Here is a 55,182-nt window from a genome sequence, read left to right as displayed (position 1 = left end):
CTATATAGTAATTGGATTGTTATAGAGAATTTCAGTATATACCATTAAAATTATTAGTTTTATAGAGAAAAAACAGTGACCGACTACAGAAAAAATAGAGTTTTCAGGAGAAGATTTAAGAAGGAAAATTCTATGATGCATTTCTTTCTTTGATACTTTTTTTTAACAGAACAAATATAATATATGAGTGAACATAATGAAATTATTCAATACGTTTATTTATTTTTGGGTCCACAAATTTTGTGTGAAAATTGTTACAATATGATGTTAAATATCATCATGATTCAACGTCGTAATTAAAAGAAATATAAGTGTACATGATAATCGCTAAAATATATTGTTCGATGTTATATAATAATGGTAAAGTTATAAAATTTTGTTGTTATTACAAGAACACGTTGGTTATTACAATGCAGACGTTAAAATATAGGAGTAATATCTTATGATGAGTGGACGTCATGAAATTACCCAATCATTATGATGATTCACTTTTGGTGCCCTAACCTTCATGTTAGGTTTGTTACAATATGACGATAAGTTTCAACGCGATCAAATGTCCTAATTACAAGCATCATAAGTTTATATAATAATTGTTAAAGTTTGTTGTCCAATGTATAAAATTACTGATATTGTTATTACTTTAACAACATTGGTTACTACATCATGGTCGTCCTATCAATGTGTAAGCTATTAGACCAACTCCAATGATGGAGATTAAAACCTAAATTTTTAGCCTAGAAAATTTAGGTTCTAACTTAGAGACAGCTTTTCTCTTCCAACGGTTGGCTTAAAATTTTAGTCTGAAATTAGTAAAGAATGATTTTAGCCTTTTTTTTTTCCTTTACTTTTTTAAAAATAAAATTTATTTAGATTATCCTAATTTATTTTTATGAACATTTTAATTTAAAAAGATTTAAATTTCGATAAATAATAAATAATCATTGAACCTACGTCATTCTTACACATATGCACCACATGAAAGAACATAGAAAACCACAAAACCTACCCATTCTAAAACACTAATACATAGGTGGGTAGAACGAAGAAAAAGAAGAATTATTTGACACAAGTGGATTTTGTATGAATGTTTGAACAAATACAGATGTATTTATAAAAGTTTTTGGGTGAATTTTGATTTAAATAAATTTTTTTAATTGTTTTAGGCTTTGGATTTAATGTATTTATAAATTTGTTCTTTTAAAAAAAAAAATTGAATCTGGACCGTTGGCTCAACCAACCAACAGTCCAACCACGTGGGCCACCCAATAAAAAAAATAGTCATTGGTTTTTCACAAGTAGCCGACAACATCAGCAACTGGGTCCCAGCCACTAACCTTGGCTCATTTTCCAGGTTACATTTGGCCCAAAAATAAGTTTTCACCCAAAACATTTTTATAGCTTAATGATTGGAGAAGCTTTTTGGGTGAGTTTAAAACTTAAATTGTGAGTTTTAACCAAACCATTGAAGTTGGTCTTATGCATGAACATGATACAATATTAATTAATTAAGTGGGATGACCTATTATACTATCATCGTAAACTATTACACTATCGATTAATTAGAGGATTAAGATGCTAATATCATTAAAAATAGGGGTCTTCTGATTTAAATAACGATACGATAGACCATCCCCTTAAGATGGATGACTACGATCATTCAGTTAGATTGCATAGTGATCCCAGAAAGGATGTTCGTATATATCTTTATTGGGATATTATGTGGGCCTCAACCACATGGAAGGTATTGAATTTGCTAATGCGACCTACAAGAAATGTCTAACAAAATATTGCCAATAATACTCATATGATTGTGATGACAAATCCATTCCCGTCAAATTGTAATTTGCTTACAAGTAACCCGAACCAAAAACAAACGCAAGGAGCCAATGAAAAATCTGATAAGAAGGAAAACCTGATGCTTTTTTGTTTTTTCTGTCCGTACTATTTACAGCGTCTTGTACTGTTACCACTATCACACTGTCTTAGTGTGCACACTTTCTCCAACATTTTCTGTATATTCCTAAATTAGACGCTGAAGGAGTTGAAGTACAGCAGAAATGACAATGCAGAAGGGAAGTTTTGGGAGAATTTATTTGAGAAAAATACGTTTATAGAGAGAAATCACAATTTGATACGTGCTGGATAACTTTCTTAGTCGTCTACATGTTGACAGTGTTCCACATAGGGAAAAAAAAAAAGACATTGCATGTGCTTATAATAATTGGATTACTCTTCATATTACCAATTGATTTTATGGTGGAACCCCAACTTTCTTCACTACATGTGTCAAAATACAAAACAATATCTGTCTGTAATTATGGTGGAACCCCAACTTTCTTTACTACAAGTGAACTAGCTCCTTGTAAAATGCAAAACAATGTTCGCCTGTAATTATAGATGGAACCGTAACTTTCTTCACTACAAGTGAACTAGCTCATTGTAAAATGGTATTTCTGTTGCATGTTCTTACTGATCGAAGGTTTGATTGTCTAATTTTTATTTAACATAAAGGGTGGATAGAAGGAATGAGTTCTGCTAATTAAACATTCTGGGAAAATACCCCAGGCCTTGCGTATAGAAGTTTAAGAAAGGTGAAATTTTGAGATAGGTTTGTTAACGCTTAGAACCTTCCCAAACTAGCAATTCACAGATGGAATTACTAATTTTAGAGTGATCGGTGAATTTAAATTGTAGAGCTTGGGGTATAAAGCAACTCCACCACTACTACAAAGTCATAAACATAGGCTGGTAGTGGTAACGAGTCATTTCAATAAAGAGATTCAGTCTCGGGTCATTTCTGTTCTTGAATTAGTAGTGGGAGAAAGTGGTTGCCATATACAAAATCCTTAACACTTTATTTTTTCTATATTCCACTATGAGATTGCATTCGATATATAATTTTTATTGGGGATTTTCTACCACTTTTTTCTCCAGCATCTTTTTCTGATCAGGATTCTGCCATTAAGTCTCATTTCCACTTCTGCTAGCACATAAACATATTTTACACTCTACATGTGCAAAAGAGCTTGCTAGTTTACTTTTGATTAGATTATTGGTCGATAAACTTTTATCATTGCGTATAACATTGTGGTAGTAGTTTATCCAACCATTATTCATAAATTAAGGTGTTCATACTAATGGATGCCTACGACAACACATTTTACCACTAAAGACTTAAATGTCATATTTGAGTTCTCAATTAAAGTGAGAGTTAGATTTAGGTTTCAAAATGAGATTTAGAAAATGGTAAACATACTACTCCTCATTTTTCCTTCTTCACACTCAGGTGCATGAGAAGTTAAAAAAGTATATGAAAATTAGCTCATCATATTTGTGTCCAAAGTAGAGTCCATGCCAACAAGCAAAAATGTAAAATTTGAGTTTTGACGCAATCATCTCCGATGCATATATAAAAATTGTCAAAACTCAACTCTAATATTTTTTTTCCTTCAATGTAAAGACTCAAATCTTAAAACTCAGAATATAAAAATATATGTCTAAAACTACGAGTTTTTGCATCTGAGGAGAAAAACCAAAAAACTCAAACCGAGCAATTTTTTTAACTCAAATATAGAAATACAGGACTAAAAATATACGTCATGCATTAAAGAAGGCACCCCAAAAAACAAGCACATTGTTAGAATTCTCCCAACAAAATTGCACTACAAGAGACATGCATGTTTCGGCCTAGCTAGAAGTCAAGAAATTTAAGGTTTATCATGATCAAGATGAGTGGAATAGGATCTTCTTTCGACAGCGCACTAGCAATCTGCTAGTAGCAAATGACGTGACCGCTTCCATATTCTCATTAAAATTAATTAAAAAAGATAAAAAAGAGCGGGAATATGTTTGAACCATTTGCTACCCGGGGTGGTAATTAGTTATAAAGGACCCTGGACACTAGCAAGTTGATTAGGAGTAAAGTTTTAAAAAATGTTAGGCACTAATGAGGTAACAAGTAGCGGCTTGGGGTCAAGAGCTTAGACAGTTAGGCAAATTTAAGTAAATTTATTATATTTTATAAATAAGTGTTTATTTTTGTTTTAAAAACATGTATATTCATATTGTTATACATAAATTGTAAAATAAAATGACAAATAAATTATAAAGTGTTACAACATATTTAAAACATGGGGAACAAGCATATAATGAGTGTTTATCCAAGTATTCAACAAGTTTATTACATTTTATTAAAAGATTGAAATGGAAAATGAAAGTTATCAATTTTCTGTCTAAGTGAGAGTCGCGATCTAGGTGGGTTTAGGCATGCTAGGTGGACACCTAGGAACTAATCGAGACAATAATCAGCTGCCTAGTGCCTAAACAAAGCTTAAGCAATACTAAGTGGAGATTTTTAAAACAATGAGTATTCTTGATTTGACCACTCACAGAGCATGCTACCTTATCATAGCTCTCCATCATATTAAACCTTGAGGTAATCTAACCTATAATGGACAATACATTTTACACTTTGAAGTAAGCAATTTTACATTCTTGCCAACTACAATTTGACGTGTAAGTAATATTTTTTTTGGGAATTTTGGCTATAATAAAAGAAAATGGAACCGGCGGTGCCCAAATAGAATGCTTTAAGAGCACCTTCTCTAATTCAGCAATAACGGTTCAAAAGACCAAAAAATAAAAAAAAATAAAAAATAAAAAAAACAAAGCAATAATGTTTTCTAACTAAGAAGTCATATCTGATGTGATATGACATGAAATGACATATCTCCCTCTTGCTGCGAGAAGTCAGATCTAATGTGGCATGATATACAATGATAAGTATTAAATGTTTTTTATAATTTTTTATTAGTTTAAAGCCTTGCCTTTTATCGAGGCAATGTTTTAATATTTTTATAACCTTTTAAATTCATTTTTTTCAGTACCCATGCAAAGAAAATATGTGACATCCCGTCCCGGAAATATCGAAACGCACGTGTGAATTGTCAACTTTACCCCTAGTTCGTTTCTTTGACATTATTGGTTGTTTTGTGTGTTGTGGCATGTGTTGGGCCACACACACACATGCACACTCACTGTCTCTCTCTGCCCTTTCTCTGTCTCTGTCTCTCATCTCCCTCTCCCTTCCCGTTCACCTTAATACGTACGAACACACACACAACTCACACAAATCATCACAGATCGAAGGAACCAATTGCACCTTCAAACTCGTGAGACTGAGAGGAGCACGATCATACCATTTGCAGGTAAGAACTCTAACGTTTTCACGTCGATTCGACAATGGCAGATTTGTGTACTGTTCATGCAAACCTTAATCTAGCATGTTTTTGGATTTTTGAAGCTCATAGGTGCCTTAGTGAGGTCCCAAAGAGCCTCGGAGTGCTTCGTTGGACGAATTTGGACGTCAGGATCGCCCTGTTCTAACTTGGCCGATTTTTGAGTTTGGTGACAGGTATGATTCCGTGATTTTTAGGCCTTAAAAGTAGTCTATCGTGATTCTTAGGTCTAAGCTTCATTTTGGCGTTTGAATCTTGGAAAACGGTTGAGAAACGAGTGAGAAAACGAAGTTAGAAAATTTCCCAGTTTTCCGGCGCCGGAGGCTCGACGGAGAAGGTGACGGAATATTCCGTCAAATCTGACGGAATATTCCTGACGCCGTTGACGGAATCCGTTAGAGATAACGGAATATTCCTCACGGCGTCAGTTGACGCCGTCCGTGTACGCCGCACGTGCCTGCGCGTGGCCGGCGCGTGTGGCCTTGCCTTGGCCGGCGCGTGGGGGCGCGTGCGGCGGAGGAAAATTTTTCTAAAATTATGGTTGTGATCCTGAGGTTGTGTAGAGCACGTTGGTATATTCAATTGTCCATTTTGAGCAATGTATGAGAAGTTATTACGAGAAGTTGGTTATGTGCTTTTAAATTAACGTTTTTGTAGTTATTTCGCGTATAGGTGATACGTACCCCGAGGACGAGCGTGGTCACTCGAGGCAGGGGGGCTACGACCCTTCCACTTATCAGTGAGTGGGCTTTTGGTTTTCCGTATATACCTATATACACTTATATTCCCAGAAATTGATTTAAAAAGGGTTAATTATGTTATGCCATGCACCATTTATTTTCGTTTATGCACAATCACATGCATTAGTAGTGGAATACATATACATATGCATAATTGGTGCTGTGGACGCACAGGTAAGTGCCAGGTAAGTGTTATTCACGTTTATATTTCAGTAGTGGTTAAAGATACTTAGAGAGCTCATAACCTGCACCTCTGGTGTTAGTGCTCCCGCCCTGAGTAGGGCACAGTCCTTCACGTGATGTTCACCTCCCGCACGACACGCTCAGCTTGGATCCAAGTTAGGTGCACAATCTTGTCGTACAGACCACATTAGGTGGTTCCGACTCGTAGGTGACCCGCGATTATTCGCACAGCCTTCACGTGATCGTAGCACTAGAGCGTACATATATGTTACACCCAGGCCTGTCGTACAGACCACTTTAGGTGGTTCCAACTCGTGGGCAGGTTCAGTTATTGAGTTTGAGATTTGAGCTCTATATGTAGCCGTACAGGTCACGTTAGGTGACTCCGGCTGCCAGATTACATGTTATTGACATGCTTTATACCTGAGCACTTGCATTTCATTATGAGGTTTCGACATGGCATATTCTTGAGCATGATTGGTATACCCTTGAGCATGTTTGGCATATTTATACATACGTATATATGTTTATTTTCTGGGAAGTATACAGGTTTTACGGCGAGGGGTTAGAATGTATTTTGCTAAATGATTTTCAAAGAGCTTTGTTTTTGCCCACTCACGCTTTTGTTTTGCGTCCCTCCAGGTTCTAGTTGCTTAGCAGTTTCGGTGGTTTCCCAGAGGGCTTTGCCGGCATTTCTGACAGATACTCACCAGCGTAGGGTCACCTTCGGGTGTACTTTTATCGCAACTTTTCGTTTGGACTGCTGTAGTCTTGCTCTAAATTTGTATCTCACATACGCTAGCACTTGTTTTAGTACTTTGTATGCTAGTTTTTAATTATTCGTACTTTTATATTACTATCTTATTAGCTTCCGCACGTGCACATGGTTACGTCACCTTCGTGTGACGACCAGCACGCCCTGATCTCGGTCGGGGTGTGTCAAAATAAATATGAATTTTTATTTTATGTTTAAATTAAATTTGAAATATCAGGTAGAGAATAAAACTTTAAAAAATATCAAAGTGTCACATAAGCTCTCAAATTTAAATTTTATAGATATCTCAAGCAAGGTCGATGAAGAAAAGACAGAAATTTTAGAGTAATTTTAGAATGGAACAGGTCCGTGAGTCTTTCAAGATGAAGATGAAGAAGACAAAGTTTAGACGGAGAATTTAAGTACACACGACACAACAATCTTGTATTGACAACTATTTAATGTTATTATTAACTATATTGTGTGAACATATAGACGGTGTACTCAAAACATATCAACAAATTGTTGACAAATGCCTATCTTAAGATAATATATACTCATGCCCTTTATGCAAAGGGATTTTTATTTTTTGAAAAAAAAAATGGGGATTAGGTGTGGAGATCACTCTACATCGAATTTCAACGATCTGAACAGTCTATTTTGTAAGTTTCGATTCATAGATCATCCTTGTAAAAATTCAATTCAATTCAATTCGAAACTATTTGTCCATTTAATTATCAAGATAAAATTTCATTGTTTCTTATATAATAAAGTATTCATTAATTTTTTTGAACTCAATTAGATGCCTTAAATATTTCGATTTGGCTAATATTTTGCAAGAATGATCTATGAGGTGCAACATGAAAAATAGACAGTTCAGATCATTAAAGTTCGATGTGATGTGGACCCCACAACTAATCCCAATTTTCTTTTTTTTAAATGAAAATCCCTTCGCTTAAAAACTTCCAATATATACTAACAACCGAAACACGCTATGTGTTTTCAACTAAATTTACTGTTTTATTTTTGTATGAATTATAATTAATGTGCAATGTATTTGTCATTTCCACAAGAAGCAAGGAAGTACAGGATGTGACGTTATCTATATGTTGTTGAACATAACGACCATACCATCTATCAGTTAATAACAATCCTTTTTAAATGAGATTTGATACATTCCTATCAATATAGATAAGATGAAAATAGTACACATTAAATTTAAGTTCTTATTCTTGATTTTAAATCCTTCCAGTAGCTATTTAAACACTTTGTTATGATATGCTAAATTAAACACTTTGCTAAGAAAACTAATTCAGTTGCTCTGATAAAATTAATTTACAATTTCCAAACAATTTACAATTTAAGTTCTTATGTATATATTGTTTATTAATTATTATTCTATATAAATTTTAATTTTAAGTTTTATTTATTTATTTTTATAGTATATTATAGGCAAAGATTGAGATTAAAAATCATAAAACACATTAAAAATAAAAATATCAAGTAATTTAAAAATACCAAACACATAAAAAAATCATAATTATTAATTTCCCGCCTAATATTTCAAGAGTTTCATCCATTTCCCGCCTAATGTTTGGGAAATTTCGTAGCCTATATCCATCCATTTCCCGCCTAATATTTAACCCAAAGAAAAAAAACATTTTTTTCGTGTTATCTCTTATAACATTTTAACTTGAATAAAATACGTAATAAAAAACATAAATGTAATTTTATTATTAAATATCATCACATACTAATTGAAACATAGTCTAATTAACACTTCAAATATATAAATAATTAATATATTTATTCCAAGTCATTAAAACGATAAGATTCACTAACACTTAAAGTTTATTTATACTTTCATTAAGTATAACATAAGATTCACTAGTGTAAATATTTTAAATTGAAGATTGAATTCATTCATTGTATTCATATAGGGTCAATGAGTGTAGCTGTAAAAAAATCATCAAACTCGGAGTTAAAATAATAGTTAAATCATGATTTTTCATTTATAACCGTTGAAAAGTTTTGTCCCATTACTTGATCTCTGAATTTTTTTTTTTCTTCCAATTTTTGGCGTATGCAATCTCGAAGTATATACAAACATGTTTGACGGTTGGATCATTGAAACTAGTTTTGGAGAATGCGTATCCCATTGAAACGATAGATTCACTAACACTTATGAGTTTATTCATATGTGTTAGTAAATCTATCGTTTTGATAAGATACGCATCCTACGAAACTAATTTCAACAATCCAACCGTCAAACTCGTTTATATATGCTTCGAGATCGCATACACCAAAAATTACAAAAAACAAACATTTAGAGATGAAGTAATGAGACAAAACTTGTCAACGGTTATAAAGGAAAAATCACGATTTAATGTAACTCCGATTTTGATGATTTTTTACAGCTACACTACTTGACCTTATATGAATACAATGAATGAATTTGATCTTCAATTTAAAATATTTACACTAGTGGATACCACAAAATCCTATGTTATACTTAATGAAATTATAAATAAACTCTAAGTGTTAGTTAATGTATCATTTTGATGGGATACGCATCCTATGAAACTAATTTCAATGATCCAACTGTCAAACTTGTTTATATATGCTTCGAGATCGCATACGCCAAAAATTGCAAAAAACAAACATTCAGAGATCAAGTAACGAGACAAAACTTTTCGACGGTTATAAACAAAAAATTACGATTTAACGGTTATTTTAACTCTGATTTTGATGATTTTTTACAGCTACACTCCTTCACCCTATATGAATACAATGAATGAATTTGATCTTCAATTTAAAATATTTACACTACTGGATACCACAAAATCTTATGTTATACTTGATGAAAGTATAAATAAACTCTTAAGTGTTAGTGAATCTATCGTTTTGATGGGATACGCATCCTACGAAACTAATTTCAATGATCCAACCGTCAAACTTGTTTATATATGCTTCGAGATTGCATACGCCAAAAATTGCAAAAAAAAAAAATTTAGAGATCAAGTAATGAGACAAAACTTTTCGACGGTTATAAACGAAAAATTACGATTTAACGGTTATTTTAACTCCAATTTTGATGATTTTACAGCTACACTCCTTGACCCTATATCAATACAATGAATGAATTCGATCTTCAATTTAAAATATTTACACTAGTGGATACCACAAAATCTTATGTTATACTTGATGAAAGTATAAATAAACTCTTTAGTGTTAGTAAATCTATCGTTTTGATGAGATACGCATCCTACGAAACTAATGTCAACAATCCAATCGTCTAACTTGTTTAAATATGTTTCGAGATCGCATACGCCAAAAATTGCAAAAAAAAAAACATTTAGAGATCAAGTAATGAGACAAAACTTTTCGACAGTTATAACGAAAAATCACGATTTAACGGTTATTTTAACTCTGATTTTGATGATTTTTTACAGCTACACTCCTTGACCTTATATGAAAACAATGAATGAATTCGATCTTCAATTTAAAATATTTACACTAGTGGATACCACATAATCTTATGTTATACTTAATGAAAGTATAAATAAACTTTAAGTGTTAGTTACTGTATCGTTTTGATGGGATACGCATCCTATAAAACTAATTTCAATGATCCAACCATCAAACTTGTTTATATATGCTTCGAGATTTCATACGCCAAAAATTCCAAAAACTAACATTCAGAGATCAAGTAACGAGACAAAACTTTTCGACGGTTATAAACGAAAAATCACGATTTAACGGTTATTTTAACTCTGATTTTGATGATTTTTTTATAGCTACACTCCTTGACCCTATATGAATACAATGAATGAATTCGATCTTCAATTTAAAATATTTACACTAGTGGATACCACAAAATCTTATGTTATACTTGATGAAAGTATAATTAAACTCTTAAGTGTTAGTGAATATATCGTTTTGATGGGATACGCATCCTACGAAACTAATTTCAACGATCCAACCATCAAACTTGTTTATATATGCTTCGAGATCGCATACGCCAAAAATTGCAAAAAACAAACATTAAGAGATCAAGTAATGAGACAAAACTTTTCGATGGTTATAAACGAAAAATTACAATTTAACGGTTATTTTAACTCCGATTTTGATGATTTTACAGTTACACTCCTTGACCCGATATGAATGCAATGAATGAATTTGATCTTCAATTTAAAATATTTACACTAGTGGATACCACAAAATCTTTTGTTATACTTGATGAAAGTATAAATAAACTCTTTAGTGTTAGTGAATCTATCGTTTTGATGGGATACGCATCCTACGAAACTAATTTCAACGATCCAACCGTCAAACTTGTTTATATATGCTTCGAGATCGCATACGCTAAAAATTGCAGAAAACAAACATTCAGAGATCAAGTAATGAGACAAAACGTTTCGACGGTTATAAACGAAAAATCACGATTTAATGATTATTTTAACTCTGATTTTGATGATTTTTTACTGCTACACTCCTTGACCTTATATGAATACAATGAATGAATTTGATCTTCAATTTAAAATATTTACACTAGTGGATACCACAAAATCTTATGTTATACTTAATGAAAGTATAAATAAACTCTAAGTGTTAGTTAATGTATCGTTTGGATAGGATACGCATCCTATGAAACTAATTTCAATGATCCAACCGTCAAACTTGTTTATATGTGCTTCGAGATTGCATACGCCAAAAATTGCAAAAAACAAAAGAGATCAAGTAACGAGACAAAACTTTTCGACGGTTCTAAATGAAAAATCATGATTTAACGGTTATTTTAACTCTGATTTTGATGATTTTTTACAGCTACACTCCTTGATCCTATATGAATACAATGAACTAATTTGATCGTCAATTTAAAATATTTACAGAAGTGGATATGACAAAATCTTATGTCATGATTGAAGGAAAAATTTTGTCCTAGCTAAGAACATGTAAGAACATTTGAATACATATGCATACTAATAACACTTTAAAGTAGGCATGCATTCAAAAACAATTCATAAAACCCATGACTTTCAAAGCCTAGTATATGGTGAACCATAAGACTCTTTAACAATATTAAAGAGAATAAGAATTTAGAGATTCTTTACCCTTGAAGCTCATCCTTGATTGCACAAGGGATTCACCCAAGTGGAGGGCCTTCAAGTCACCTCCTTGCTCCTTGGATCTTCCTTGTGATTTCCTCCCTTTTAGTGCTCCTTTTCTTCTTTGAGGATTTGAGGATTTGTTCTCCAAAACACCAAAGGTTTGGTGTCTCTAAGTCTCCACACCAAAGATGTAGTGTGAAGATGAAATGGATGACTTAAGGAAGAATAGATTGCTAGATGTTCCTCCCCTAAGTGGCCGGCCTCTATGTAGAAAATGAGAGAATATGTTTCACCCAAATTCAATTAGAAAACCCTAATTAGAAACAAAGCTATAAAGATGACTTTATACTTCATCTCTTAGGTTAGTGGCAAACTTGCAATTAAGCAAAAGTTCCCACTACCCTTGATATGGCCGGCCTCCATTTGTTATTGGGCTTAATTGCCCATTTTGTTTTAGTTGTCATACAACTTAAACATAATGGGCCTTGTGGACCAAAACGTTTTTGTGCCCCGAAGCCCAAAACTAACTTAAACGCCCAATACGAACGTTTCGTATAATTAATTAACTATTTAATTAATCTTGACCATTCTTCAATTAAACCATTTAATTGCTTATCCATTTCATATAATTTCTTCATTTATATCCTTACTCGGTGTACGATCCATTAGGTTCCAATTAGCGAGGTAGTGGGCGATGTTACTCTTAACGATTGATTGTGAATTGAAACCACATTTCAATTCTCCCTTAAAATTAGTGTTTGCTAATCTTTAGGGCTTCCACAAACCATGGGTGACGCCTAGCAGCATGTCATGGTTACCCAAGCTAAGTAGAAGTGGTTGGAGAACCTATCCAGTTACAACTACAATGCAATACGGTCCTTCTCTAATACAATACTCTTAATCACATTGTTTAAGTGATAGTTTGTTTCATGTCTACTATCCAATGTGATACTTCTCTATATGATTCAATTGAATAAGATTTGGAACAAGCTTCCTTAGTCATATTCATATGCTTTGGCCAAAGACTCTCGAATCATATCTTAGAGTATTCTCTTTCCACCATGGAAGGTTAGAGATCCCTTGTTGTGCATTCATATGCCTACATGACTAGATAGCTTGACCCCAACAATGCCGTGGACACTCCAATGGAATGCCGTTGACATAATCAAAGATCAAGGACCTAACCATTAGACATCAATGATGCCTCAGGTCAAAGGACTACTTTGCATATTGCAACTATTGAGTTCTCACATGACATGTATGTTCGAACTCTCGTTTGATCGTTGTTCAGTGTACTCGATTACTCTTTCGAGCACCTATGTGTTTGCCTTAGTGTCCAACACCAAATGACTTGAGACTAGTTCATACTCACGCTTGAGTCGACATAACACATACTAACCTTAGCGGATTGTCAATGCCCAATTGGCAATCCTATGGCTAGGAACGTTTTAGGAATGAACATAAGAGAAAGGTCTCGTTAATTTAACTAACTTAAATCACTTGTCTCTTAGATCAAATACATTCCTTGGATTCCCTTATTGCTTAAACACAAGATACTATAAATAGTGATTAACAATAAGCTTTGCCCTCTATTAAACATATAAAAGTTTAACACAATAAGTATTCCAAAAAGCTATTACATCAAATGAGTGGCTTTGTGGGCATACTTCCAACAATCTCCCACTTGCACTCAAAGCCATCTTCCCATGTATCTAATACCCATCTTTTCTATATGACGGTCAAGCTGGATTTGAGACATTGGCTTTGTCAGTGGATCTGCTACGTTATCGGCTGAAGCAACTTTGAGGATGTTGACTTTCCCCTCGGCAGCATATCTTCTAATGATATTAAAGCGCCTGTCAAAGTGTTTGTTCTTTTGATGTGCCCTGGGTTCCTTGGCTTGAGCTATCGCCCCACTATTATCATAGTACAAAGTTACTGGTGATGTAATGGTTGGAACCACTCCAAGTTCAGTAATGAACTTTTTCATCCAGAACGCTTCTTTGCCGGCTTCAGCTGCAGCGACATATTCAGCCTCTGTCGTGGAATCGGCAATTACACTTTGTTTCTTGCTTTTCCAGCTGACAGCCCCACCATTCAGAGTGAATACATATCCGGAGTTGGAACTTCTATCATCGACGTCAGATTGGAAATCTGCGTCTGTATAGCCTTCCACTCGCAACTCTGTCGCTCCTCCATAAACGAGGAACATGTCCTTAGTTCTTCTTAAGTACTTAAGGACCGTCTTGACAGCTGCCCAGTGTTCTGATCCTGGGTTAGATTGATATCGACTAGTAATGCTCACAGCATATGCGATATCAGGCCTTGTGCATATTATGGCATACATAAGACTTCCTATGGCGGAAGCATAAGGAATCATATTCATATGCCGTATCTCTTCAGGAGTCTTAAGTCCCATGGACTGAGAAAGATGAATTCCATGTCCTACAGGAAGAATACCTTTCTTAGATTGTTCCATCTGGAACCTACTTAGCACCTTATCAATGTACATAAATTGGGATAATCCAATTAATTTTCTGGATCTATCACGATAAAGCTTTATCCCAAGTACATAAGATGCATCTCCTAAATCTTTCATGTGGAAGGTTTTGGACAACCACACTTTTACAGAAGAAAGTACTGCAGTGTCATTCCCGAATAGTAATATGTCATCTACATATAACACTAGGAATACAACTGCTTCCCCAACGACTTTTTGATAAACACAATTGTCGTCTTCGTTTTGAGTAAAACCAAACGATTTGATTTCAGTATCAAAACGAATGTTCCAACTCCTGGTGGCTTGCTTAAGTCCATAAATGGACCTCTGAAGTTTGCATACCTTAGTCTTTTCAGACTTGGACACGAAACCTTCGGGTTGAGCCATATAAAGCTCTTCCTCTAGGTAGCCGTTCAGAAAGGCTGTCTTCACGTCCATTTGCTAGATTTCATAATCATGGTACGCAGCTATAGCAAGCAAAATCCGAATGGACTTAATCATGGCTACAGGAGAAAAGGTTTCTTCATAGTCAATCCCTTCTCTTTGCATGTAACCCTTGGCTACTAGTCTAGCCTTATAAGTCTCCACATTCCCATCAACGCCTATTTTCCTCTTGAAGATCCATTTGTTTCCAACAGGTACTATACCTTCTGGAGGGTCTACAAGAGTCTAGACTTGATTTTGATACATGGAATCTATCTCGGATTTCATGGCTTCTTGCCATCTCTTTGAGTCAATGTCGGACATTGCCTCAATGTAGTCTCTAGGGTCTTCCTTTGTGTCATTGTCACCTAGAAGGTACAATTCCCCAAAGTCTTTGTCTAAGCCATACCTCCTAGGTGGCTTATTAACCCTTTCAGATCTACGTGGAGCTAGGGGTTCAGGAACAGGGTTGTCAACTTGTCGAGTGCTTGTTTGTGGTTCATCATTAATCTCATTAATTTCCTTCAATTCTATCTTGCTAGTTCCTTTAAGAACTAATTCATCCTCCATGAATATAGCAGTTCTGGCGACAAAGACTTTCTGGTCGTCAGGGTGATAGAATTCGTATCCATAGGTTTGTTTAGGATACCCCACAAAATAGCATTTAACGGATCTCGCTTCAAGCTTTCCAGCATCTTGTTTCTTAACGTATGCTGGACAACCCCAAATCTTAAGATGTTTAAGACTTGGCTTCTTTCCATACCATATCTCATATGGTGTTTGTGGAACAGATTTAGAAGGCACTGCATTCAGCAAATAAGCTGCTGTGTGTAGTGCATATCCCCAGAATGATATTGGTAGATCAGCGGAACTCATCATAGAACGAACCATGTTCATCAAGGTTTGGTTTCTCCTCTCAAAAACTCCGTTATGTTGAGGAGTTCCTGGTGGAGTCCACTGTGATACAATTCCACACTCTTTGAGATAATCTAGGAACTCATCACTCAGATATTCACCCCCTCGATCCGATCTTAGGGTCTTTATCTGTTTCCCAGTTTGCTTCTCAACTTCATTCTTGAATTCTTTGAATCTTTCAAAGGATTCTGACTTGTACTTCATAAGATACAAATAGCCAAACCGAGAGTGATCGTCGGTGAATGTGATATAGTAGGAGAAGCCTCCTCTCGACGTAGTAGACATAGGTCCACACACGTCAGTGTGGATTAACCCTAGAATTTCAGTGGCACGCTCTCCTTTCCCAGTGAATGGAGATTTGGTCATCTTCCCCAGTAGACAAGGTTCACAAGTTCCCATGAGGTCATTACCTAATGGGCTAAGATATCCATCTTTCGACATCTTGCAAATCTTATCCTGGTTTACATGTCCAAGTTTAAGATGCCAAAGTCTAACTTGGTTAACTTCTTCTCTAGCCCTTTTGGGTTTTGAGGTATTCCCGTTTTCAATACAGTGCATCCCACTATTCGTCTCTTGGTGAAAAAGTCCCTCTATCATATTACCATGAGAGATAATACGACCGTTCAAGTATAAAGTGCAACTCATTTTGTCAAACAATACTGAGTGCCCATCTCGTAAAAGCTTAGAGATAGAAATCAAATTCTTTATACATGAAGGAAAATATAAACAATTTTTAAGTTCCAGGACTTCCCCAGAGGGTAGGTTAAGCATATAGGTGCCTATTGCTTTTGCAGAGATTTTAGTGTCGTTCCTAACTCGCACAACTATCTCCTCATTGCGCAGTGTCTTGCTCTCTGCTAGTCTCTGCATCGTATTACAGATATGTTGACTAGCGCCTGAATCAAATATCCAGGAATTGGAGCTCACTGTAAAAGCACTTTCTATGACCGAAATAGTCTCTTCAAAAGTTCGTGTCATAAGGCTCGCAATGCGCACCCTGTATTTCTTCTTCCAACGTTCATCCTTTCCACAATGAAAGCATGTTCCTTTGGATTTCTTTGCCTTCTTCTTATGTAACCTTTTCCTTGTTTTTGCATTCTCACTCCCACTGTCCTTTTTGAAACATTTTTCAAATTTACAGCACATGTCAATCATCTCGTTAAAAGTATGATCGAATCTATTCACTTTATAGTTTACAATAAACTTAGTGAAATCATCCGAGAGATATGCAAGGAAAAAGTCTTGGGCCATTTTGTCAAGTATAATGGTGGGTAGTATTTTAGGCATGTCGTTAACTACATAACATAACAGAAATCGTATTAGCTACTTGATTGGGTCTTGAATCAATTAGTACCACCCACTATTTTTGGCAAATTCCATATCCCTCAATAGAATCCGAGAGTTATGTTGAACTCTTAGCGGGGTATGGGAGACTCACCATTACCAAGCCCACCTCAGAATTATATCATGTTGGTTAGCAAAAATAATGATGAGAGAATAACACTTTAGTCATTTACAACTCTTGTAATTACCCATCTAGTTTGGCCTTTAGAGAATGAATGCCTCATAATTATATCATGTTGGCACCATTGCACTTAGTTAAGTTATTCCCACCATGCTTAGTTTAAGTAGAGGTTCAAGCACAACCTCAGAATTATATCATGTTGGTCATACTCGTTGTCTACACTCACCTCATCATATGTTTATGGACTCCTCCTGGATGTAAGCACATACTTTGAACTTCCCCATTATAGGGTGAAGCCGGTGCATGAGTCACAAACGATTGGAGCCCACCACGGTGGAAGGCCTACGAAGAAATGTTCAAAACATCTCTCGTTTATCAACTTAATATTCGTTTGTTGAGGGAGTAGTTTTGGGCTACATCAAAACATTTTAATCATATTAAAAGAACATGGCCCTATCATAACTATTGGTCCAAGTTAATATGAATTAGTAGCATATAATACTCCCACTGTTTCGTTGAAACAAGCGAGACTATATGGAACTACTAACGAACGCATTGCATCCTCATATGGACTATATAGTCATATTAGGTTTTAGGATGATTATGAACCGTTTGATTTGATCCAACACGAGCCTTGTGTTGGACCTTGGGTTTAAGGTAGATAGTTGTTGATTTTAGTTACGCGTTTAATCCAATTAAACCGTTATTTCCTATTGGGCGTTGGACCCAACTATTCCAATTTGCATACATATAAACAAAGAGGAATACATGAAATAATAAGAAGGGCTTATGCCCTTTTACAACACAAATAATGGGCTTATGCCCTTTACAACAAATTGAAGGACTTATGCCCAATACAACAACTTGAATTAATCAAATTACATTCAAATCTCCATTACTTAAAACCCAAGCATTCATAATGTAAATCGGCCAATCACATAGCTCAATTATCGAGGCCTTTGGTTCATAATCACCCTTTTCTTAATTAACTAAATTAACTAAGAAAGCAACTTTAAACAATTGGTTTTTGGATCCATAGAATTGATTTAAATGGAACTAAATATAATGAAAATCAAATTCTCATTAAAGAGACAAAACAATTTTTGTTCTCATTTTGTTTTGGGCCAAAAACAATCACCACAACAATTTGGGTCACTCTGTTAAAACAAAAACTTTTAGGGTCAAAATGCAAATACACAAAAGTATCAAAACTTTATATAATTGCACAAAAGTCCCTCCAACACCTTTTACCAAAGGTGGCCGGCCATAGTGTTGAAAAATTGAAAAATCTAAAGTTTTGTAAGTGGTTTTTGGTAGGTGAGACAAAGGTGACTTTGATGGTTTGTAAGAAAATGTTTTTTTATAAAACTTTAAAATTCTTTTAGTCACATCTCACCAATAACTATCACCCACCATTTGAAAAACAAAACTTTATGAAAAACATAAAACTTTTGAATCAAAAACTTCAAAACTTTTTGTTCTTGGTAAGAACTTCAAGAAATATGAAGAACATACATGAAAACTCATAATAACTCCATGGATGTTTTCTTTCACCAAAAACTCAAATTTTCACAACTCAAAAGAGGGTTAATATCCTAGGGTTCTTAGGGGTTCCAAAAAGCACTTTAAAACCATTTTAACAAGACTAACAAGAACCCAAAAAATCACCCTTTGGATTTGGCCGAAAATCCCAAAACACTTGGCACCAACTTTTAGTTCCATTATTCATGCTTTAATGAAATACATCTAAAACATTTGAGATGCTAAATTTTCAAGCAAAATTTATATTCAAAGCAAGAACAAAGCTTGTAACATTTACAACACTTAAATCACAAAATATGAAAAATCACAAAACCCAAAAGGATCCACCATAAACTAGGCCTAGGCTCTGATACCACTTGAAGGAAAAATTTTGTCCTAGCTAAGAACATGTAAGAACATTTGAATACATATGCATACTAATAACACTTTAAAGTAGACATGCATTAAAAAACAATTCATAAAACCCATGACTTTCAAAGCCTAGTATATGGTGAACCATAAGACTCTTTAACAATATTAAAGAGAATAAGAATTTAGAGATTCTTTACCCTTGAAGCTCATCCTTGATTGCACAAGGGATTCACCCAAGTGGAGGGCCTTCAAGTCACCTCCTTGCTCCTTGGATCTTCCTTGTGATTTCCTCCCTTTTAGTGCTCCTTTTCTTCTTTGAGGATTTGAGGATTTGTTCTCCAAAACACCAAAGGTTTGGTGTCTCTAAGTCTCCACACCAAAGATGTAGTGTGAAGATGAAATGGATGACTTAGGGAAGAATAGATTGCTCCTCCCCTAAGTGGCCGGCCTCTATGTAGAAAATGAGAGAATATGTTTCACCCAAATTCAATTAGAAAACCCTAATTAGAAACAAAGCTATAAAGATGACTTTATACTTCATCTCTTAGGTTAGTGGCAAACTTGCAATTAAGCAAAAGTTCCCACTACCCTTGATATGGCCGGCCTCCATTTGTTATTGGGCTTAATTGCCCATTTTGTTTTAGTTGTCATACAACTTAAACATAATGGGCCTTGTGGACCAAAACGTTTTTGTGCCCCGAAGACCAAAACTAACTTAAACGCCCAATACGAATGTTTCGTATAATTAATTAACTATTTAATTAATCTTGACCATTCTTCAATTAAACCATTTAATTGCTTATCCATTTCATATAATTTCTTCACTTATATCCTTACTCGGTGTACGATCCATTAGGTTCCAATTAGCGAGGTAGTGGGCGATGTTACTCTTAACGATCGATTGTGAATTGAAACCACATTTCAATTCTCCCTTAAAATTAGTGTTTGCTAATCTTTAGGGCTTCCACAAACCATGGGTGACGCCTAGCAGCATGTCATGGTTACCCAAGCTAAGTAGAAGTGGTTGGAGAACCTATCCAGTTACAACTACAATGCAATACGGTCCTTCTCTAATACAATACTCTTAATCACATTGTTTAAGTGATAGTTTGTTTCATGTCTACTATCCAATGTGATACTTCTCTATATGATTCAATTGAATAAGATTTGGAACAAGCTTCCTTAGTCATATTCATATGCTTTGGCCAAAGACTCTCGAATCATATCTTAGAGTATTCTCTTTCCACCATGGAAGGTTAGAGATCCCTTGTTGTGCATTCATATGCCTACATGACTAGATAGCTTGACCCCAACAATGCCGTGGACACTCCAATGGAATGCTGTTGACATAATCAAAGATCAAGGACCTAACCATTAGACATCAATGATGCCTCAGGTCAAAGGACTACTTTGCATATTGCAACTATTGAGTTCTCACATGACATGTATGTTCGAACTCTCGTTTGATCGTTGTTCAGTGTACTCGATTACTCTTTCGAGCACCTATGTGTTTGCCTTAGTGTCCAACACCAAATGACTTGAGACTAGTTCATACTCACGCTTGAGTCGACATAACACATACTAACCTTAGCGGATTGTCAATGCCTAATTGGCAATCCTATGGCTAGGAACGTTTTAGGAATGAACATAAGAGAAAGGTCTCGTTCATTTAACTAAGTTAATCACTTGTCTCTTAGATCAAATACATTCCTTGGATTCCCTTATTGCTTAAACACAAGATACTATAAATAGTGATTAACAATAAGCTTTGCCCTCTATTAAACATATAAAAGTTTAACACAATAAGTATTCCAAAAAGCTATTACATCAAATGAGTGGCTTTGTGGGCATACTTCCAACAATGATGATGTATGAAAATTGAGGATTTTGTAAAAGGAATAACATGTAAACTTTGAGTTCTATTGGCAAGGTTACATGGTCGTTTAGATTTTTAAAACCCTCCAAATGTCATGAACAATGTTATTTATTTGAGTGGAAAATTAATAATAATTATTGTAGAAGTGTGAAAAATGTAATCACTCATAATGAAAAGCTTTACAACTTTCATTAAGGGGTCAACTCCGAAATTTAGTATGTATATACTAATTTAATATTATGTTTTACATTTTTTTGGGTCAAATTATGTTTTTCATTTTCATTTTTATTGATTTAAAATATTATTTTTTTAATGGGTAACGGGTCGGGTTATATTACCTGATAATATTAACTGGTTGATTTTGGGTTTGGTCATATTACCCGTTTACTTTAACGGGTATTACACGACATGATCCGTTAAACTATCGGGTATGACACAAAAACGACACGAACACAAGAAATATGACCCGAATCCCAGGCAACACAATACAACATTAGTTTAATCAGATGTGGAAAAGAAAATAATATAAAAGGATGAAGTAATTGTTACGTACCGACACCTAGCCCAAATTTCTTCATTTCGTTCCTCATTGCACAACAAAAGATAATGTTAGTAAGGAATATAGTTATTGACAAAGAACTGAATAACTCTCATAGCATTATGAAAATTTCAACCAACGTAATAGTAATAAGAAAACTGAATTTTAGAAATACACAGAATTTAAATGGCTACAATTGAACGATTAATGAAGAAACTTACTAGAAGGTGTAGAAGGGATGGTGCTACTGGAAATTATCATTCTGTTCGAATACGTCAGTCAAAGTGACTTTTTTTTACATAACAAAAAATTTGATCGTGCAAAAGTGATCAACGTTTTGGTTTCTTTCAAAGATTTTAGGTGACCAAAAATTTCGACATCTAAAGTTTTCATGTCAAGGAAAACAATTGGAGCGTATTATGCCACCTTTTGCCCAAAGGAAAAACAAGTACATCGGAGGGAGGTAAGTTTGTCCAACAAAATATTCGTCGGACGAAGGTATTATTTTATGATTTAGAGTTTAGGGTTTACAGTTCGTTGAGGTTTTTAGAACTGAATAAAAAAGATGTGATTACTTGGACATCAATGATTTCAGGCTTCAGCATATGTATTCAATCACCTTCAGAAGGAAGCATTGGGTTTATTTAGAGAAATTGTTGAATTTGGGCATTCGACCTGATGCCGCTGCTCTTGTTAGTGTTCTATCAGCCATTGCTGACTTTAGTTTTGTTGAGGAAGGCAAATGGGTGCATACTTACGTTTCGACAAATAAGATTAAGCTGAGTTCTGGGTTTATATATTGCTTCGGCTCTTATAGACATGTATGCGAAATGTGGGCATATAGAAAATGCCTATCATGTCTTTAAACATGTATCTCATTATAAAAACACCGGGGACTGAAACTGTATGTATGATCTCCGGCCTTGCAATGCACGGGCTTGGTCATCAAGCTCTGGAAATTTTCCTTGACATGAAAAGGAAAGAAACCGAGCCTGATGAAATCACTTTCTTAGAATTGCTGAGTGCTTGTAGTCATGGAGGTCTAGTTAATGAGGGCAAGTTTTGCTTGAACTCATGCAGGAGAAGTACAAGATCATGCCTAGGATTCAGCACTACGGCTCACTAGAAATTTTGACTTTACCGACAAAATGAATTTGTCGGCAAAAGTCAAAATTTGTTGGTAAAGTCTCTTTCACGACGAAAAAATTTGTCGACCATTTTGTCGCGCAAAGCATATCGTGCAAAACTCTACCCGACAAAATTCAACATTTCTTCAGCTATGAAGTGGTACTTTACCAACAAAACATATTTCGTCGGCATTCTTAAACCCCAACAAAAAAATTTTTCGAAAAAAGATTTTTAAGCCTACAAAATGCACCGTTTTCAAGATGTGTTCGTCGGAAAAGATATTTTGTCGGCACTACCTTACTCTACCGACAAAATTAGCTTTGTCGGGAGAGGATTTTAATTTTAAAAAAAATAATAAATGCTTGAAAACACAAAAAATAATTTCTAATAATGCTGCTTTCATTAGTAATATGTATATGTACAGTGGTTATACAAAGTATTATATTATACAATAATCCTATCCTACTCTCATTCATCAGCATCGGTTTAGCAATAGCATTGCAATAATATCCTGCAAAAATAATACAAATGGTAATTATTATGTATGACAACATAAGAAAGAGCATCCTTATAACCGAAACAATCAAATTGTAGCTAGGAATCTTTCTATAAGTAATAACATTATGGAGCTGCACTGAGTCACACTACATGATGAAAAAGATACATTCAATTGAAGATACTTTAACACACAATCTGTTAGAAAATGGGGACGGGCTGCAATAACACCATAGTTACACTAAACAATGAAAACTTAACTAATTTGTCAACAAGAAAGCATGTAACCACGTAATCAAGCATATAGTCAGACTTGAATCAAGACTTGAATTTCACTTGCATCTTGGATGATAAAGCATGTACTCATGTGATCAAGCATATAGTAAGTTTGATTAAGCAGAGGCATTTACCATACATATATTCTTAGAGGCCAAGACAACGGTTCTTCCAAACCTTGCAATCAACATCTCAGACCACCTGCCATTTGAGAGGTGCAAATCAAAATGAATGAAAGAAGGTACAATAAGTTACGCAATAATAATTAAAAAAAAAAAAAATTCAACTTTGGGATTAATTAGTAGCCCTCAAGAATACAAAGAAAATCCTCAGACTTAAAAAATTTCTCACAACTTGATCAAATTGTATTAATGACGACAGTTGTAACTTATTGGGGAATCAAAATTGCTTACACAATGCTCCTTGCTCATATCTAGCGTAGAGTAGACATAATCAAACTATTCGTCCATGTACTTAGAATAAACACGAGGCAGAGAAAGCAAAATATACAATATATTCCTAGCACAATCAAACTTACATGTACAAAGCTCCTTGCTCATTGTGTTCTTCACAATAGAGGGACAAAATATACAATATATTCTTGGCATCAGCTGAATGGGAGAGTAACACAAGGTCGCAACCCACGAGAAAACATAACAGAGGGACAATTTATACAATATACTTGAGATAAAATTCACCATCACCTGCCTCATAAGCAAGTGCAACTACATTAACTTCAAGCACACTCACCTGGAATAAAAATAACAAGACTAATTTAATAGTATTATTATTATAATTTCGATGAAGACAAGACTAAGTTAATATGGACTTGCACTTCTCAAACCAAGCTATTAGAAATCTTTCGAAAGAAGAACACTGGACTTGCACCTATTTTAGTTTATATAAAACCACATATAAGCCAAACAATGGACTTGCACACCAAAACCCCCAAAATAGTACCAGAATTTTGCAATGTGCAGGGAATCAAACAAAACTTAAACCACGGTCAAGCCCCATCTATGTAAAACAAAATAAGAACCCAATCACAACCAAAATCTCTAAAATCGATATATACCAAACCCCAAAGTCTAACAATTTCAAATACTATAGCATCAATTGAGAGAGGAATTGAGAGAATACCTAGAGATCGCAAAGAGAGATAAAAGGAAGAGCATTTCCCCTGGTGAGGTTCCCCTGAAAGCATCTATTGACCAGAAAATAAAAAAATATATAAACTCCAAATTACAGATTAAGTGAATATAGATGGATCGAACCTTAAAAATTGAAATTTCAAACAAGAGAAGGGCTATAGACTTACAACGATCTGGGTGTTGGCAACTGGGTTTGGATCTGGATTTCTAATAGGAGAGAGAATCGTATAAAGAACCACTAGCAAAACTGCACCAGCAACGGAGAGCAGCTGACATAGTGGTAGACGAGAATCGTTGCCAGGATGGTCAATCCAAGAAGAGCATCTGAGACGGGAGATAGCAATGGGATCCAAATCTAGGGTGCGGCAACATTTTTATTTTTTGCTTGTTTAGATTAATTTTTTTTCAAGGGTGCGATAGCCGATAAGCTTTAAAAAGGAACAGTTTTTTTTTGAAAACTGGAAATGTATTAACCAGGGCAAGAGATGCCAAAGAGTACAACGAAAGCCAAACAACAGGCAAACAACCAAAAAACATACAAGAAGTACAAGGGGGTAGAAAACCCGACACTCGAAGCCAAGCTCAAAGTGTCCCCCCTTGCACCCCGAGCACAAAATTAAGGCGGGTAAGGTAAGCCATTATTATTTAGGACATGCACTAGTAAAGATAGGGGTCGATCAACCCAAAACACTTCACACATCTCCACACATCTATGCAACGCCAAATGGTCAGCCTTCAAATTGGCTGATCTTGGAATCCAAGACCAGTGACAATTCTGAAAGGCTTCCCCAAGCTTCAAACACTTCACTAAAATAGGACAAGTCTCCCATCTGCCATCAGAGATGGTTCCCCGCAAACATGAAATGGTTGCTTGAGAATCAGATTCAACAACAACATGGGTCAAACCCAGCGAAAGACCCAACTCATAGCCACACTTTAAAGTCATTGCTTCAGTACTAGCAACACAAGGCGTAATAATCCTCTTTCTACAAGTAGCAAGGAAATTGTTACAAGGACCCCGAATCACAGCTCCTGCATATCCACCACTCATGGCAACATTCCAACTTGCATCAACATTTATTTTGACAAAGGGAATATTCAGCCGCATCTAACGAACATGACCTTCACTACAAGATTGCGGCGGCAACGTGCGGATGAAAGAAGCCTGCCTGGCATCAATGAAAGCAGCAACACTTGTGGAAATAGCAGATAGTACCTGGACTGGATTAACAGCTTTATGGTGGAAGATGAAACTACACCTTGCTGTCCAAATATGCCAACAAGAGAAGGCAATGAGAGATAGAACCCGCTTTAACTTAGCCTTTAAGGGAGCATTAACCTGCAAAACAGCTAGAAGCCAAGTTCCCCATGATGTAACATCCCGCCTATTAACCCGATATGTTAAAGCACCCCCAAACCAAATAGCTTCCACCCACGGGCATAGGAGAAACAAATGTTCAACCGACTCCTCATGAACATGACATAAAGGGCAAAGCAGTGAAGGTGCTAATTTCCATTTATAAAGAGCTTCCATCGTAGGTAGGGCACGATGCAAAGTCTTCCACATAAAACACCTTATCTTTGGCTAAACTGCTAATTTGCCCCCTGAACTATCACTCAACTTTCGATTTCCCCCTTGAACTTTTTAATTGGAAAATTAAGGACTTAAACTAATTTTTTGGCCGATTTCCCCCCTAGCTACCGTTAGTTCTTCATAGATTTCATCCAAATTAACGTTAACTTTTATCATGTACACACCACGTAACTCTTATTTGTAATCAAATTGGGTTGTTTCCAGTGAGGCTTATGTCTTTGTCGAATTGAGTTCAATCTTGTATTTAGTACCCACAACCTATGCATTGGCAAAATTTGTTGACGAAGAATTTGGTTGTCATTAAGCTTTTTCCTTCTTCTTTTTTTCATGTAAATCTTAGCTTGCTAGTAGGACTCATCTTAAATTTCTTCAAGTTTGATGGGTTGTGCAGGTGCACTGTCTGTTATAGCAGCTAAAATTCTTATCAATAGCCTGCTTTGTATCCAAGATGGTCAGAGTGTTCAAAGTCTAATCATGGGAGATAACCTCTGCATAGGGTATGTGTGACATATAAACTTGGGTTGTAATTGGTTATGTGGGAATTTCAGGATCAGCATGTGCTCTTTCCTCCATTGGGCATGAGTCACTGGTTGGTGGCTTATCAATTTCAACATCTTCCATCCTGGTATCGTTATTCCCCTATCGCAATGTTTGAACTATCAACATTCCTTTGAACCTTGTGGGTTTGCAATTGGTTGATTAGGAATTTTTTTTGAATTGGAATAGTTTTCTTGTTTTGGTAATTGATATATAAGCTGCCAAATTTGCTACGCCAGATTGTCAATTGAATTTATTATATTCTGCATCTTTTAGGTGCTACTTGACATATACAACCTAATGGACTTTGCCAACTTAGCAATATGGTCCTCCGAATAAGGTTTCTGTGGTACACTAGGATGCTGAAAAAACGTTTGGATTGCTTACCCACATAGAAGTAGGATGCTTTGCCCACCTTGGATTGTAAAAATTTGTACAAGGATCATTCTCGTTTTCTGTGAGCTGATGCACGAGTTGTCCATCTTGCTCTTCAATTATCTTTACTGATGGCTTGGTAATTGGCATGCTACCAACAAATTGCTTGACAAACTCTATCATTTCAACAAGTTTGTTTTCTAAAGGTCTTTGTGGTACACTTGGGTGTTCAAAGGGTTGTTGATTACCCATCCACATAGAACTAGGCTACTCTATCCACCTTGGATTGTAAAATTTTGAGTAGGGATCGCACCTAGGCCTTTGAGAGTTCCTCATGTTGATGTAATTCTACCCAAATTCTGGAAAATATTTTCTTTGAAGACAAAACATAATATCATGGGTATATAATTTGCAAAGAGCACAAATTGTAGGTTCAAATCCAAAATAACCCCTTGATGTTAATGACTTTCGTAAAGGCAGTCCTGGTGGTGTTGTGACTCTAGGAAGTGCGAATCCCATCGTTAAACTGCTCTCAAAATTAACATACCATAACCTACAGAATTAAATAAAATCCAAAAGTAAATAAAATATATATACACAAATAATTAACTAAGAATATGGTAAACACAAATTAATTAAAATAATCCCCAGCAGCAGCACCAATTTCTTGATAGGATTTTTACCACCTGCAAAAGTAGGGATAAAAACGCGTAAAATAGTTGTAAGAGAAACAAGGTAATCGTAGTATAGTCAGCTCAAGTAAAGTCGTTCTCCACAAGGATTGAATGAATAATTTGTATTTAAACCAAATCTTAATTAATTATTTGAAACAAGGTTTTGGAAACAGTTAATTTTGTGGCTTAAAATATTAAAAACGAATTTAAAATTAAAAAAAATTATATAAAAGAAAACAAAATAAAACAGCTTTAAAAAATCAATTTGTAAAAGCACTAGGGTATCACCATTGTCACATCCCGACCCGGGGCGGATCACTTCCCGGGCCCGCTCCACCACCGTAGCACGATATTGTCCGCTTTGGGCTTACCATTCCCTCACGGTTTTGTTTTTGGGAACTCACGAGCAACTTCCCAGTGGGTCACCCATCATGGGATTGCTCTAGCCCTCTTCTCGCTTAACTTCGGAGTTCCTACGGAACCCGAAGCCAGTGAGCTCCCAAAAGGCCTCGTGCTAGGTAGGGATGGGAATATACATTTAAGGATCACTCCCCTGGGCGATGTGGGATGTCACAATCCACCCCCCTTAGGGGCCCGACGTCCTCGTCGGCACATTTCCGGCCAGGGATTAGGCTCTGAAAGCAAATTATCACATCCCGACCCGGGGCGGATCACTTCCCGGGCCCGCTCCACCACCGTAGCACGATATTGTCCGCTTTGGGCTTACCATTCCCTCACGGTTTTGTTTTTGGGAACTCACGAGCAACTTCCCAGTGGGTCACCCATCATGGGATTGCTCTAGCCCTCTTCTCGCTTAACTTCGGAGTTCCTACGGAACCCGAAGCCAGTGAGCTCCCAAAAGGCCTCGTGCTAGGTAGGGATGAGAATATACATTTAAGGATCACTCCCCTGGGCGATGTGGGATGTCACAACCATCACCTTAACAATCTTACGTATTTCTACCGATATGAATTACCATGCACATTTTGAAGGTAGGTTTTCCTAAAGTATGTTCTACTTGGACCTCCAACCTAGAACGTATTTGAAACATAATAAAAAAAATAAAAAAAAAACTAGCAAATAAAAGGTTTCCTATTTAATGTCAAATTCGAACTTCCCAAAATGTCTCTTTGAAAGATGTCCCCAACAAATCCTCAAAATAAGCCTTCCTCAAAATGTCATCTTGACCTTCAAAATACCCAAAATGTCCAAAAACATCAATCTCAGAAAGTTACGCACTAGGCCTCCCTTTTTTTCACCACAGTTAAACGATTTTGTAGAAAAATCTGAAATTTTGACACGAACAAGTTAAGAGACTCACGAACATCCTCCAATTAGAATCATTCCAAAATTCGTTTGATCACTTTTTGCTCAAGAGGAAGTCGAATGTCCTACATTAGAAAGATTCTTTCAAAGTATTAAAATTCTCACAAAATAATGCAGAAATTAATACTAAAATTAGGATAAAATATAGTATAATATGGACACATCAGTTGGCTCCTGAAGACTCAAGTTATTACCTTTTCTACTCAAATCTTTATGCCTAAGTTGGGAGATGGGATGACGTGAGCAAGGTCAGATTGATGATGAAACAAAGAGGAGTGAGAAAGATTCCCGGATCCTATTCAGTACTTGTCAACAGGAAGATTCATGAGTTCTCGTGGGAAAGGAAATGGATGTTAAATACAACATAGGTTCTTTCGAAGACAGAGAAGGTGGTCTCTAGGTTGAAATTGGAAGGATATAAGCCCGACCTCACTCAAGTTTTTTTGGATATTAAAGAGGAAAGCAAAGAGAACTCACTCACCCTTCATAGTGAGAAGATGGTACTTACGTTTGGATTGATAAACACAAGAAATGGAGCTCCAAAATTCATATAGTGAAGAAACTAAGGGTTTGTTGTGATTGCCATTTGTTTATCAAGCTAATTTCTCACGTTTACAACTGCTGAGTTGTGAGAGAGAAAAATTGATTCCATTGTTTTGAGAATGGTTTTTTCTCCTACAAAGGCTTTTAGTAGTGTAGTTTTAGTTAGTCTATTTGCAAACTACATGACTAAAGACTCATATCGTATATCACCTAATTCACGAGGCAGACATATGCAGGCTGCAATTTGATCAAACAGATACGTAATACATTGATGTGGAGACGGTGTTTTAGTTCCATTGCCATTGATCCATACACTGAGAATGCCATGATGTTAGTGTTTGAGCTACTTTGAGCTAGATTTTACAACGGAAATGGTGATCAATTCAATAAGAAATTGAAATGAACTTGCAGAGGGAATGACAGAGAAGAACTTTCAAGAAGGAGAGTACGTTGCTTTCTTCGATTCACGTTGAATTCAATCCACCAACCTTGCCTACAAACTCGGCTTTATAGTCGTTGCTCATACATCTCAGCATCGTGACTATGATCACGTGCAACACACATGTTTTTACTTAAATTCTAACTAACATGACACGTGGCAAGATATACACCATTAAGATGTTTTAATCTTATCTTTCATTACACAATTTGTTAGACACCTACACTAACACTTAGAACAATTTCGAACTCCTTCTTCTTCTCCATTATAGCAACCTTATGTGATTGAACCACCAACACTCCCTTCTAAGCTGGTAGCTAGGTGCACGTAATCAATCTTTGGGAAGAGCCTTGGTGAATATTAGCAAGCTGATCTTCTGATATACAATAGATCGGTTTGATGATGTTTGACTGCCATGTTTCTCGAATGTAGTGATACCTTTTTCCAATGTGTTTTTTTCTTTGATGAAACACTGGATTCCTTATCATAGCAATGGCAGAGGTCTTCTCACAGTATATAGGAGTAGCTTTACCTTGTTCTTCACCAAAATCTTGAAGTACAAATCTTAGCCACATAGCTTAAATGGTTGCTTCAATTGCACTCATGTACTCAGCTTCAGCTGTAGACAAAGCAACACTATGTTGTTTAACTGAGACCCAAGAGAAAACCCCACTTCCAAATGAGAAAGCATATCCAAAAGTGCTTTTCATATCAGCTTCATCACCACTCCAATCACTGTCACAATAGTTTATGTGAATTGATTCTTTGCCTTTCTCATTTTCAATCCCATAGTCTAATGTGCCTTGTATATATCTAAGCACTCCCTTTACTACTCCCAAATGCTTCTTGGTTGGCCCATGCATGAAACTAGCAAGTAGGCTAACTGCAAACATAATATCTGGTCTAGTTGCAGTTAGATACAAAAGACTTCCAACCAATTGTCTATAGACATTCTCATATGTTTTCTCACTCTTATCATCTTTCGTGAGTTTGTCACTCACCACCAATGGTGTACTCACAGGTTTGCAGTCCTTCAACCCAAGTTTCTGCAATAGGCTCACTGCATATTTCCTTTGATTAAGGAAAATTCCAGATTTAGATTGAAGAATTCCCATTCCAAGAAAATAATATAGCAGTCCCAAGTCTATCATTTCATATCTCCTTATCATGTTAACCTTGAATTCCTTTCGTAAGTCAGTGCTGCTATCTGTGTAGATAATGTCATCTGCATGGATAGTGTCATCTGCATGGATAGAGACAATGATACTTTCATTTTCTCCCCTTGTCTTCATATACAATGTTGCTTCACGAGGACTTTTGGTGAATCCATAGTTATGCAAATAAGCATTAATTTTTTCATACCAAGCTCTTGGTGTTTGCTTTAATCCATACAAAGATTTCTCAAGCTTGTAGACCTTATCTTCTACACCTTGCACTACATAACCATCTGGCTGATCAATGAAAACTTCCTCTTGCAACACACCATTCAGAAAAGCTGATTTGACATCCAGTTGATACAACTTCCACTTCTTTTGAGTTATTAAAGCTATAAGTGTTCTTATGGTATCCAATCTTGCAACAAGAGCAAAAATTTCATTGAAATCAATCCCAGACTTCTGTGTATACCCTTTGGTAACCAACCTTGCCTTGTGCTTCTGAATTGTCCCATCCAAATTCAATTTGGTCTTATAGATCCATTTTACTCCAACAATAGGATTGTCTGATGGTCTATCAACCAATTCCCAAGTCTTATTCTTCTTTATCATCTTAATCTCAACATCCATTACTTTCTTCCAAGCTATATTTGTTGTAGCATCATTGAAATTCTCTTGTTCAATCATGCTAACATTGCATCTAGCATAGATTTCACTCAGTGATCTTTCTTTGACAGGTGTAGTTTTAGCTGTGCTTGATTCACCATTCTCAGTTTGAGAATCAGTGAACACATGAGTTGCACCCTTACTCCCTTCTAGTTGCATTTCATGATCAATCTCAAGTGAGTTGAGATTAACAAGAAATGTTAGCTTGTCACAATTCTCTGCATTCCAATTCCAAATACCCTTCTCATCAAACACCATACTTCTTGATAGAAAAATCTTCTTAGTACTCAGATTGTAGATTCTGTAACCTTTCTCCATCTTTCCATATCCAACAAATATACCTTTCATAGAGGCTTCGTCAAGCTTCTATCTTAATTGTCCAAGTATATGACCATAACAAATGCATCCAAACACCATTAAGTGCTGAACACCTAGTTTTTTGCCACTGAAAGCTTCAAACGGAGTTTTATGTTCCACTGCCTTGGTTGGACATCTATTAAGCAAGTACACAGCTGTGTTAAAAGCTTCTCCCCAAAATTCATAAGGTAAATGTTTGTCATGGAGCATATTTTTAGCCATTTCAACAACGGTTCTATTCTTCATCTCAACAACACCATTTTGCTGTGGAGAACAAGCCACTGTCAACTATTTCTCAAGCCCCAAATCTTCACAGCATTGATTAAATTCATGGGAGTTATACTCTCCACCTCTGTCACTTCCTAGTTTTAAAATTTTGTAGCCACTTTGCAATTCAACTATGGCTTTGAATTTCTTGAATACTTTGAACACTTCTGATTTTTGATACACATTCTGGTTGCATCATCAATGAAGGTCAAGAAACATCTTTTTCCTCCAAATGTTGTGATATGCATTGGTCCACAAATATCTGAGCGGATTAATTCCAAAATCTTGCTTGTTCTTCAAGTCTGTTCTTTACTGAAGACATTTATGTGCTGCTTTCCAGAAATGCACCCTTCACATACTCCAAAAGACTTCTTGAGTTTTGGCAATCCCAGTATCATTTCCTTAACTAACAACAATTGTAAGCTATTGAAGTTCAAATGCCTTAGCCTTTTATGCCATTCCCAAGCATCACCTTCACAACTGGCATTTAATGCAAAACCATTCATGTCCTTCATGAGCAATGGGAAACATCTATTGCCAGTCATTTGTAATGTAACAAAGTGACTTTCCAAACTCATATCTTCAAAGATTGCAACCTGATCATCTCCAAATAATAGAAAATAACCATGCTGCATCATTTGCCCCACACTTAAGAGGTTTTCATCAAGTCTTGGCATAAGCATTACTTATTTAATGTGTCTGGTGCCCTTTTTGGTTTCAATCACCAAGGTTCATTTCCCATAAGCTTGAACTATCCGTCCATTCCCCATTTTGATTCTGGTTGAAACATTTCTATCCAGATTGATCAACATAGACTCATGTGAAGTCATATGGTTGCTACATCCACTGTCAATATACCAAACATGCTCACTTTTGACATTGCTTCAAAATTGCCAGCAAAGAACATTGAGGTTTCCTTCTTCATTCTTTGAGCCAATTGAACTTGTTGAACTGGCTTACTTCTGCAGTCTCTAGCAAAGTGATTAAATTTGCCATAGTGTTGACACTTAGGCTTCCTTTTGAATTTGTGTTCACCATAGTACATATTTCCACAAATTTTACAAGCATATCTTATGTTCTCCTTGTTGTACCAGGGTTTGACAGCATTTTGAGACCTATCATTACTCTTAAAGTTTCCCTTCGTATCTCTAAATTTAAAAGGTTTCTTCCCCTTGTATCCAGTGGTTTGTGATCCACTCTTATTTTGGATACTAAGACTGCTAATTGCCTTCACACTCACTTCCTCATCTTCAATGTGTCTATTTAATCTTTGTTCAAACCCTTTTAGTGTTGCAACTACCTCATTTGGATCAATTTCATCCAATTTCTTAGTCCCCTCAATAACATATACAATATTGTCATATGCAGGTGTTAAACTAATTAGCATTTTCTCAACTAGCCTCTTGTTTGGCAAGGTTTCACCAAACATCTTCATCTTATTCATAAGTATAGACAATATAGCTAGATAATCAAACAGATTCCTTATTTCTCATCCTAGCATATTCAAAATCACGGGGAATACCTTGTAGCTTCACTGCCATGACTTGAGTATCACCTTTGAATTCTTGCTTAAGCACATCCCAAGCATCTTTTGCAGTTTCCTAGTCTTCGATTCTGGGAAAGATCTCATCACTCACAACACCTTGTATCAGTCCCAATGCCTTTGCATCTCTAGAGATGAGATTCTGATTAGCAAGGACTTGCTTCTCATCCGTTTCCTACTCTTCCTTTGACAATGTGAAGCCATCTTCAACAAAGCTCCACATATTGTGAGACTTGAAAATTGTTTTCATTCTGATACACCAGAATTCATAATTGACTCTAGTGAATACTGGCGCACGAAGATCGGTGCTAGATCCAGCCATTTCCAAGCTTCTGATTTCTCTGTTGAAAACTCAGATGCTCACTCACAACCTCACAGATTCACTCCCAGTTTTAAATCCAACCTGATTCTGAGACCATGTTAGTGTTTGAGCTACTTTAAGCTAGATTTTACAATGGAAATGGTGATCAATTCAATAAGAAATTGAAATGAATTTGCAAAGAGAATGATAGAGAAAAAATTTCAAGAATGAGAGTACGTTGCTCTCTTCGATTCACGTTGGATTCAATCCACCAACCTCGCCTACAAACTTGGCTTTATAACTGTTGCTCATACATCTCAGCACCGTGACTATGATCACATGCAACACACATGTTTTTACATAAATTCTAACTAACTGGACACGTGGCAAGATATACACCATTAAGATGTTTTAATCTTGTCCGTTCATTACACAATTTGATAGACACCTACACTAACACTTAGAACAATTTCGAACTCCTTCTTCTTCTCCATTGTAGCAACCTTGTGTGATTGAACCAGCTGCCATGCTTATGCTCCAACACATGCATGGTTAAGATGAGAGTGACTACCGATTTGGGCAGAGATGTGGCAAAGAAAAAGGAAGAGGGTGAGCTTCCTTTTATCGTTTATACAAAGTCACTAATGATCTTATTCGCTTATCTTTATAAGTTGTTTCGATTTGTATATATTTGTGAAATAAATTCCTAATATTGTTCATATGAGTGGGTCAATATGAGTATCTTTCCTCTTTTGGAGGTTATTTATGGCAAGTTTTTAAAGAGGCCACATTTCGTATCTCACGTATTTGCAACCACATTTTAGTTGGAATGAAACTCATTTTCTGCCTTTTTTTTTCTTTTTCTTAAATAAAAAAAAATAGAATTTGAATCTGGCATTCTTTTTCACCTCCATTGTGATAGAGATATAGTACTAGTGATTGTAAACTTGAGATGTTGACACTTGTAAATGTTAGACAGGCAGTTAGTTTGTTTGAAGCTAGTGAGTTGTATAAATACTTTATTTATGTAATAACTTCTTCATTAAGTAATCAATACAAGAAATACCTTCAACTCTCTCTCTTTCTCTCTGCAATATTGTTCTTATAGCTTAATAGAATATACATCAAGTCTGCTAGTTCATGCAAAATCCCATGATTTCTCACTGGATTGCTGTTAAAAGAATCATGCGCTATTTGCAAGGTACCAAGGAATGTGGTATCACTTATTCCAAAGGAGACTTAACACTAAAGGTTTTTAGTGATGTTGGCTGGGCAGGTGACCCTAATGACAGGAGGTCTACTACTGGTTTAGTGGTGTTTCTAAGCAGCAATCCTACCTTATGGTCTTCTAAAAAGCAACAGACAGTCTCAAGGTCTTCCACTGAAGCTAAATGTTGGGCACTATCTAGAACCACAACTAAACTTGATTGGATTCAATAGATTCTCAGTTTTCTGCAACTCACAGTGTCAACACCACCTGTGTTATTTTGTGACAATATATCTGTTATAGCATTGTCCTTCAATCAAGTACAACATCAACGGACAAAGCACATCAAGATTGATGTACGTGCACCTTTGTTTAAGATTCATTCCAGCAATCTCATGCTTGGATTATCAAATAATGAGTTTTTTATTTTTTAATTTTTTTTTTTTGAAGGGGGGATGATAGAGTTATAGTACTAGTGATTGTACACTTGAGATGTTGAGACTTGTCTAAATCTTAGATAGGCAGTTAGTTTCTTAAAAGCTAGTGAGTTGTATAAATACTTCATTCATGTAATAACATCTTCATTAAGTAATCAATACAAAAAATATCTTCAGCTCTCTCTCCCTGCAATATTGTTCTTATAGCTTCATAGAATATACATTAACACACTGTTGCCCGAGTTAGATCTCATGGGCAACACTGTTTATGTTTTGATAATATTGTTCCATTGAACTTTTTCGCATGTGATAAAAAAAAGGTAGCAAGTTAGTACCATACAATTGATGTTAGGGAAATGATGAGTGCAATCTTTTTTTCTCCTCCGCACTCCTCTGTTATATTCAAAATATTAGAATGCATAATGAGAAAACGGAAATCATTATGTATGTTTGTCTGGTTTTGTTTTTGTCACGATTCTCACAACTCCAAGACTTAACTGTGTTCACCTGTCTTTATCCCAATTACCAAATCAAGAGATGATGAAAGGGAGCATTGAAAAGCATGTTCTTCACATCTTACCCTCATCTCCTCTAAAAGTAAATAGAACAAAATCGAGTGGCATACTGGCATTATTGCATGTCATTTAGTCGTTCAATTTTTCTTGTGGGTCATCTTCAGTCACATGTGTTGTCTATACTTACTGCCTGTGGTTCTTAGAGGGAATAAGGGGTAGAATGAGCAATATTCGAGCAAACAGAGCAATCTTCCCAATGTCTTTTTCTTCATTTTTTTTAGGGAGCTTTAATGAAAAGGGCTTAAGCCAACAAATATTTGACTAAAAACCACCCCAAAATGTTATTTAACCAAAATGGCTCAAAGTTTAATAAAAAAAACCATCCAAAACTATTGTTCACGGGTCAAACTTACAAACCCAACCCGCTACAAATCTACACTTCCGTATGGCGTTAGCTCTGAGCTTAGGGGATGCTTCAAAGTCGTTTTTGTTCCTTGACAAAACTCCAAATATTGGTAGCAGCAAGGATCTAGGGTTTTGCATGGGCTTGGAGAGTGCTGCAAGATCGGATGAGAGTAGTAGAGAGAGCCCATGAAGTTTATGATCAAGAGGAAGGAAGAAGAAGAAGTAGGGTTTCATCAGATCTACCTCTTCAGCTTAATCTCTTACCTTCTGCTCCAGTTCCTCGTAGCCGTGCTTCTTCTCAGCTTCGCTTCCTATGGCTTACTGATAATCATAAGACCAACTTCACCATGAGATCTTAGCTTTTGTTATATCTTAGCTTGAATTCAATATTGTCCTGACTCCTCACCAACCTCAACTTAGCACGAAATTGTAATAATAACTCCCTGTCTTCCTATCAAATCGAATTCCCCTATTTCAAAAGCAACCAAATCAAAGTTGAAAAATGAAGCATTCATCGGAACAAAGCTGCTGAAACAAGTTCAAAGAAGTTTAATGGCATAAACCGGCGAAAAAGTGTCTAAAATAAAAAATAAAAAATAAAAACAAAATATAAAACTGTTTCTGTAGAACCCAAAACATAACACTGTTTCTGGAAAAAAAAAAATTAGATACAATGTTTGTTTTGTTTGTGCACAAACAAACACTGTATTTGGAAAGAAAAAAAAAAACCAAATCCAGAAACAATGACTTAAAGTCCAGAAATAGTGACTTAAATTTCAGAAACAGTCTATATTTTAACCTTTGACTATTTTTTTTCTTTCATGCACAGTTGATTATATTTAAGAAACTGAGTGCTTATTTTGTTTTGAATCCAAATACAGTGAATTTCATTATTTTTTTTTCTAGCTTACATTTAAGAAACAATGTGTTTATTTCATTTGGATTCAGAAACAGTGACTTAGATTCCAGAAATAGTGTTACTTAAAATCCAGAAATAGTTTATTTTTACAGTCTAGAAACAGTGACCCATCGTTATTATTGAATAGTACGCAGATCTCAAATTTATTTTCTGGAGAAACAAACAATGAACTCCACTGACGAAGAAAAATTGAAAAACAGTACCTCGAATACACTATGAATAATAACGACGATCACATTTCAACGAAATAATACAAAATATAAATTAAATAGGATGATGATCTATATTTTTGTTTCAAAGAAAAAGAAGAAGGTCTGCAAAACAACGATGAACTCTATTAACAACGAAAATCTGGAACTCAACCTAAAAAAGTTAGGGGTAAGATCGATAAATCATAATTTATTATAATTAGGCCATTTTTAATTGGACTACTTTAATATGGACCTTATACTAATCATTAAACAAAGCTTATAACATAGTTTTTTTTTATATTAAAACTAAAACTTTTCAAGCCTTTTCATTAGTTTTTTTTTTTTTTCAAGAATCATCAGCTGCTTCAGCAAGGCTGGAACAGAGCAAGACCAGACCTACTTGTTTTCTACTATTTTCAGGTCAGTTTCTTATTTTCTTTCATTTTTATTACATTATTTTTAATTTTTGCTTGTTTTTGTTTTTTTGTTGGGTCAATAGTTAGGTGGGGTTCGCGAGGGGAAGGGGCGGGGGAAGCCTCGAAGCCGGGTGAGGAGGGCCATAACAGTGCTTGATTTCCACTACAGCACTAGCCCTCTTATAGTTTTGCTAGTTGGGTTGTTATAGTTTTGCTGAAATCCTGATTTACCTGCATTTGATTGTTCCAAATGCCATTATCTGTGTTCAAAGATATAAACACTTTTGTATTTGAAGAACAAGTTGTTAATCTTTGTGACGAAAATGAATTTGGGATTGGATTTTTGCATATTTTGGAACTAAATTGATATACTTTCTTGTTCCTTCTGTAGAATTCTATGTGACGCGGTATATTTTTACGAGCGTTATTGTTGCTTCTATTTCAATTAGGCATTATATGCACATAACTAATAAATTGAGTTGCATTCCCTATTTTTTTAGGGATTAAATCTTAAAATCAAATGACCCAGGTACCTATCTTGAAAGGATTCATTATGCTGTACCACGCAGCAAAAGCAAATATTATTTATATATTTGTTCAATGATTGTGTTACTAACATGATAGACTCTGTGGTATTATTGTCTCCCAGAAATGATAGGACCAGTAGCAATAGCTTTGACAGTGGGTGTTCTAGGGGGGGCATATCAGGCACTAAAGCCTCCCCCTCCCAAATTCTGTGGATCACCGGGCGGTCCTCCTGTCACTTCTCCTAGAGCGAAACTCAGTGATGGTAGGCATTTGGCCTACAGAGAATTGGGAGTTCCAAAAGAAGAGGCGAAAGAAAAGATCATTGTCATTCATGGTTTTGAAAGTACCAAAGATTTGAGTTTGCCCGTCGCTCAAGTATGAACTCGCACTTATTTTCAATCCTGCATTAGTTGTTATAACTTTTACCAACCTGAGACGGATATACTGCAACATTGAGTTAATATGATGGATAGATAGGAGCACTCATTTATGTTCCATGAAAAATTAGGAAAAGGAAATGATCTCACTGAAGTTGGTTACTGTATCGTGTGGAATATAAGTAAATAGTATTGAAACATTTGTTCACTCTGATTCAATGATCCGTCCGTGTTTCTACCTAGTATCAGGATATGACGTTAGACTCAACGCTTATGCCATATGTTGAATGTATGAAGAGACAATTAAAATGCACATAAATAACTGATGATCATCTGCGCTGGACATTAATGTTAATGTTGAACTTCTCTCAGGTCTTCTATAGGTCAACATGGATTTGGCAGATTTGACGGCTTTAAATATTTACATTCTATAGTATAAATTTGGAAGATGCATCATTCGTGTACGTTGCTCTCGTTTCCTCTTAATAGAAGTGGAATGCCTTCTATTCGGTTTTTCATTTCAGGAACTTATAGGGGAGTAGAGTATATATATTTACTGTTCTTCGACGGAGCTGGCTATGGAGAGCAAATCAATAATATTTCATATTCGAACACATCATATATTGGATTTGAACTCGTAGGTTAGGAGACATGGGATGTTATTAGCTGTTTCATAACCATCAGTGTCTTTTGATTATGTTATAAATTCAGGAAAAGATTACCCAGCAAGGAGAGCACGAATCTCTGTTCCGAGACATACTGGCCGGTTATAGAAAATGGGAATTCGACCCCATGGACCTGAACAATCCCTTCCCAGACAATGAGGGATCAGTTCACATTTGGCAGGGCTATGAAGACAAGATCATTCCTTACAAACTAAACCGTTACATTGCAGGGAAGCTTCCCTGGATTCGTTATCATTTATCACGAAATTCCTGATTTTGGGCATTTTCTTTTGTTCGACAAGAACCAATGTGAAGCCGTTTTGAAGGCACTTTTGCTTGGATTATAGGCAAACGAAGAAGGCCAGTTTGGTAATACTCTGCCTTTTTAAAAAATTGATGTTGCTGTATCGTGGGAATAAACAGCTGTAAAATAAAGTAGTAAGTGTTTGGAAAACATATTTTTGTAAAAATGCTTTTAATAAATAAATAAATAAAATAGTATTCCAATGTTTGGTAAACTTTTATATAAAACTGATGTGATTTATGTTGCAATGTGTATTAAAGATCTTCCGTATTGCATTGCATAATAAAACTTTGTCATCACCTTACTTCTGCGGCACAAAGAATTCATAAGTTGTTCGGCCTAATTTGTTTATATACACATACGCTGTCTCAAAAGCACTGGCGGAAGTACAAGGCCCCAGTGGGCCATAGCACATGAAGAGTTTTAGTTTTTTAAGCTTAAAAAAACTAATCATTTCTTCTAGAAGACGCGAACTTACGTCCTCCTGCGTGACGATGATTTCTCTCGGTTGTGAGAGTTGTTCTGTCTCTTGTGAGAGTCTTTCTTCCAGTTGTGGGAGTCTTCTCTCAAATCTCTTTCGTTTCTTTTCACCTACCAAAGTAATTCCCTCGATTAGTTTGTTTACTTTTCTCTCTCTGGTTAGTCTTTAACGAGAGTTTGTTGGTTTGAGGGGTATTATTACTCAGTTGGTTTTAACACTTTGTTCACCTACCAGTTTGGGAGTCTGCAGACTGGGTTCTTTCATCCGATTAACCATTAACGGGCTTTTTCTTTTGTCCTTTTATTGTGGCTTTAATGGCGACAATAAGGAGAGACCGCAGCATTCAATAGAGATAATAAATCCTCGGATGGGACACTTATTTGCCGGAAGATTCACATTAATTATGGATTCTGGGAGTAACATGTATTATCAATTGCATCACGTTCAATTCTACACTTTATCTCAAGTCTTCCTTTATTTTTCATCGGAGCCGTGGTTTGGATTAGTTTTGTGCATCTAAAAAGGAAACGATAGTGGAGTGAGAAGAGTCAATCATCAGCAGTTTCTTAGCAGTGTGTTGTGGTGGAAATCTATTATCGCTAAGTCAGATATTACCGAACTTTCCAGAAGTGGGAATTTGGTAACTATGGCCCAATCGGAAGTAGAGGATTTGGTGGTTCATCTTGAAGGGTCTTTAGAGATTTCGAGTATGGAACATGGTGTCAAGCTTATAGGTGCTGTCTTGGCAGATCAACAACTGAATAAATGGGGTGTCAACAATATTTTGCGAAATTCATGGAAGGAGTATGGTGAGGCTCAAATAAACTGGGTCAAGGAGAATACGTATGTCATTGTAGTAAGAGATGAGATGGCAGAAAGAATCTTGGGTCAAGCTCCGTGGGCTGTAATGAAACAAAACTTCTCTATTAAAAGATGGCCAAATAAGTTAGCTTTGGAGGAAGTGCAGGTGGAAATGGTGCCATTTTGGGTTCAGATGAAAGGAATTCCCTTGTTTTTGTGTACGGAGGAAAATGCAAGAAAGCTGGCAGGTGAAGTTGGAGAGTTCCTGGAATTGGAAGATTTGGCTTATGCAAGAGGCTTTTTAAGGGTAAGGATATTGGTTAATACCAAAAACCTTTTAGTTGGTGGCTACTGGCTGCCTAAGACGGGGGATAGGGATACGTGGGTTGAATTTCGATATGAGCGGCTCCAAGATTTTTGCTACAGATGTGGAAGAATTGGCCATGTTAATACGAAGTGCTCTTTTAGACCGAATAGAGAATGAGCGGCTGGTTATGGGGAATGGACCAAGGCTAAGACGATAAGGATATTCAGGAGAATCCAAGACCAGTGGTGACGTATCAAGGGGAAAGAAGACATGCAGGAACCAGTAGGGAGAGAAGAAGACCTGCACAGCAGGTAGCGGGTGGTCATACGCACTAGAGTGAAGGTGACAGTGGAAGTTCAGGAATAGGGGGGGTCTCATACAAGGACAAGATAGTTAGATAGGGCTGAAGGATACGAATTGGGATTTTAGAAATGTCTCCGAAGGTGGTGTGCATGCAGAAGAGGAAAGAAGACCATACCAAATGGTACTTAATAGTGAGTTTCCATTTGGGCCACAACAGATGATAATGGGGAGTGCTTATGCTACAAGCCATGTGTGGCAACTATTTGGGCTTCGACATCAAACACAAAATAGAGGGGTTCAAATTGAGGAGGTGAGGGATAATGGATCATCAGCTATGAAAGCCGGACCATATAGAATTTCATGTTATGAAAGCCGGATCATGATATTGTCAATTGAGGGAACAAACACGAAACTTTGTGTGCAGAAGTAAATGCTCTTACAATACCAATCCATTGCAAAAGTAGTTTTTGCTCTTGATGTTTTCTCGGAAAAAAGTAAAGTCGCATGCTAACATCCTGCTAGAAAAATACAATAAAATGGTTTCATTTATTCGTACGAAATTATGAATTTAAGGGTGGTTCAATGATTTGTGTTTGGAAGACTGCTCCAAGTGCAGATAGGGGAGGTGGGCTCATCCTCTGTTTTCTTTTGTGTTTTAGCGGAGTTTAGAATAAGTGAACTTGTTTTGTAATTAATTTTAGAGATCCATACCTGGGTGGCTTGGTGGTTAGAGTCTTCCTCTTCAACTCACGATGTCTCGGATTCAAACTCTCTATTTATTGGATTCTGGGAACTCAATCATAATTTCAGTTTGTATTAGCAACAAGAAGAATTGCATAGAGAGAAAGATGGTGATGCAAAACTCGAATCCAAATCTCAGAGAGCATAAGTCATGCTTTCTGTGTTTGTATATTCTCATTCATCACATCAGTACAAAATGCCGTTAGACTATAGGGAATATAGGAGAGCTTATGAGCGGGGCCGGTCCTAAGATTGGGGACCTGTGCGAGGCTCCGAGAGAAGCCCTTAAAAAGTATAGAATTTTGGTTGATACGTTTTCTTTTACATTTTAATTTTTATGATTATATATAAATTGAGATAAAGAAAAAAAAATATTGGTGCAGTGCTTAGGTACCTATTTTCATTCTATGTTTTTGGGTTTGAAACTCCTTATTTTTACATACCTAAAAAAAGGCCCTTAGAAGGTCTAACATTTTGGTTGCTATGTTTTCTTTTACATTTTAATTGTGATCATATATAATTGAGATGATCTATAAAAAAGAATCTTAGTGTGATGGCCACCTACCTATTTACATCTTCTATGTTTTTGGGTGTGAAACACCATGCTTTAAATAACTAAAAACAAAAAATGAAAATAAAACACAACTCATGCTTTTAAAGACCCGAAAAATTGAAATGAAACAGAAAAGAAATTAAGATAAAACACAAAATAAACGCCATGCTTTAAATAACAAAATAAATAAAACACCACTGGGTAGTGTTGACCCCAGTTCATGGTCACACTACAAGAAGAATTTGGTTTATCATTGTAAATTTAAATTTATATATATATATGGATAAAATAAATCGTAATCAAGGATCCTTCTAAATTAAATCGTAAATTTAAATTTGCACACCCTCAAGACTGGCTTTGCCAATGAGCTCATCCAACCATGAATAAACAAAGTCCTATGAGACCTTGCCACTTGCTCACATCTGAGCTTAAGACTAAAGATCTAATCTTAACCATTAATCTCTAGCCAGCTATTGTCACATAAACAACTAAACAAATTAAAATTAATTATTCACTTTAGACCTAAACAACAAACACTCTTCACTCTCACACTTCAGCTAACATGTGCCACGTGGCTATACATCAGCTGGTTAGAATCAAATTGCCAAACTCACTAGGCGATGTGAGCTGGCATATGGCAGCGCAGAAGCATCTAATTGCAGCAGAAGCAGAAGCTGCTCTTTCAATCTCACAAATGATTGGTAAATCAAAAAAATATTCTCAGCCCAATTCTTTGGGCTCTGCAAATTAGTCATTTGTATATCCTTAATATATGTTTTTATAATAATAATCACGCAGTGCATTTCAAATTTGTGTATCTAATCTTTTGTTGTTCCCTTTTAATTAATATAAGGTACCTACAAGTTTCTCATTATTTATTAATAGGATTTTCATCATTTATAGTTTCCGAGAAAGAGATAAGGACAAGGCACCGAACATATTTTCAATGTCTTCGTCTGTTGTTAATAATCTCGACCTGCTTTTCCTATTCACTAGTACAATACGCGCTACAGCAAGCAACCCTTTCACTAGTAAGGGGCTAGTGCACAACAACTGAAAAGCCATCAACTTGTTAGGAGTAGGTTTTGGCTTGCTGCTATCCAAATATAGTGTGGGAATTAAAGGATGCCAGCTTTACAATTGTTGTCTAAATTAAATGCAAAAGAAATATAGTAAACACAAGGACTATCAAGAGCAAACCTTTTCACAAATACAGTGACAATCAAGGTCAAGGTGGCGAGTGTGAGCAAGATGAACCGGAATAGTAGCAAGACAAGAGGCAGTGAGATTGTCGCAATGAGGCATGTACCATGTAAGGGTAGCTGAATACCCAATTTATAGAGGAGGAAAAAAAAGCTAAATAGTCTAAGCATAAATATTGAATAGTCTAAGGGGTGATTGGTGTCGGCCAATGCGTCATCAAAGTCGTGGCTGTGGTCGCCGGAGTTAGAGCGGTTTTCGTCGGTGGTGATAACGGAGTGCGGTGGTAGAGGAGAAAAAGAAAAGAAAAGAAGAGAACGAGTGAGGGGTAAAAATGGAAACTTAATGAGAAATATATAAGATGGAAACAGGGTGTAGATAGAAAATTGGTGGGGTACGTATAGAAATAAAATAATAGTAGGGGAACATTCAAAAGTATATCCAGGTAGGCTAAGAACTATAAAGTAAGGTAATTAACTTGTTCGCTGCCACTTTTCTGGATACAAAAGTAAAAGCCCATCAAGCTTCTGCAATTCCAAAAAAAAAAAAAAAAAAAAAAAAAAACCAAACAGAGAAAAACGAAAAAAATGGAATTACAGTAATCACCGATTAATCTTTTGAAATCCCAGAAACCCAACAGAGAAAATCATGCCCGGTGAGTTTTCATTTTTTTTGTTTTTCTTTTTTCAATCGAATTTTTGGGTCCAAGAAATTAAATTAATTAGATCAAATTAATCTGCCATTTTTTGGTTTTGGGTTTTCAGGGAAGATTTCAAAACCAAGCGATGTGCCTGAAGAAGCAGAAGAAGTTGCTGCAGCTTCGCCAAGAATCAAGCTTGCAGATGGACGGCATCTGGCTTACAGAGAAAGCGGGGTCCCCAAGAGCAAGGCAAACTACAAGATCATCATGGTTCATGGCTTTGGAAGCTCAAAGGAAATGAGTTTCCTCGCTCCCCAAGTAACTACTCCTACTTTTGATCTCAGGGTTTTAGCAAATTCTGTGTTTAAATTCAAGTAGGAGATAGATTACAATTGAAATCAATGAAATGAGTGATGTATGCAACGGCATTACGATTCAGTTGGTTAAGAGCGTTCGTCCCTCGCTAGGTCTTTGAGTTCGATTTCCCTCTCCCCAATATCGCTTGTATCAAAATACTATGAATCTTGATTAAGTAAGAAAGAAAATTGAATTTTTGAGTTTGGTAAAAATCTGTTCAGAATATTTGTATCTGCAAAAGTCAACGAATTGAAACATTTATGCTTGTGAATATCATTGGGTTTTCTTTGTTTATGAGTTCAAATATGCACTTGGTTTACAAGAAAAATTCCTAATTTTGATTATATGGATCGGTTAAGGAAGCAGTTCTAAAGCATCAGTTTAAAGAAAAATGTCGAAATGGGTTGAGTTTTCACAATGCTTCAGTTTCCAGGAATTAATTGATGAGTTGGGGATATACTTCCTGTTCTACGATCGGGCTGGTTATGGAGAAAGTGATCCGAATCCAAAACGCTCGGTCAAGAGTGAAGCCCTTGACATCGAACAGCTAGCCGATCAGTTAGAGTTAGGGTCAAAGTTTTATGTCATTGGAGTCTCAATGGGATCATATTCCACCTGGAGTTGCATCAAACATATACCACACAGGTAAATTCACTGAGTTTTGGATTCTAGATTCATGACTTTCTGCTATTCGAGTTTCTTATATCACATTCGCTTGTGTAGGCTCGCAGGTGTGGCCTTAGTAGTTCCAGTTGTGAATTACCGGTGGCCTTCTCTTCCCGAGAAACTAATAAAGGATGATTACCGCAGGAAACTCATACATTGGGGACTCTTGTTTGCAGAATTTGCCCCGGGATTACTGCGGTGGTGGGTAACTCAGAAATGGCTCCCCTCAACGTCTGTCATGGAAAGAAACCCGGTATTCTTCAACACCAAAGACATGGATGTCCTGAAAGTAATACCAGGGTTCCCAATGCTCACTCAGGTAAAACCAAGTCATAACGTTCACTCCATGGTGTGTGGTAGTAAAGGCTGCTTCCTATGAACCGATTTACACATTAGTCGTTTCTTTCTCATGATTACTGTAACAATATTTATGCATGCACACCTACAGGAGAAGCTACGACAACGGGTGGTTTTCGATACTCTGCATCATGACTTCAAATTGGCTTTCACCCCGTGGGATTTTGATCCAATGGATCTCAGTAACCCATTCCCGCAAAACCAGCGCTCTGTTCACATCTGGCAAGGTTACGAAGATAAAGTTGTGCCGTTTCAACTCCAAAGATATGTTTCAAGTAAGCTACCATGGATTCAGTATCATGAAGTTCCTGATGGTGGACATTTGATTGTGCATTATACTGGTTTATGTGAGGCGATTCTGAGGGCGCTTTTGCTCGGAGAAGAACATCCCCATTACAAACCTAATATACCCAAAATTGTTCCATGAGTGTGCCAAAGATTAGTGTTGATTGTGTAAATGGTTAATTCATTGAAAGCATGTACATTACATTTGTTGATTTGTTGTTATTTGGAAGGAGACAATTTCTTTCTTTCATATATGAAAACGACACTTTCCTGTTCATAAACATATAGAAAAGGAATGATTAGATGGAATATCCTGTCCTATCCTGTCAAAATACTCATTACCTTCTTGTTCTGAGTCTTCTGACTTAAATTTTGTATTTGTGTCAAAGTGAACAACTTAATTTTTTTTCTGATACAACGATGTATGTACATGAAAGGGTGGAGGGAATAAATTGGCATCGACTAGGCGGTGATTCATGAGATTCGAACATAAGACCCTCACTTATAAGCGAAGATGAGTAATACTAGGTGGTAATACTAAGTTGCGACAACAACAAATTAAACTTAATTACTGACAATTTAGGATTGTTATTAACAATTCTAACAGCCAACAAGAGACCACATTAACATGTATAATCCCAAAGTTTCAAGTCACATTCCACAAACTACTACAAAAACTGACTTTTAATTTCTGTACAGTGGCCTCATTCTTCCAACAGCAAAGCTTGATCGAAACTGTAGAACTCGTCGTTCTCTTCACTGTACGGAAATTGTGTTAACCAGGTAACATCTGATATATCAGCAGAGTTTGCCATTCTCTCAAGTAACATCTTTTTTACCTAAGATAACCTTAGTAATGAAGCCGGTATATTGTGGTTTAACCTAGCTCCATTACACACGGTTACTCTAAAGCTCAGGCATTTTGCTAAGGTCAGTTACTTCATGTGTGTAGATGATTTCTGGCCGGTGACAAAGTGTGGACTCCACATGGACCAATAGTCGGAAATCGCTCTTGCACGTGTAGGGGACTGGCCATAGCACTGTAATCTCAGATGCACCAATATAAGCTTTTAATTAGTAAACAGTTATCAGAAAGGATTCGGAGTGTGTTTAAAGCATGCCTTGTATTATGTACACAGGTGCATTAGTTACAATCATGCATAGAGAGATTGATATGTATGCTTTTGGAAGTAACCACAAGTTCATACATCGAGAGATTGATCAATTTGGGTGCAACCAACATTCCACCACCAACAAAACATACCAAATTCGAATAATTGGATAATTTCAGCTGGCGGAGGGATACGAGTTTAATAGATTCTTCTGAACAAGCAAAGGATTCTATACTAACATCGTATAAGTCCAGCTGTTCAGGGCTTGCGAAGAAAAGCAAAGGTAGTTTCCCAGATATTTTGGGACAAGCATGAATATCGAGCTCACGAAGATTAGGAAAAGCTCCTCCGCCTTCTTCTTACCTCCAATGTTGCCACTTCCGCATATTTCTGAATTTCAAAACCTCCAGAGATGTAAATGCAGGTTTGGTGCCTATGCCACCATAAAATTCAGAACCTACTGATTCCGCTCCATTCAGCCCATCGATTTCAAGCTCTAAAAGGGACGGTAGCTGCCCTAATGCTGCAGCAATGGACAAACTACATTCACAATGCTCAAGTTGGAGAGTCTCTAGATTAGACAAAGAACCATCTTCGAACCAACCTGGAAATGTTATACCTCCATAAGAACTGACAGTAAGGTATCTTAGGTTGGTATGGGGTTGCAAGTTGTGCAGCACTTCTCAATCTTTTTGTGAGTCGTTAGTGCCCCTTCTCAATGCAAAATTAGTTCATGGAGCTGTCTTTTCCCCTGGCCTTCAAAGCATCCTCCCTAACAATATTCTGTAGTCCTGAAATACGAAGCATTCCCGCCAACTGTTGAAATCCCTTCAACACTACAATGTTAGCCCGTCTTTTTGTCTAAGATAAAGTCACTTAATGTTCGGAGATCTTTCGACTTGCTCATCTACGGGGGCAGGATATTCTTAATATTTGTACCTTGCATATCAAGATCCCGCAAATTGATTAGCCTTTTCAGATCGACTGGTAACTCGTCAAGGATGTACAAAAAGCCAGAAGTAGTGTTTGTAAATTTTTCAAAATACAGATCGTATCAGGTAGTTTTTGGGTTGGAGTCCCGCTGAGGTTTAAATACCGTAGATGTTTGAAGTTTCTAATCGAATTAGGCAACTCCTAATGTTCTCCCCGGCTAATTTGAGCACCCTTAAACATTGTAGTGTTAGAAGTAGATCACAGCATACCTTAGGCAATGGGTAGAGGTTGCCTAATAAGAAGGTTCGCAAGTACTTATCTCTCCAACTTCCTTCATTGTTTTCTTCTTTTGGGGTTGTACAAGGCCTCTGCACTTGCTAATGATTGGTCTTACGATCACTTCAAGATTTGGATTTCCACTAACGCGTGCATCTTTGAACGTATGTTTTGCAAACAACCAACAGTCATTCTCAGATATTTGCATCAGACGGTGGGCATCAAAAGTACCCTTCACAAATGCAACACGTTCATTCCGGGTAGTAACAATGATCTTACTTCCACAAGTTTGTACATCAAATTCTTCCGAAAAACAAACCCATGCTTGGAGCTCAAAATGTTGCCTCACTCCAACATCGTCGTACAAGAGCTGAGCGAGGGTGGTCTTTCCGATCCCACCCATTCCCACAATGGGAATCATACCTATCTTGTTGTCAACATCATCGGCTAGCAATAATCTAATGAAGGTCTCCTTGTCCTCATTTCTTCCATACACATCAGAGTCTTCAACCAAAGAAGTCGAAGGTAGTGTTTGTGAGATTATGTGTCGAGGACCTGCTTCCAAGTTTAAAGAATCTTTCTGTTGTACCTTACTTGAGCTAGCTCCAGCTCGTTCTTCGGCTTCCATTTTGCATCGTAACACTTCTGTCTTGATGTGGTCCAACAAGTCCAAGGCATCAAAGACAGCCTCTTTAAGCTCATGCAACACTGCTTCACGTCTGAGTTACCCAGCTGCTTCTGCTCAGCATCACCAAAAACTGCATTAACTGACATCGGCTTGATCCTCAATTTATTAAGTAGTCAATATGTCAGTTTATTTCCCCGGGTAAAGTTCTTTACTTCGTGACCTCCCCTAAGCATTGTTGAGCAAAAATTGAAGACAATATGTAAACAAATAATTCACTTGACACACTTTCACCCTCATTCATTTCCGAACAAGGTTTTATTAATTTGAGTTCAACCCATTCTAGACTATACGTCTATTAATTACAATCCTTCATTAAAAAGGAAAAACCCATTGATTCTAACATGAATAAATCAACTTGCGGATTTGGGTGTTTATTTGATTTTGCGACTGCACCTAGGTGGAGCCCTAGATTGCCTATGTACCCTCGTTGAGGGATCAAGTTACTCGTAGTTCCTTATGTATTTGTTGGGGTTTGATGCCTTATGCAGTTTCAGCTCGTGCAGGCAAGGAGCATTAAATGCCTTGCACAGTTTTAGCTCGTGCGGACGAGGACTTTGAGCTATTGGAGCTTTTGATGCCTTGCTCAGTTTTAGCTCGTGCGGGCTAGGACAAAACACAGCTTCGTGCCATTTGAGACTTGTCGTGGCTTCGTACCATTTGATCACTACTACGAAAGCAGCTTATTGTGTCGATGGTTGGTGTCGGTTTTATATAATATACTGGCAGATAAGACATTTCCGACACCTTCTTTACATGGTGTCGGAATTAATGTCGGCTATAACCAACAAAAACTATCTATGTCGCTTATAACCGACATAGACTGTTAATGTTGCTTATAACCGACATAGATTTTAATCTTTTTAAATGGTGGTGTTGTATAAAAAGAAAACCGTGTCGCTTTCAACCGATAAAAAGTTAGTGTCAGTTTAAAAAAAGATCGTGTTGCTTCTAACCGACACTAACAATTATTTTTAAATATTTTAAAATTGGTGTCGGTTGTAGCTGACACTAATAATATTTTTAAATATTTTAATATCCGATGTCGTTTTGTTATCTACCATGGGCATAATTAACCACGGCAGTTTCTGACACGACACGAAAATAGCACAAAAATAACGGGTTTCGGGTCAACACGATAACTAATCGGATCATTATCGGGTGACCCACTAATAACGGGTTCTTAACAGGTATACATGTGGGTAACCCGTTTAAGAAAAAAATAATTTTGATAATTTTAAAGTTTAATTACTAAAAGATTTATTATAAAATACAATAGCCATATTAATATATACAATATATTCTATATTAAATATATAGTTTTGCATTATTATTCTATATAAGTATAAAAAAAAAAATTAGTCCTTATTTATTTTTATTATGAGAGTTCCTTATTATCATTACTAGGATAAATTTTACTTAACATGTTGTTGTCCAAAATTAAAATGAACCAGTATAGTATTTGTATAGGTAAAAACTAAGAATACATACATACAAGTATGAAAAATGTGAAAGAATATATAAACACTCGTGATTCATCATTATTCCTCCACGAGTAGATAATGATTACAATTACATTATTGTTTAGATTTTTAAAATCCTTCAAACCCTCATGAATAATGTTTTTTATTTGAGGGCAAAATTAATAATAATTATAGTAGAAGTGTAAAAAATGTAAAAAAAAATATACAATCACTCATAGTGACAAGCTTTACAACTTTCATGAAGGGGTCAGCTTCGAAATCCAATACTATATAATCCATAAACCTTAAATTTATATTTAACCATCGATTATTATTTAGCTTTATTCTTCTTACTGAATTTCATTTTTTGAATTTTCTTTTTTTGAAAACATGATCATCTAGCTGATGTAAGAAGATGAACGATTTAGATCTTTGATATCATGTTTTGATATTTATAGTTAATTGAAATATGAGTCGATGTCATATAGTTTGTAGAAACTTTATAAACATTGAGCAATATTTTCACTAACCGTAAAACTCTAAACATAATATCAATTATCCAAACCGTTCATCTTCCTGCATCCTCTAATAGATCATGTTTTCAAAAAACAAAATATAATAAGAAAAATGAAGCATAAATGTAAACAAAATATGTGGCTTTGTGTCATTTGAGGTAGCCTCGTGCCACCTGAATTTTGACGCGGCTTTGTGCCGTTTGAGCGCCTTAAGTGAAATTAATCTACTTATATTTTGGCATTTGACTTTTGCTTAGTGCCGTATCTTTTGTCTCCGCATTTTAGGCTTCATGAATAATTTCAACTTGAGGGAGGCCATATTCATATAGCCCACGTGTGTAGCATGGAGATTCATCCATCCTTCTTCTATTTCTTGGACAAAAGACACGGAAGCAGCAATTGACATCTTCCTTTTAGAGGTTTTTGTCTTGTTTCTTTGTGGGGCCATGTTTAAATAGCCTTTCTATAGGATTGGAACCCTATGTGAACATCACTTTAAATAAGGAAAATTATTGAAAATAGCTCGAAAACGACAAAATAAAGGGTAAAATGAATAGTACCAGAATTGACTTTTTAGTGTACAAATGTGGTTTTTCGTTAAAGTGAAAATACCAGAAGCTTTTCGTTAAAATTCCCTTTTAAATATGCTTTTGTTGGGACCTTCCTGATTGTAGGAAGACAGCATTTTCTTTTTTGATTTCACCACTGAAGCTTGTTGCAACACCCACAAGTGATGAACAATATATTTTCTTCTTTTCCCTTTCAATTTTCCATTTTCTACTATAGCTTTCTTTGTTCTTTTGTTATCCCAATTTTAATGGGATCTTTACGAAAGACATACAACAACCCAGCAGATATGGTCCTTGAAATCATAGTGGAGATTGCTTTGTTCATCTTCATTACTTTTCGCTTCCCATATTTGCACGAGAAGAAAATAAATGAACGACGGTAAGTAGGGGTCGCCCTCCTTTCATTTGCTACAGCCATCAGAGTCAGTGGTTTCTTTCCCCAGGCGTGTACTCAAAACAAAAAGGGCAGGATGACTCTTTTTTCTACTATTTATAAAGAACTCACAGTTGTTGGCTGGGCTTTCCCTAAGACTTGTCAACAAGGAAGGAGCATACCGCTCTTCGCTGCAACAGTAGAGGAATGTTGTAAAGAATATTGTCTTTGATGACTTATATTTTGCTTACCAATGCTGCAATGGCAGCATGGTTTATATACAGTTTGCATATACACGCATGCAATAAACAACAATAAAGGTGGCAGAAACTAAACAACAATAAAGGCGTCAGAAGCCATGTGATTGTCTGGCTGGGAGTATTCCTTCTGTTGTCCAGGTTGTACAGCAGCTAGTGGGATTATTAGTGGACAACATGGGATTATTAGTGGACAGCATTAGCTTCATCATCCCCCCGCAAGCTCATGAGCAGATGACGAACGAGCTTGGACTTTAAGAAATGAAAACGATCAGCAGATAAGCCCTTGGTGAATATGTCTGCAATCTGAAAAGTAGTAGACACATGATAGACATTTAATGACTTTGCCACTACAAGCTCACGCACAAAATGATAATCCACAGCAACATGTTTTGTTCGAGCATGGAACACGGGATTAGATACCAATGCAATGGAGCTTGTGTTATCACACCAAATTAAAGGAGTCGAAATACGGATGTAAAGCTCCTGCAGCAGTTGTTGGATCCAAACAAGTTCAGTTGCCGTGATGGCCAACTGCCGATATTCGGATTCGGTACTTGAACGAGCAACTGTGCGTTGCTTTTTTGAGCTCCAAGATATTAAATTTGGACCAAAATATATGCAAAAACCACCAGTGGAGCGTCTAGTGTCTGGATCCCCGGCATAGTCCGAGTCTGAAAATCCGACCAAATCAGTACCACCGCGACTAAACTGAAGCCCGTCCTCAGGTGTGCCTTTTAAGTAACGAAGGATGCGTTTTACTGCAATCCAATGAACTGAGGTGGGCTGGTGCATATGCTGACATACCTGATTTACTGCATACGTGATGTCAGGTCTGGTGATGGTTAAGTATTGCAGAGCGCCGACCACACTGCGGTAGCTGGTAGGATTAGGCAAGGGAACACCATCAAGAGAATGAAGTGGGGAGCTAGATTGAGCTGGAGTAGCACAAGGCTTGGCGTCCAACATATCTACACGCTGCAACAAATCGAGAACATATTTTGTCTGCTTTAGATGTAACCCATCAGCTCCACGAGTTGCTTCAAGACCCAAGAAAAAATGGAGGGGTACCAAATCTTTCATAGAAAAACTCTGACCAAGTGCATGGATAAGGGAGTCAACATGAGAGCATTGATTGCATGTGATAAGGATGTCGTCAACATAGATTAGAAGAATCAAATATACTCCATGATTATTAAAAATGAAGAGAGAATGATCTGCTTGTGATGCCACAAAACCCAAATCAAGAAGATATTCAGAAAAACGATGAAACCATGCTCTTGGGGCTTGTTTCAAGCCATATAAGGACTTGCGTAAACGACAAACATGATGAGGATACTCGGGGTCTTCAAAACCACGTGGTTGTTTCATGAAAACTTCTTCAGAGAGATTCCCGTGCAAAAACGCATTTTGGACATCAAGTTGGCGTATAGGCCAATTATAAGAAACTGCAAGGGCAAGAACCAGACGAATGGTGATATGCTTAACCACCGGACTAAACGTCTCCGTGTAATCAACGCCCATCGTTTGATGAAATCCATTGGCAACAAGACGAGCTTTATATCGCTCCACTGTACCGTCAGATTTCCGCTTTGTGCAATAGACCCACTTGCAAGGAAGAACATGAGTAACAGTTGAAGAAGGTACCAACTCCCATGTACCAGCAGCTTTCAAGGCCTTAAACTCCAATGTCATTGCATCACGCTAATGAGATAATTGATTTGCCTCGCGAAACGAGGTTGGTTCAGAATCAGGAGCTTGTAATGATGTCAATAAAGCATATTTGGGGTTTGGTTTTCGAATGCCAGATTTAGACCGAGTGAGCATGGGATGGGGAGCAGAAGCGGAGGAAGGTGGAGGAGCCTCATTAATGGAAATCAAAC

The 55,182-nt window shown here is 36.4% G+C and overlaps 5 protein-coding genes, 2 long non-coding RNA genes and 1 pseudogene across 13 annotated transcripts; 4 read left to right on the top strand and 4 right to left on the bottom strand.

Annotated features, from left to right (window-relative positions):
• Positions 1-13,715: 13,715 nt before the first annotated feature.
• Positions 13,716-14,444, bottom strand: LOC148698090 (secreted RxLR effector protein 161 pseudogene; annotated as a pseudogene).
• Positions 14,445-23,141: 8,697 nt separating this feature from the next.
• On the bottom strand, positions 23,142-25,169 carry LOC148698089 (uncharacterized). 7 transcript variants are annotated; one of them, XR_015960833.1, is made up of 6 exons: positions 24,853-25,169; positions 24,675-24,738; positions 24,233-24,284; positions 24,073-24,145; positions 23,669-23,735; positions 23,142-23,274 (listed from the first exon to the last, which is right to left on the bottom strand). It is a non-coding gene; the product is annotated as an uncharacterized LOC148698089 (long non-coding RNA). The 7 variants fall into 7 exon arrangements; XR_015960834.1 differs by having other exon boundaries at positions 24,239-24,284; XR_015960831.1 differs by having other exon boundaries at positions 23,674-23,735; positions 24,073-24,284; positions 24,853-25,168.
• A 132-nt stretch (positions 25,170-25,301) lies between these two features.
• Positions 25,302-26,219, bottom strand: LOC148698088 (uncharacterized). Its single transcript, XM_088690374.1, has 2 exons — positions 25,808-26,219; positions 25,302-25,717 (listed from the first exon to the last, which is right to left on the bottom strand). Exons 1-2 carry the CDS (start codon positions 26,217-26,219, stop codon positions 25,302-25,304), a joined length of 828 nt encoding a protein of 275 aa, XP_088546500.1.
• A 6,694-nt stretch (positions 26,220-32,913) lies between these two features.
• LOC148698087 (uncharacterized) lies at positions 32,914-34,052 on the bottom strand. Its single transcript, XM_088690373.1, has 2 exons — positions 33,489-34,052; positions 32,914-33,246 (listed from the first exon to the last, which is right to left on the bottom strand). Exons 1-2 carry the CDS (start codon positions 34,050-34,052, stop codon positions 32,914-32,916), a joined length of 897 nt encoding a protein of 298 aa, XP_088546499.1.
• A 5,150-nt stretch (positions 34,053-39,202) lies between these two features.
• Positions 39,203-40,395, top strand: LOC148698086 (uncharacterized). The gene is made up of 2 exons (XM_088690372.1): positions 39,203-39,454; positions 40,168-40,395. The coding sequence occupies exons 1-2, from the start codon at positions 39,203-39,205 to the stop codon at positions 40,393-40,395; spliced, it is 480 nt and encodes a 159-aa protein (XP_088546498.1).
• Positions 40,396-41,552: 1,157 nt separating this feature from the next.
• On the top strand, positions 41,553-42,191 carry LOC148698085 (uncharacterized protein At4g02000-like). The gene has a single exon (XM_088690371.1). The coding sequence runs from the start codon at positions 41,553-41,555 to the stop codon at positions 42,189-42,191; it is 639 nt and encodes a 212-aa protein (XP_088546497.1).
• A 2,639-nt stretch (positions 42,192-44,830) lies between these two features.
• Positions 44,831-47,397, top strand: LOC137716025 (alpha/beta-Hydrolases superfamily protein). The gene is made up of 5 exons (XM_068455414.2): positions 44,831-45,466; positions 45,576-45,769; positions 46,242-46,453; positions 46,532-46,793; positions 46,923-47,397. Exons 1-5 carry the CDS (start codon positions 45,460-45,462, stop codon positions 47,256-47,258), a joined length of 1,011 nt encoding a protein of 336 aa, XP_068311515.1. The 5' UTR covers positions 44,831-45,459; the 3' UTR covers positions 47,259-47,397.
• Positions 47,398-47,812: 415 nt separating this feature from the next.
• LOC148698084 (uncharacterized) lies at positions 47,813-50,407 on the top strand. Its single transcript, XR_015960827.1, has 2 exons — positions 47,813-47,899; positions 48,256-50,407. It is a non-coding gene; the product is annotated as an uncharacterized LOC148698084 (long non-coding RNA).
• The last annotated feature ends 4,775 nt before the right edge of the window (positions 50,408-55,182 follow it).

Source organism: Pyrus communis, chromosome 3 (assembly GCF_041283825.1).
Source record: "Pyrus communis isolate YQ-2024b chromosome 3, ASM4128382v1, whole genome shotgun sequence".
In the NCBI taxonomy this organism is placed as follows: Eukaryota; Viridiplantae; Streptophyta; class Magnoliopsida; order Rosales; family Rosaceae; genus Pyrus; species Pyrus communis.
Note: the sequence above shows the minus strand (reverse complement) of the source record. Positions and strands in the feature narration are given on the sequence as shown.

Coding starts and splice junctions, on each gene's coding strand:
- LOC148698088 (XM_088690374.1), bottom strand. CDS start 26,219: ATGGAAGCTCTTTATAAATGGAAATTAGCACCTTCACTGCTTTGCCCT. Junction 25,718..25,807: donor GCCGCAATCTTGTAGTGAAG/GTCATGTTCGTT, acceptor GTGGATATGCAG/GAGCTGTGATTCGGGGTCCT.
- LOC148698087 (XM_088690373.1), bottom strand. CDS start 34,052: ATGAAGATGTTTGGTGAAACCTTGCCAAACAAGAGGCTAGTTGAGAAA. Junction 33,247..33,488: donor ATTTTGAAGCAATGTCAAAA/GTGAGCATGTTT, acceptor CAAATGATGCAG/CATGGTTATTTTCTATTATT.
- LOC148698086 (XM_088690372.1), top strand. CDS start 39,203: ATGATAGGACCAGTAGCAATAGCTTTGACAGTGGGTGTTCTAGGGGGG. Junction 39,455..40,167: donor TGAGTTTGCCCGTCGCTCAA/GTATGAACTCGC, acceptor TTATAAATTCAG/GAAAAGATTACCCAGCAAGG.
- LOC148698085 (XM_088690371.1), top strand. CDS start 41,553: ATGGCCCAATCGGAAGTAGAGGATTTGGTGGTTCATCTTGAAGGGTCT.
- LOC137716025 (XM_068455414.2), top strand. Junction 45,770..46,241: donor TGAGTTTCCTCGCTCCCCAA/GTAACTACTCCT, acceptor TTCAGTTTCCAG/GAATTAATTGATGAGTTGGG. Junction 46,454..46,531: donor ATCAAACATATACCACACAG/GTAAATTCACTG, acceptor TCGCTTGTGTAG/GCTCGCAGGTGTGGCCTTAG.